General features: G+C 42.8%; 1 long non-coding RNA gene across 2 annotated transcripts; it reads left to right on the forward strand.

Moving 5' to 3' along the window:
* Window positions 1–24,864: 24,864 nt before the first annotated feature.
* LOC122174802 (uncharacterized) lies at window positions 24,865–43,134 on the forward strand. Of its 2 annotated transcripts, XR_010590830.1 has the most exons (4): window positions 24,865–25,381; window positions 36,233–36,369; window positions 38,149–38,219; window positions 39,299–43,134. It is a non-coding gene; the product is annotated as an uncharacterized LOC122174802 (long non-coding RNA). The 2 variants fall into 2 exon arrangements; XR_006177128.2 differs by lacking the exon at window positions 24,865–25,381 and having other exon boundaries at window positions 30,890–36,369.
* Window positions 43,135–72,089: the final 28,955 nt, after the last annotated feature.

A 72,089-nucleotide genomic window follows, 5' to 3' on the forward strand; every position in this document is an offset into this window, starting at 1 on the left:
ACTGTTCTTCCTTTTCTATGTATTTATCAAAAGGTTTAAATGATGTTTAATGGAGTGTTTGCTGGGGTACAAAACAGGCTGAGGTCTCTGTATACCAAACCCCAAACCTTGTTTAATACTGTTTAATGTGGGACAGGGACAGGTCTTGACTCCTTGAGCTCATATAGCCATCTGAATTAATACAACAGTTAACAGCAGGCAAATTTATATCTGCAGGAGGCCCTCATTAAGTCACTCATCCTGTGAAGTAAACTTAATGTAGAAAATGAGTAAACAGCCCTGAAAACTATTTAATCACCTCTCTAGAAAAGTGACACTTAGCAGGCTTGCTACCTATTATAAGATCTTGCAAGGACCTGTACTTTCTACACCACATAGAAAATCATTATGAATCATCAGTAATATGAAAAGCTATCCTTTCAGTCAGTGAACCTGGTTGAAAAATATCACCTACCTCTAAATTTAGAGTGCCATTGTCTCCCCTTTGACTACAGTTATGCTCTGCATTTATTCGTATGCAGTGGCTTTCCTGCAGAGCAATGCATAATGTGACACCGATTTATACAATGATATAAGAACCCAGTATTTCAAATGGAAATAATCTAAACAATTAGAGGGGAAATTTTGCACAGCAGAATAGAAGGAGGAAGCTTTGCACACTGCAAACAAAAACGAATTCCCGTTGGGCCAGTGACGCCTCTGAATTCAAATAAGGTCGGAAGATCAGAATTGGATCCTTCTTTTTCCAAGAACTAGAATGATGACTCGTCTTTTTTATTAGTAGTTATTTTTCTTACCCCACATTCCTAATTTATTATTTGCCAATAGCATTTCATTCTAGTCCATGACACCTGTGCCTGACTAATAAATACTGCAATAAAATGTATGCAACATTTTTCTGCTTTCTGTTCTCAAAAAATATTCTACAGGCTAATCTCCTCACTGCCGTATCACCATTTCCTTTCAAGAAGTTACAATAGCAAATGGATTTGGTCCTACATGTTTAAGAACATAACCTTGCTACAGGGACACGGTGCATGACACCCACAGGGTGTGGATTGGAGACAGATCAGGGCAGGGATGGTATAGGTGTAATGAAAGGCCTTCCAGGAAATGGAGGCAAAGAATAAGTGGAAGCAATGATAGTAAACTAGGCAATAAAAACACTATTTGCACTATTTCCAGAGAACATGGATTATCCTATACTCCAGTGCCAGATTTGCCAGTTTTGTATGGATAACTGTGCCTGTTTAATTGAACAAACCACAGAACTGAGCCATCCTAGTCAAAAAAGAAATGGAACTGGTGCTTCAGTGAGAGGAGATTTTTTTTCTCCTATCAGATATTTCACTGTAGAACTAAAAGCCTCCTTTAAACAGTCTTATAATCAGCCTTCAGTAGATTGAGTCATGGAATTTATTGGGGATTTCATGAAACATACTAAAAAAGTTTGAAAACAAAGGGAAATGAGAGAAGTTTAGAGCACATCAGCTTGTTTGTTTCTTTGTTTTGTTATTTTATTTTTGGAGGGGGAAAGGAAAGGCGGCATGCCATGGCATTTGGTGGACAGCAATCCCACCACCCACACTAAGTCCCTACTTGCTGGAGGAAATTAATGGTAAGGCTTTTGGAGTAAAGAGCAGAGTGATGAGAAGAGGATTAGAGGCAGAACTTTGCGGAAAGCATAGAGCAGACGAACTAACGTCAGGCTCACAGAAATTCCATGTCACATTATTTCCCACCAACATGCTTTTCATTTATGACCTGAAGCCCTTCTTTGTTCTACCAAATATAGCTGGCAAGCACCGGCTGCCACAAAATCATGTAGATACAATTATTAAAATACTATTGAACTGGCTGCTTTTGTAGTTTAGAGAAAATTACTCTGCGGCTTTTCATAGACTTGAGTGAAGCCTTTCTAATGGGGTGCCCCGTTGTTCACTTACATCACTTCTGTATAAAGTACTGTCATTATGGATTCATTGTTTATATCTTCACAATGTTTAATAGTAATGGCATGTCTCTGCTTAGGTCTCACATTCAGTTCAAGTGTCTGTTTGGTTAAGGCTAACCATTAACATTTCCTTCCACAGAGATGAATATCAATGACAGCTAACTAGCTTAGATTTTAATATAGCACCTGCCAGTGGATCTGAAGTAATGATACAATGCCAACTGAAATTAGTGGGGAGAGTCCCATTGACTTTGATAGACACTGGATTGGGCCCTAAGCACTGGTTTCTATATATAAATCTCATCTTTTCTTCATTCAGAAAGTTTAAATGATATTTAAAACATTCCATATGTACATTAGACTACCAACTTTTGCCTTTGTTACATTCTTTTATATAATTAGCTGCAAAAGTCATACAGGGTCAGGTAGCTAGCTTAAATTCTGCCTATACCCAGTATGTGGAAAAGTATGCAGTTATGTGGCAGGATCCTCCTGTTTTTATGCATTGTACATTCAGTCTAGTTACCTGATCACATACTCTTTCCAAAAGAATACAATAATATCTTTATATGGATTAATATGAAGGAGGCCACTTGCCATAGTTCAAATTTGAATACATGATGTCTAATCAAATCTGCAGAATATATGGTACTTATATAAACATATACAGCGTTTTCATATTTTTTCTTTGCTTTATAAAAATAGCTCCTTAGTGATCAGTGGGTGAGAACAGATGTTAGCAGTAAATGAGTTAGCTAGAGAGTCTGAAGAAAGAAGAATTCTGTTCCAGTCTGGAAACACTTTCAGCTTGAGTGGGTCTTTTTCACTTTGAGTGAATCCTTCCACTTTACTTTTTTATGTAAATTCTGTTTAAAGTTTTATAAAGTAAAACTACTCCTCTGTCAGATTCTGTAGCTGGACTACACTGACTAACTCTGAGCATTTTCTAAGACCTCCCTCACTCTATCTATAATCTGGCAAAGACATTTTTTCTTAAAACCAGTCTTGGCAAACTGCAGAAAATTTAACAATTGTAGATTGAGAGATTCTAGAGTGAATGATTCCTAAGATCCAACTGACATTGGAGACAGTTTAGTCCACCAGTACCCAAAAACATTTTCATGACACAAAACTGGAGTGTGAGGTAACAGGTAGGTCACATACATATTCCCACCTTCTCCCCTACTCAGCACATATCTCACTTTTCACAATCCATCATAATTTCTCACTAACTCGCTACTGTGTTTGACCCTTCAGACTACCAGGCTTGGATCCTGCTTTCATCTGCCCATACAGATGGAACAAACCAGTTAAAAAAATCTCCAGCTCTGCAATGCATACTAGAACTAAAGCAACAGATTGACTGAGTGAAGAGCCGATACACTACATCAACCTACTTCACTCGCAACTTGCATGGAATAAGGACAAATCAGAGCTGTTACTGTAGGCTGCTAATGTTCCATGTTTCACTGTCCCTAAACAATTTTATTACATTCATGACTGCAGCTGGCCTGCGTTATCAACTTCTTTGACAGATATTCAAACTAACGCAGAGCTTACACATAGATGTAGAGTGATTAGTGATCTCTAAAAAGCTGAGATGAACAGTTTACAACACTACACACAGTATTTTGTATTACTGATTAAATGATTCACTATGTAACTACCCAAGAACACTAGGAAATCATCCAGAGCAGTTTTCTCTGCCTCATTGATTTCGGATCAAGTGTCATCAGTAAATGTTTTGGAAGAGTCCCTACAGTGAATAATCTATCCCTCTAACACCTTCATTGTTTGCAACAGGCCTTTGAAATTCAGCAGAGGGAAAGCACTTGGGCTAGTGAAATGCCTTTCCTCTAGCCCATGAAATTCCATTCAGGTTTGGCTGAGATATAAACAGAAAATAAACGTCACCATTTCCTGCCATGGATTCTATTCCTCAGGAAAACTTTGGTTGCATGCCAAAATAATAGAAACAGACCAATCTACGGCTAGCCCAAAGCAGCATCAGTCATGGATGCCGCACCAGAAACTGCCAGATTGGCTGTAGCCGTGGGGCATGGGAGGGAACTCGGTTGAGCTCCCTATATGCAGCACATAGTCCTGGGAGCATCTAGCCCCTGGGGGCACCACATGGGGCAAAAACTCCCCCAACTCCTGGGTGGTGGGAGGGAAATGATGTGAACCAGACACTCTGGGCAACCCCTGGGACTCAACACATGGCCAGGCATCCCATCCCACATCCTAGGACAACTGCCTTTTCCTGCTGCTAGCTAACATATTTAGTCCTGTAGCTCCAAGTGGTAGAAGTGTGTGCTGCAATGCTGAAGGTTTAGAGTTCAAACATAGCTGATGTATGAAACTGGGGGTAATAAGGTCTTATATAAGACAAAGCCTCTAATATTATCAGGACCGTCCCAATATTACGGGCTTTGTCTTGAATAGGACCCTGCCCCTCCCCCCTATCCTGATTTTTCACACTTGCTGTCTGGTCACCCTAGCTGGTACAGCTAAAGGGATAAAACAAAACAAAAAAATCTTAGGAAATTACATACCAAAGCTAAAATGATTTAGGTTGCAAAGTCAAGCACTCAAATTAAGAAAGACCAGATTTCATAGCTGCCTATTCAACTTTAATTCTGCCCTTTTGTATATATGCACTGACAGTTTTCAGTTATATGATCACATACTGTTTTTTCCCCCACAGGACCCCTTCCTCATTCAGTGCACAGGATAGACATGCAATGCTACTGTAAACCTGGCATTTCCTAACTCAAGTGCCTGACTTTGCAACCTACATTTTCTTTAACATAGATTACTGTATTTAATAGTATATTCAGTTAAGGATGGTGATTGTTCTTTCTTTGATTACATATGCTCATAATGAATTACAACCACTGGGATACCAGCATAATTGAAAATAACCAGGGTGGAATACCACTTCAAATGCCATCCAATGGAAAGAACAAGGAGTCATTGCCCTGAAGAAAACATACCCAAACCTTAGTTCAAATAGGCTATAACTCACGTCCCTACCTATTCTGCTTATGAGAAGCTTCTGGAGCAATCAGAACTGTGTTTTCTCTGTTTGGAAACAAAACCAGGAAGACAGATGTTTTCTCATTCATCCACCCTCACATTGCCAATTTTGCTACTGTTAAGGCAGAAGTGATGAGTTAAGCACACATTTGATGCTGTTATCTGGCACATATCTGGATCTGCTTTTTCTTTTGAAAAAAGACTGGCTTTGAAAACAAGCAACATTACAAATGTTGGAGTGGGATAGGCTGGAGAGAAAGCACACCTCAGCTTGAGGTCTTACCAACACAAGAAAGTTGCACAGCTTTAACTTCAGTTTAAAATCACACCTGATCTAATTAAATCAGCGCAAATCTCAGTGTGGACATGTGCATTTCAGTTTAAGAGAGGCTTAATGCAGTTCAGTTTAAACTGATTCCCAAGGTAATCATTTCAAAGTTGCCCAAGTCCCATTTTCAAAAGTGATTTGTTCTTGAGTGACTTGGGCAGCTTTGAAAATTTTACTTAGGCCTGGTCTACACTACGAGTTTAGGTCGAATTTAGCAGCGTTAAATCGAATTAAGCCTGGACACGTCCACACAACGAAGCCTTTTTTCGACTTAAAGGACCCTTTAAACCGGTTTCTTTACTCCACCTCCAACGAGGGGATTAGCATTGTAATTGGCCTTTGCGGGTCAGATTTGGAGTAGTGTGGACAGAATTCGATGTTATTGGCCTCCGGGAGCTATCCCACAGTGCTTCATTGTGACCGCTCTGGACAGCACTCTCAACTCAGATGCACTGACCAGGTAGACAGGAAAAGCCCCGCGAACTTTTGAACTTCATTTCCTATTTGCCCCGCGTGGAGAGCACAGGTGACCACGCAGAGCTCATCAGCACAGGTAACCATGATGGAGTCCCAGGATCGCAAAAGAGCTCCAGCATGGACCGAACGGGAGGTACGGGATCTGCTCGCCATATGGGGAGACGAATCAGTGCTAGCTGAACTCCGTAGCAGTAAATGAAATGGCAAAATATTCGAAAAAGTCTCAAAGGTCATGAAGGACAGAGGCCATAGCAGGGAAGCACAGCAGTGCCGCATAAAAATTAAGGAGCTAAGGCAAGCCTACCACAAAGCCAGAGAGGCAAACGGAAGGTCTGGGCAGAGCCGCAAACATGCCGCTTCTACGCGGAGCTGCATGCCATGCTAGGGGGTGCAGCCACCACTACCCCAACCATGTGCTTTGACTCCATCAATGGAGAATCACGCAACAGGGAAGCGGGTTTGGGGTACGAGGAAGATGATGATGAAGATAATGAAGATAGCTCACAGCAAGGAAGCGGAGAAACCGGTTTCCCCAACAGCCAGGATATGTTTATCACCCTGGACCTGGAACCAGTAACCCCCAAACTCACCCAAGGCAGCTCCCAGACCCTGAGGGCACACAAGGGACCTCTGGTAAGTGTACCTTTGTAAATATTACACATGGTTTAAAAGCAAGCGTGTTTAATGATTAATGATTAATTTGCCCTAGCAATCGCGGCCAGTACAGCTACTGGAAAAGTCTGTTAACGTGTATGGGGATGGAGCGGAAATCCTCCAGGGACATCTCCAGAAAGCTCTCCTTCATGTACTCCCAAAGCCTTTGCAAAAGGTTTCTGAGGAGGGCTGCCTTATCCCGTCCACCATGGTAGGACACTTTACCACGCCAGGCCAGTAGCACGTAGTCTGGAATCATTGCATAACAAAGCATGGCAGCGTATGGTCCCAGTGTTTGCTGGCATGCAGACAACATCCATTCCTTATCTCTCTTTGTTATCCTCAGGAGAGTGATATCATTCATGGTCACCTGGTTGAAATGGGGTGATTTTATTAAGGGGACAGTCAGAGGTGCCCGTTCCTGCTCTGCTGAACAGAAATGTTCCCCGCTGTTAGCCACCCGGTGGAGGGGAGGGGTGAAGTGATCATCCCAGAGAATTGTGTGTGTGTGGGGGGGGAGTAGTTGGGTTTGTGCTGCATGTTAACCCAGAAACCGCAGCACCTCCTTTTACATTGCAAACCCATTTTAAATGGCCAACCCAACGGGTGCTTGGTATGGGAAATGAGGGCGCTGCTGTTTGAAACCATTCCCACATGTTATGAAGGTTAAAAAAGCCAAAAGACTGTGGCTTACCATGGCTGCCTGCAAGCCGAATTCTGTTGCCTGGCACTGCGTGAGTGATCTCTCACACCAAACTGGCATGCCCTCAATATAAGAGGAAAAATGTGACCTTGTAACAAAAGCACATGTGCTGTGTAATGTGAACAGCAAAATTTAACGTGAAAGAGTGTACCAATTGTTCTCTAAAAAATATCTTTTTTAACCACCTCCACAACCTTCAACCTTCTCCTCCACAAGCTGCAAATGTTTCTCCTTCGCAGAGGCTAGTGAAGATTAGAAGGAGAAAATGGCGGACTCGGGATGATATGTTCTCGGAGCTCCAGATGTCCTCCCATGCTGACAGAGCACAGCAGAATGCGTGGAGGCAGTCAATGTCAGAGTGCAAAAAAGCACAATATGAACGAGAGGAGAGGTGGCGGGCTGAAGAGAGCAAGTGGCGGGCTGAAGAGGATAGGTGGCATCAGCTTGCTGACAGAAGGCAAGAGTCGATGCTCCGGCTGCTGGAGCGTCAAACTGAAATGCTCCAGCGTATGGTTGAGCTGCAGGAAAGGCAGCAGTAGCAGAGACCGCCGCTACAGCCCCTGTGTAACCAACAGCCCTATAGCCTCCTCACCCAGACGCCCAAGAACACGGTGGGGGGGCCTCCGGCCACCCAGCCACTCCACCCCAGATGACTGCCCAAGCATCAGAAGGCTGGCCTTCAATAAGTGTTAAAGTTTTAAAGTTTTAAACTGCAGTGTGTCCTTTTCCTTCCCTCTTCTCTCACCCCTCCCGGGCTACCTTGGCAGTTATCCCCCTACTTGTGTGATGAATTCATAAAGAATGCATGAATGTGAAGTAACAATGACTTTATTGCCTCTGCAAGCGGTGCTCGAAGGGGGGAGGAGAGGTGGTTATTTTACAGGGAAGTAGAGTGAACCGGGGGGGGGGAGGGGGGGGAGGGTAGGGTTCATCAAGGAGAAACAAACAGAAGTTTCACACCGTAGCCTGGCCAGTCACAAAACTGGTTTTCAAAGCTTCTCTGATGCGCACCACGCCCTGCTGTACTCTTCTAACCGCCCTGGTGTCTAGCTGCGCGTAATCAGCAGCCAGGCAATTTGCCTCAACCTCCCACCCCACCATAAATGTCTCCCCCGTACTCTCACAGATATTGTGGAGTGCACAGCAAGCAGCAATAACAATTGGAATATTGGCTTCGCTGAGGTCTATCCAAGTCAGTAAACTGCGCCAGCGCGCTTTTAAATGTCCAAATGCACATTCTACCACCATTCGGCACTTGCTCAGGCTATAGTTGAACAGGTCCTGACTACTGTCCAGGCTACCTGTGTACGGCTTCATGAGCCATGGCATTAAGGGGTAGGCTGGGTCCCCAAGGATAACGATAGGCATTTCAACATTCCCAATGGTTATTTTCTGGTCCAGGAAAAAAGTCCCTTCCTCCAGCTTTTGAAACAGACCAGAGTTCCTGAAGACGCGAGCATCATGTACCTTTCCCGGCCATCCCACATTGATGTTAGTGAAACGTCCCTTGTGATCCACCAGGGCTTGCAGCAGCATTGAAAAGTACCCCTTGCGGTTTATGTACTCGGTGGCTTGGTGCTCTGGTGCCAAGATAGGGATATGGGTTCCGTCTATCGCCCCACCACAGTTTGGGAATCCCATTGCAACAAAGCCATCCACTATGACCTGCACGTTTCCCAGAGTCACTACCCTTGATATCAGCAGGTCTTTGATTGCGTTGACTACTTGGATCACAGCAGCCCCCACAGTAGATTTGCCCACTCCAAATTGATTCCCGACTGACCAGTAGCTGTCTGGTGTTGCAAGCTTCCACAGGGCTATCGCCACTCGCTTCTCAACTGTGAGGGCTGCTCTCATCCTGGAATTCTGGTGCTTCAGGGCAGGGGAAAGCAAGTCACAAAGTTCCAGGAAAGTGCCCTTACGCATGCGAAAGTTTCGCAGCCACTGGGAATCATCTCACACCTGAAACACGATGCGGTCCCACCAGTCTGTGCTTGTTTCCCGGGCCCAGAATCAGTGTTCCACGGCATGAACCTGCCCCAGTAACACCATGATTTGCACATTGCTGGGGCCTGTACTTTGTGAGAGGTCTATGTCCATGTCAATTTCCTCATCACTCTCGTCGCCGCGCTGCAATCGCTGCAATCGCCTCCTCGCCTGGTTTTGCTTTGGCATGTTCTGGCTCTGCATATATTCCAGGACAATACGTGTGGTGTTCATAGTGCTCATGATTGCCGCGGTGATCTGAGCGGGCTCCATGATCCCAGTGCTATGGCGTCTGGGCTGAAAAAAGGCGCGAAACTATTGTCTGATGGAGGGAGGGAGGGAGAGGCGAGTAACGACATGGCTTACAGGGAATTAAAATCAACAAAGGTGGCTGTGCATCAGGAAGAAACACAAACAACTGTCACACAGAATGGCCCCCCCAAAGATTGAACTCAAAACCCTGGGTTTAGCAGGCCGTTGATTTCACGGAGGGAGGGGGAAGCAAATGAATACAGAAGAAATCTGGTCCATCTATCTTTTACATCTTAGGCTGGCAGCAGACAGTGCAGCATGACTGATAGCCATCAGCATCTTCTGGGTGCTTGGCAGAAGATGCTGTATTACGACTGCTAGCCATCATCGTCAAGACGGTTCAATAGGACTGCCAGCAGGACTGAGTCTCCAGGTGACAAAACATGTCTGCCCAGATGCCTCTGACTGAACTCACTGAGGAGTACGATGACGACAGATACCAGTCGTAATACACCATCCACTGCCAAAAGGCAAGGAACTGCTGCTGTATAGCAATGCAGCCCCACGTCTGCCAGCACCCAGATAGCCGATGATGGCTACCAGTCATACTGCACTGTCAACTGCCAAAGGCAATTAGCTGCTGCTGTGTAGCAATGCAGTACCACGTCTGCCGGCACCCAGATGACATATGGTGACGCTGAGCTGAGCTGAGCTGAGCGGGCTCCATGCTTGCCGTGGTATGTTGTCTGCACAGGTAACCCAGGTAAAAAGGTGAGAATCGATTGTCTGCCATTGCTCTGACAGAGGGGGAGGGGCCTGATGACATGTACCCAGAACCCCCACATCATCAGGCATTGGGATCTCAACCCAGAATTCCAATGGGCGGCGGAGACTGTGGGAACTGTGGGATAGCTACCCACAGTGCAATGCTCCGGAAGTCGATGCTAGACTCGGTACTGTGGACGCGGTCCGCCGACTTAATGCACTTAGAGCATTTTATGTGGGGACACACACAATCGACTGTATGAAATCGATTTCTATAAAACCGGCTTCTATAAATTCGACCTAATTTCGTAGTGTAGACATACCCTTAGTCTAAGCTAAACCAAAATAAGTGTCCACTCAATCTCTTGCACTGCTCTAAATATTTAAAATTACAAGTTAAACGAGTAAACAACCAACCCACTTGAATTGTCATCTGGTGTATTTTATATAAATGGAACAGGAGGTTCTCTTTTCCAATTTTGTTCTTATGACAAATCATTGTAGCTCTCTTTTCATGAGTCTGGTCAGGCCATATTTCATTTACTGTGAAATTTGGACTAAGACCCAAAAATCAATTCCCCCAGAGTTTGGGGAGATGGTTCAGGTCTGGTATCTAGTGCTGCATGCATCACATGGGTCTGATGCTTTACATTCCTTCAAACCGCATAGATTCCTCATTCTGGAGGAGCAAAGCCCCTGCTGCTCATACTCATGTAAACTTTATAAACACTTCTGCCCTTCTAATTTTAGCAGCAGTTGTTGATACTGATCCAAGCTGAAATCTCACAATTTGAATCCTCCCATTTTCTTCACCACAGATTTCCTTCTCTCACTGGCACCGGAACCAGGGCCGCCACGGGGCCATGCCCCCCGTCCCCACACCTTTTAACAAAAGAAACACATGCACTGTGGGGAAAACACAATCGTACTCTTAAAGGCCAAGACGCACTATGAGATCAGATCAGATGCATTCCTAAATATCCACTGCAATCCTAGATAATTGTGTAATCGCGTGATCAAAATTGCGCTAAGTTTACATTTTTTGCTTAATAGATATCGAATTGCATTTATCTGCTACAGCCTGTTGATGGTGTTTGTTAGGTTTCCTAAAAATATATTTTTTATTTATTTTATTTTATATAAAATGTTAGAAAAAATCATTTTATATGGTAGCGCTTATCTGGGGACACATTTACCTCCCTTCAAAGTTGTTTATTATTTATTTTGCTGATGCCTTTTTCCAAGGAGATTTACAATTTAGGGTTACAATTGTTAAAATATGCATTGTATATAAACAAGGACGATTCAATTTTAATGTTACAGAACTGCAAGTTTCAGTTCAATAATGAAGAGTACGATATTAATAAATAGTGGAGTATACGCAGTAAATGCAAGTGAAGTACGATATATGAAGTGCAAAAATGAAATGTAGTCCCGATGTTTAGAACTAAAGTCTTGGGTTTTTTTTGTTTGTTCATACTATAATTATACTTTAAATATTATAACATGGCTACATTTTGTATTCTGGTTATTTATATTACAGTTGTACACTGTGGGATATTTAAGTAGTATTTTAATTCCCCTGCCGCTTTGGCCTTCGCCCCCTCCTGCTTCTATAAAAGGTTCCAGCACCCTTGCCCTCTCTCTCATTCTGATTTTATTTTCTGCAGCGACGATGGAAGCATTTCCTTCTCTTTTGCTCTGCAGGTCCGTAGCCTGTCTCTTATTTAGTTGGCCTTTTAACATGGTTTTCTTTTTACTTTCCTCACTGTTCTTTCATAGAGGCACAGTCTGGAGCCAACAGATGTTCTTGTGTAGTTGTGGAAAACAATGGGCTAAGAGTATTAACAAAATTCCTTCATTTACTGATGTCTTTCTAGTAATAGTAGCATGTGAAGTTTAAGAGTCTTTCCCCCCTCCTTTGCGTAGTCTCATTCCTTCAATTAGAAGCCAGGGTTTGAACAATTTCTACAACACTTAAATACAGATGTGGGAACTAAGCGCCAAATTCTTCTTGGTTACATCAGTGTAAATCAGGAATAGCTCCACTAAAGCCAATGGGATTACTCCAGGCTTACAGCAGCATTGCAGAACAAAGTTCGGCCTCAAATCCTCTCTCACTGCTCTTGCGTTCCCATGCTTTTATTGATAGCAACTTTATCATTCACAGCCCACCCCAAGAGTGTTGTAAAGTAGTCCTGGAATCTAGCAACTACAAAGTGCCTGTTCTAAACTAGTTCATCGGGTGGCTTGTTGTGTGAGCCTAAAAATGCCTCAGCCTTATAAAATGGCTTCTGCTAGAATATTTGTTCCATGAAAATGGAGGGCGATAGTACCTCACTCTTGGATGCATATGCAGAGCTCTCAGCTGAAGTCCATGTAAGCTGCTTACAAAGACAGAATCTAGCCCTGGAACTAAAACCTATGGTAAAGGCTGTATGACCCAGGCTAACAAAAGCAAGGCAATTCCAAATGAAACCTGAAACAGCTGTTAAGTTTCTGCCCCTCCCTTCACATCCCTTTCATCATTATGATAAGGATTGCAGGAGTATGGCATCAGTGCAGACTGCAGCAACTGTATAGCCTACGATCACCAGAGCATGGAGGACAGACTGTCAGAGAATTAAGCACTGAACATGAGGTATAATTTCATATCCTTGTCATAGTTGGCTTGTGCCACCTTCTTATGATTTATTCAGGGTGGTTAAACACGAATAAATTGCCTAGGGAGGTTGTGGAATCTCCATCTCTGGAGATATTTAAGAGTAGGTTAGATAACTGTATATCAGGGATGGTCTAGACAGTATTTGGCCCTGCCATGAGGGTAGGGGACTGGACTCGATGACCTCTCAAGGTCCCTTCCAGTCCTAGAATCAGGGCCGGCTCCAGGGTTTTTGCCGCCCCAAGCGACGCAAAAAAAAAAAAAAAAAGCCGCGATCGTGATCTGCGGCGGCAATTCGGTGGGAGGTCCTTTGCTCCAAGCGGGAGTGAGGGACCATCCGCCGAATTGCCGCCAAATAGCTGGACGTGCCGCCCCTCTCAGGAGTGGCTGCCCCAAGCACCTGTTTGGCAAGCTGGTGCCTGGAGCCAGCCCTGCCTAGAATCTATGAATCTATGATTACTTACGGTAATTGACTGAACTGCATTTTCATTAAATAGCATTACTTGCAAAAAGCTAGCATATGGGTTCTGACAAACCACAAAAACCTATCAATTTCTCTGATTTTTAAATACATTTTTGCTGATTGAATTGACTCTATCAAATCTATGGCCTTCCCCCAAACTGTTCTATTCGAGTTAATTGAAACAGTGGTTGGAGATTAAAGCCAGACTGACTCCAGTTTTATGGAGTGTCGATTGGGTAGCAGGTGCCATCTAAATAGGGAGCACAGAAGGTGCATTTGGTGGATTGAGTGTGGCATAATATCAAGGTCAGTAACCTTAGACAGCTGTGTTGCAGCAGGCTACCCTCCTTTTATTTTGAGATGTTAGTGCATAATGTGACCATTGCATAGCCAATCACAGTAGAACATTTGGGCTCCTTTTGTGTGACCTTTACTTCCATTCCAGTTGACTACGATTAATCAGATCAATTCAGAGAGCCAGCTCCCCTCCACTTCTCTGGCAGTGCCAAGCAGCATAACCTTAAAGAGGTGGCAGTGGTGGATTCCCTTTGCATAGGGGAATTGGGCCACCACTGTGACTCCTGTGCTACCTCCACCCCACTCGGCCTATGATGTAGCTGTGCACTAGGGGAAAGAGCGGCTGGTATGGCCAAGATGTCTACACCCCAATGATCCCTAGCTGCTGGAATGGCCCTGGCTGGCTCCATGGACCACCAAGTGAAAAGCAGAGCAGCCCTGAGGCTGGCCTACTTTACACTGGGGCTGGGGCAGCAGCTAGATGGCCCCCTGAATCATGTGAGATGTAAAGTGGCTTAAAGCCACCTTTGCAAACATCCCTTCTGAACTGCAACAAGTGCAGCATGGAGGTGGACCCCGAGATGTGACGAGTATCCTCACTAATCACCCTCTCCCTTTGCTCTTTTGCCTATTCCTTCAATTAACTCTGTACCCTAATGTTTGGAAGCTAAATCAGGAGAGTTAACTATGCAGCTAGTCTGTCATTCCATTATTCTCACACAGTGTTCCCAAAATCATTCACCTCCAGTCCAGACTTTAAAAATTTTGTACTCCTTTTCCAAAGTGAAATACACTAATATTACTGGAAGTCTGACTTTCAAGGGTCCTCAGTTTTTCTATGAGTATTTTTTGTCGTTACATCTAAAGACATGATAATAGAACGTCCAGCAAAGCCTGATGCCAAAAACATCTTGGCAAGTCTCCTTAAGGGTAAGCTCCTTAGGGAGGGGACTGTTTTTTAGTTCTGCGTTTGTGCAGCATCTAGCACAATGGAGTGCTGGTCCATGACTAGGGCTTCTAGGCATTATGGTAATACAAATAATGGCAGAAGTTGGGGGAGACGAGAACCAGATCTCAATTTAACTCTTTTACCTGCACTACAGGCCTGAAAAGGTTAAAGAGTAGCAGGATTCAGCATTGATTCAAGTGGTTTTTTTAATTCAAGTATTTGTAGAGAAATGACTTAGCTTTGCAAAAACAGAGCCAGGGGGAAAAAAACAGTTGTGACTAAAGAAAACAGACATAATGGAGTAAAAGCATACCATACAGAGGTGTGAAAAATGATCTGATTTTGTAATGTTAAGTGAGGTTTATTCACAAAAGATCAAAATATCTTATGCTTGCAAACCACAATCTCATTCCTAACTGATACAATAAACTGGGAAGTGTGTAAATTGTGCATCTCAGAAGTGTTTACCAGAGCACATCAACACTGCGTAATACTTGCAGAATTTCACCCCAGACTTGGCTGCATTTCAGTGGTGGGTGAAATGCTTTCGGTAGTCTGGAGAGCCTTTGGAATTGAAGGGCAATATATAAATGTAAGTCATTATCCTTGTTAATGGCTTTGCTATTCATTAAATCTCACATCACATCCATTGTGCTTAATTCCCCTAACAGCCATTAGACTCTTTGGCAGCAAGAAAGCATGAAGAAAGGGGACAGAGCTACACAGCAGGAGACCGCAAAGAACTGGGACAAATTTCAAGAACACTTCAGCAATTTGAAGCTAAGCAAAGAGCTCTAATGCAACAAAATGGTTTTAAACTTCTCCCCCTCTCCCTAACCAAACATTTTAACACATAGGAAGAAATGGTGACCCAATCCATATTGTACTCCTCGTCCTATCTTCCTTTTACAAATTAAATTTCCTGTTGGGTCCGTTGTGCTTCATCTCTGAGAAAATACAAGCAAATGAAGCTTGTAAGGAGGTGCTGCCAAAATCCTAATGAGCGGCATTCCCAATGTATTGAATGAGAAGCAAACGTTTTCTCCTATAAAATAATGTGGGCAGGGAGAGATGGCAGCATGAGTGCCTGAGCTACACCACCAGCCAAGAAGCTTAGAGCGCGCTGGTGTGAAGAGTAAAAAGAAGCATTGTGTCATTCACAAGAGAGACAGTCAGAATTGCAGAAGCACATACAAAAAAGGATTAGACATCCTCACACCAACTGCACAAGGCACCATTCAGCCCAGCTGGAAAAATATACTAGTTCCACCCAGAAACAAAACAAAGCAGGATTTCCGGGAAGAAGACAAAGTTCAGGGTCTCTGTCGCTGAAGATAAAATCTAGACTATTGGACAGCAGTGATTTAAAACTTAGATTTAGAAAGAGTGCATGATGCTCTCTTTATTATTTCATGGGACTGTGGAAACATTGCCTATGTAAAATGGTAACCAAAAGTCTTATGGACCATTTCAATATGCACACATGCACACACACTCTTACTTGTTTGCCACTTTAATTAAACTCTGTAGAAAAACTTAAGATCTGTCACTTTCCTGGTAGCATCCTTTCCTTATGGGACACACCATTCAAGGATCATATAAAACTTCAAATGGAGCACAGTCAAGCAGCAAAATCCACAGGAGTTATCTACAAGAGGTTATGCTTCTGCACTACCTTTTCTAAAAGCTTCCTTGTGTATGGGATTTTCAATAAAACAGAGAGCCTATTGTGATGCTGTATGGAATCTGGGGGACACTTGAGAATATTATGAATATTAATATTGTAAAATTGCAATGAGTTATGCCAGATATGCCATGTACGATATCTGCAAAAATGTTATGATTTGCCAAATATGATAATCTCATTTATATGTTTGTATCACTTTTGTATTATAAGTTATAGATATGTTTAGTATCAGAGGGGTACCCGTGTTAGTCTGGATCTGTAAAAAGTGGCAAAGAGTCCTGTGGCATCTTATAGACTAACAGACGTATTGGATCATAAGCTTTCGTGGGTGAATTACCCACTTCGTCAGATACATGTAGTGGAAATTTCCAGAGGCAGGTATAAATATGCAGGCAAGAATCAGTCTAGAGATAACAAGGTTAGTTCAATCAGGGAGGATGAGGCCCTCTTCTAGCAGTTGAGGTGTGAACACCAAGGGAGGAGAAACTGCTTTTGTAGTTGGCTAGCCATTCACAGTCTTTGTTTAATCCTGAGCTGATGGTGTCAAATTTGCAAATGAACTGAAGCTCAGCAGTTTCTCTTTGAAGTCTGGGCCTGAAGTTTTTTTGCTGCAGGATGGCTACCTTTAAATCTGCTATTGTGTGGCCAGGGAGGTTGAAGTGTTTTCCTACAGGTTTTTGTATATTGCCATTCCTAATATCTGACTTGTGTCCATTTATCCTTTTACGTAGGGACTGTCCAGTTTGGCTGATGTACATAGCAGAGGGGCATTGCTTGCACATGATGGCGTATATTACATTGGTGGACGTGCAGGTGAATAAACTGGTGAGGTTGTGGCTGATCTGGTTAGGTTCTGTGATGGTGTTGCTGGTGTAGATATGTGGGCAGAGTTGGCATCGAGGTTTGTTGCATGGATTGGTTCCTGAGTTAGAGTTACTATGGTGTGGTGTGTGGTTGCTGGTGAGAATATGCTTATGGTTGGTGGGTTGTCTGTGGGTGAGGACTGGCCTGCCTCCCAAGACCTGTGAAAGTGAGGGATCGTTGTCCAGGATGGGTTGTAGATCACTGATGATGCATTGGAGAGGTTTTAGCTGAGGATTGTAGGTGATGATCAGTGAAGTTCTGTTGGTTTCTTTCTTGGGCTTTTCTTGTAGCAGGAGGCTTCTGGGTACACGTCTGGCTCTGTTGATTTGTTTCCTTATTTCCTCATGCGGGTATCGTCGTTTTGAGAATGCTTGGTGAAGATCTTGTAGGTGTTGGTCTCTGTCTGAGGGGTTGGAGCAAATGCGGTTGTACCTCAGCACTTGGCTGTAGACGATGGATCATGTGGTGTGTCCGGGATGGAAGTTGGAAGCATGAAGGTAAGCATAGTGGTCGGTGAGTTTTCGGTATAGGGTGGTGTTAACATGACCGTCACTTATTTGTACCGTGGTGTCTAGGAAGTGGACCTCCAATGTAGATTGGTCCAGGCTGAGGTTGATGGTGGGGTGGAAGCTATTGAAATCGTAGTGGAATTCTTCCAGAGTCTCCTTCCCATGGGCCCAGATGATGAAGATGTCATCAATATAGCGTAGGTAGAGAAGGGGCGTGAGTGGACGAGAGCTGAGGAAGCGTTGTTCAATGTCAGCCATAAAAATGTTGGCATATTGTGGGGCCATGCAGGTGCCCATAGCAGTGCCACTGGTCTGGAGGTATATATTGTCACCAAATTTGAAATCATAGGCATGCACAGCCCATTTCATTAGGGTGTGCACCCAGGGAGCCCTGCCCTAGCCCCGCCCCCGCCCTGCCCTAGTCCCGTCCCCATCCATTCCCTCCTACTTCCCGCCCCCTGACTTCCCCCCTCACAACCCTCAACCCCCCCTGCTCCTTGTCCCCCCCGACTACCCCCTCCTGGGACCCCTGCCCCTAACTGCCCCCCAGGACTCCACCCCCTATTTATGTACAGGCGTGACTACCTGCCCTTTCCTGGTTACTATACGCGGCCAGTCCGCATCCACATCCAGTAGTTAAAATAAATAAATAAATAAAATAATAATTTACATTTTAAACCTCCCTGCTCCTTGTCCCCTGACTGCCCCCCTAGAATCCTACCCCCTACCTCTCCCCTGACTGCCCCGACCCTTATCCACACCCCTGCCCCCAGACAGACCCCCGGGACTCCCACACCTACTCAACTGCTCCCCACCCCGACAGGGCCCCCAGAACTCCCGACCCATACAACCCCCCCGCTCCCTGCCTCCCCCAACCCCTCTCCACACCCCTGCCTCCTGACAGCCCCCCCAGAACTCCTGACTCATCCAACCCCCCCAGCTCCTTGTTCCCTGACCACCTGCTCCAGAGACCCCCCCCCAACTAACTGCCCCCCCCAGGACCCTCCTTGCTCCCTGTCCCCTGGCTGCCCTGACCCCTATCCACCCCCCACCCCCTGAGAGACCCCGGGACTCCCATGCTCCATCCAATCCCCCCTGTTCCCTGACTGTTCCCTCCAGAGACCCCCCCACCCCTAACCACCACCACCACCCGGGATTCCATTCCCTATCCAACCCACCCTGTTTTCTGGAAGATCACCAATGCATTGTAGTTTTCTCGGGAAATCAGTGGTGTCACGGAGATAGCTGGGAGTGCTGGTGGCATAGGGTCTGAGTAAACAGTCCACATATCCGGACAGTCCTTTAGTGAGAGTGCCAATTCCAGAGATGATGGGGCGTCCAGGATTTTCAGGTTTGTGGATCTTGGGTAGTAGATAGAATAACCCCGGTCGGGGCTCTAAGGGTATGTTGATTTGTTCCATATGTTTGTATGTCTATTTCAAACTTGGGCTATGCTTCTGGGTGACACTCCCAGACAGTTTGGCATGAGCATAGCCTAGCATGCTTGATAGCCCATTAAGAACCATCAGCTTTACAACTGACCCATTGAGAGAAGGCAGAGGATACACCTCATGACTCAGCAAGGCATGCATGGGCATACCTATGGTCACAAAAGGCTTCCAAGCCATGTGCGAGGCAGCTTGTGTTTGAAACAAAGGAAGCACAAGCAACCTGGCAAAAGACTATAAAAGGCAGCTGCATCTTCTCCATTTTGCTTCAATCCTGCTTCTTACCCCTGGAAGAACTTTGCTACAAACTGAAGCTCTGAACAAAGGACTGAATGACCCATCCAAGCTGTGGATGTATTCCAGAGGGACTTTCAAGCCAGCAAACTCACCAGTTCTGCTAGGAACCTGATATATGGACTTTGAAGTCTTTATATGTATATGACTGTTTTACCATTTAACACCTCTCTCCTTGTTCTTTCCTTTTTCTTTATAATAAACCTTTAGTTTTAGACACTAAAGGATTGGCTGGCAGCAGGATATTTTGAGTAAGATCCAAACCTATACTGACCTGGTGACGTGGCTGACCCTTTGGGGTCAGAAAACATTTTTGTATATGTGAGCAGAGTTTAAAATAACTTCTCACTGTTCTGGACCTACGTGCTGATTGGGAGCCAGAGAACTGGAATGCAATAAAGGGGACTGTGTGATTTCTTTTTTGCTTCTTGATAACCAGTGTGGAGGATCACAAGCACAGTTTGTGACTGGTTGAGGAGAATAACTTCAGTGTTACCCACCAGTCTTGGGAGATCTGCTCTCCCTTTTGCAGCCTGCCCTGACCTTCGTATTTCCAGTGAGGGCTGCCCCAGCACCATGAGTCACACCTATAATTGAGTTTTTTCCTGCCTAAATAAACAGTATAAATTCACCACTCCCATAAAACTAATCCATCAGCTTTAGCCCTATTGCGTTTCTTAAATAAGGGCCTGCTTCCACTGATATCAATGGGCTGAAGGTAGCATTCCTTTGTACTAGGAAAGATCTAGAATACAGATTGATCCTCGAAAAATCAGTGTCTATATTAGCTGAGTCAGATAAAGAATTCTCACCTCCCTCAGTTTATTGCATGCTCCTCATCTGGATAGTCCTAAACAGAAAAAAAAACATTTGTGAACTTGGCATTCACATTCACATGTTCTTAGAGCTTTACAAAAATCTTCAGCATTCTTCAGTGATCAAGGAGAGACACAATATCTTATCTCCCTACCAATGCTAGACAACAGTAACAGACCACAGACGTTGCATTGCATCAGTGTTTACAGTAGATAAAGCCTAGAATAGATATGTACATCTCTAATCTGCCACTTTCCTCTTTACACTACACTAGCATTTTCCCTGGTGTTCTACAAATCTAGTTCCAGTAGAACTATCAGTCCTGAAGCTGTTAAACCTTCTCAGGGTTATTTTGAAGATGGGCAGCTCTGATATTACATTTTAAAAAATTATCTTTTTTTATCAAATTGTTTATCCAGCAAAACAAAAAATTACTTGTATTAGCATTAAATCATAGGCCATGCTAGTATCAAAACCCTGCTGGAAAATATACATGATACAGTTCAGTCCATACGTTTTTCAGATTAATAAAATTGTAATTTAAAATTAGTCACAGATGCAAATTGCTGCTGTCAGAGTCTCTAAATGTTGTTGGACAGGGCTTTATAGATGCTGGGGAACTTTAAATTCGCTTCCTGATCCTATACTTTGCTCCATAATACAGTAACTCCTCATTTAACATTGTCCCACTCATCGTTGTTTCAATGTTACGTCCCTGCTCAATTAGGGAACATGCTCATTTAAAGTTGTGCAAGGCTCCCTTATAACGTCGTTTGGCTGCCTGCTTGTAAGATTCTGTGGAAGAGCAGTGACTTTACAAGGGAGCATTGCACGAGTTCCGCTTCTCCGCCTCCCTCCCAGCACTTCCCCCGCCACTAAACAGCTGTTTGGCAGCGCTTAGGATTTTGGTGGGGAGGGATGTGGTGTACTCTGGAGAGAAGGTGGAGTGGGGGTGCGAAGAGGTGGGCCTGGAGTGGAGCGGGGACAGGAAGAGGCGGGCCTGGAGCATTCCCGGCAAAATCCGAACCTGTTCTCCGGGGAAGCTGCCGCTGCTGCTGCAAAGGTCCTTGCCTGCAGCAGGCTGTGCCTGTGTGGGGTAAGCCAGGGGCACTTCCCAACCACAGTACAGTACAGTACTGTACAGTAAACAGTATAATGCCTTTTGTCTGCCCCCAAAAAATTTCCTTGGAACCTAAACCCCTGCATTTACATTAAATCTTATATAACAATTGGATTCGTTTAACATTGTTTCACTTAAAGTTGCATTTTTCAGGAACATAACTACAACGTTAAGCGAGGAGTTACTGTACTATGAGCTGGGTGAATAATTAATTAAAAAATGCTCTGTGAATGTTCACTTGAAATATTAAATGAATTCACTGTAGTCGTGTATATGCCCCATTGAATATTTGCACAAGGTGAACAGTCCAATTTACTAGCACAACATCCATAGAAAGGGAATTTCAAACCAAGTTTCAATATGTTGGAAATGCGTGCACATTCATTGAATTATGGAACAAATGCCATGAGACTCACATGGCCAATCACAATTAAGAAACACAGTTCAAATTTGGAGAAAGTGATAAATCCATTGCGAATTTTTGAATAAATACAAATACAAATATAAAGGAAATCACTCACTGTGTGCAGAAAGAGGCTAAATTCAGATCAGCTTATTGCAATTCTCTTCCTCAGCTCTTCTGATAATATATCCCTTTTATGTTCCTGGTCCAATAATAGTGTGGCATGAGCTTACTATCTACACCAAGATCCTTTGATAGTTGGAACAATAACACATTTTCCTATAAGTATTTATAATCAGGACCCTGTCTATTCATATTCCCTCCCCTCTGTCATCATACTGTGTAGTGAGAGAAGAAAGTAGTCCTGGAACAATATCAAAGGCTTGTAGAAAATGTGAAACTTATGTGCACCACCGTTTTATTCACTCAAGGGGAATTTTTACATTCAGGCTGGATATACAGAACCCTATTCCATTAGTGGAATATTTTTTCTACCTTACTACCTTTCCAATTCAGCTTTCAGTAGGTTACCATTTGAATGTACATTTGTACATATCCAGTCTCCTGGAATGAATGTGAATTTAGGGATTTCTCCACAATCATTAGCATCAGCCTATTTATTTGTCTCTTGCATTCAAACTTCTGAGCAAATCAGAGGTTGTTTATAAACAGAGCTTCTAGTTAGTATTTCTAGTTAGTCATAGGACTGTCAAGATCTTGATGGTGAAGCTTCACCATCAAGATCTTGACAGTCCTATGACTAATTAGAAATATTTTTTGCTCCTAATTATTGCAAATATAGCATTCATTCCCATATTCAAGCACTGTCCTCAGTTGCACCTATTCCGTACCCATTTGCTGGGGTTGCACACTTGTAACTGAGGGCAGAATTTGAACCAGTTTGCTCCGACAGAAATCAATGATAAAGTGGCCACTCACTTCAGTGGGAGCAGAACTGGGGCACTAGATTAGGCTCCTCATCTTCACTATTCATGGGAGATATGGGTGAGGAAGAGGCACTGCTAATACTAGCTACAAATATTCCAGTGATGGCATTCCCACAGGAAGAGGAGGGTCTTAAGAGCTCTTTTTCAGCTAACAAAGCTACCAGCTGCTTTATTGTGGAGGAAGCTGTGGCCACCACAGCTTCTTCCCCAGTTTCATTAATTTCAAATCTCAGCCATAACTTTGCTCAAATAAAGACAACAGGATTCAGCCAGTGCTAGCCCAGCTGGCTCATGACACCACCCATTGACTTTGTGCATTTTTCTGTAAGCAAGCACTTGCAGGATTTGGCCCAAGTATTCACTGTTGTGATGCTATAATGAAGTAGATTAGTGAGGAGCATGGTGCTGGAGTCAGCCTTCCTCACAAATCCCCCTCCAAGCTCTATCACCATGTAACATGCTCCCCTAACACCTCTCTGTTTGGAGGAATTAGATTCCACTCTGCCCTTCTCTCAATATTTTCTCACTGGCTGCTTGCCACGCTCAAATTCTCAAGCCTCTTACCAACGCCTGCAGAAATTGATAGCATCCCTCTTCACATCTCCCTCTTTTCATTCCAGTTTAATTTTGACTAAATATTTTTAGTGCCTGTCAGAAAGAAAACTTGACTCATACATTAAAACCACCAGAAAAGCAGTACAAGATGCTAATTTAATCCTAGATGTATAAGCAAAATTTTAAAGAGACAAATGCTATTAAACTGCAGCTGCTAATGTTGCCAGTTTCACATACTTTTGAAGCTACTTAATCATTACAGAACGGCTCACGATTCCTTCAAACAGCCAGGCACAGACCCATGATATACCCTTAACTACGCTAATGAACAGTACATTTGCCTCTGTCAACGTCTCCAGTGCTGGAGTTGCAAACTGAACCTTATACAGTAGTGAGGACCTATGTAGCCCAGGGAGATTAAACCTAGGTGAGTGTTGGTTGTATTTGCAAGGCATGTCTCTCCTGAGTTCTGCCACATTGGCTTTAAATTATAACCCAGAGCTTATAGGAATTTCACGGACAAAAGTTGTCCAAGGGATGAGCTGAATTAGCACATCCTCCAGGTATCCTGAGCACACACCTTAACCAAATAGCACCACCTGCCTTGTACAGCTGCACTTCTCTTCCAAGTAGACTTTTCATCACTAGGGCACTCTACCTCAGGCTGGCATATCCCAGCCAAATATCTTGATTTAACAGAACTCTGCATTGGAACAGGACTCCTGCACTTTCTATACTCATTCACTGACAAACTAATAGCATTTACCAGGCCTGACTTAGGGATTTTTTTACACTCCGATTTCCAATTGCTGTTAGTGTTCATATGAAATACACTAAGCTGTAAGTTTGTGTGAGTATTATTGGATTATGATCTTTTTAAACACACACGATTGGGATGAAGCTAACCAAGCAATCAAAAGATGTGCAGCAGCATGTGTATGGGGGGGCGGGGAGGGGGGAGCAGGTGTCAGTAAGAGTACACTGCAACAAAAAAGCAATAGCATGAGAAGTCCCCTTATAATTATTCAAGTGACCAGAAAGATGTCAAAGATACTGCTGAATTGTGGGATGTAGTTTGTAAAGTCTCTTAAAACCCAGGATCAAAAGTGCCATACAAATGGCACTAATTTTGGAGCACTCTGTGGGTTCATTGACGGAGCTCATATATTCCTCAGTGCTACCTTAATTACCTTGGTACATAGAGCAGATATTTCATTCTTCTGCATAACAAGCTTCGCACTTAACAACCTTGTTGTTATAACTTCTCAAAGTTTCTCTTTTTACTGTTCTGTGGTCAATTACAGCCTCATCTCCCTCATCCATTATAACTGGCCTTTAGCCTGATAATAACAAGCACTCCAGAATATAATGGAAAATGGGAAATTTGTCCCCAGCTATTACCATAACCACCGACTGTAAAGGTTCTGAAACATCAACCAAAGCTCAATTATAGCTGACGTAAGTGCTCTACTCACTATCCACAGGGAACAGTTTAGAAAAGACATCTTTGGAACAACAGCAAAGTCTGCACTGAATCCCAGTGTAGCCCCCAAGGAGATTACCTAGATTCCTGGGGCTCTGTCTGCTGGCAGCTCAGGGAGAGGCACACTGTCCCTGGGAGGGAGGGGGAGCCAAGGCAGACTCAGAGTCTGCCTGGCAACCAATAGGGAGTGAGATGCCCTTCCCAGAGAGTTCAGGAAATGGGAGAAGCCAGTTTTGAGTCAGTCTGGAGCCAGTCAGGGCAAGGGCAGGACTGACTGTGTGGGGAGCTGGTGAGTCCCAGGCCTGCATGCAGGGTTCCCCCTGAGAACTGGCCTCCAGTGACCTGAAAGCAAGATCTCTCAGCTGGGCTTTTCCCTCTCCACCAATGACTCCCAGTTTATATAGTTTTGCTGGGAAATTTCCCCAGCCAATTTTCCCTCCAGCGCCCTAGGTCACCACATGGTCAGCTCTGCTCTGCTGCTAGTTCAGAGCTGCTGCCTGCTGTGAGTGTGTCTGGACACTGGGCTAGGAGATTACAGTTTGGATTTTAGTACAGTTGTGTAATCTGCACCTTGACCCCTGCACCTCTTTGTGGTGAGGGGAAATCCTGGGACCGAAGCAGCCTGACTCCTGCTTGAAGAGGATCCCTGCCAGCAGAGATCAGCCCCTCTGCAGTGACTGAGGAGTCCAGAGTCATCTCTGAACCTGAGGATCATTCATGGAGTTTGTGAGTGCACCATCTTTTAGTTAGTCAGTCAGGGAAATTGTTTTGGGGACCCCCTACTCCCTGAACTGTCCTCAAGCCAGGGAGTGAGGGTCTGGGGATTTTATAACCTGCTGCATATTAAACCTGTGGAGGGACTTACCACCTTCTCCCATTTGTGAGTCCTTTGGGCTGTACTGAACCCAGTCAGCCACACTGCTAAACCACTGCAGAGAAGATATTGTGGTCATAGGTCATCAAGGGCCCCAACAAAGTACACGTATCAATGGGACACTGATCTTACATTTGCTACACAAGGTCACGTGACTAGGGAAAGTCACAGGTATTATCAGCCTGGGCACCGGTGACCCTAAGAATAGTGTTTCACCCTGTTATGTTATATTTGTTTCCTGTTTAATATAATTATTGTGTTGGATATATTGTATGTGTTTGTATTTAGGGTGACCAGACGTCCCGATTTTATCGGGACAGTCCCGATATTTCCTTCTTTGTCCCGCGTCCCGACCGATGTTCGGTCGGGACGCGGGACAAAGAAGGAAATTTACCCTCTGCTCCGGCGCTCACGCCCCCCCAACCCCGACTCCGCCCCCTCCTTCCCCCATTGGATCTCTCAATGGAGGGAGGAGGTTAGGAGGAGGGTCGGGCAACTACCAGGAGCCTGGGAGGGGAAGGGAAAGTTGCCGCGGCCCCGCCGGGAAGGAGCCGCTGGAGCGCAGCCGAGTGGGAGAGGCGCGGGGCTCCCATGCCGGCGGCGGGACGCGCCGCATGTGCCCACGGCGGGCTGGGGAGCGGGAGGCTCTGCAGGGCTGGGAAAAGCCCTGGCTCCTGCCCGTTGCCCAGCCTGGAGCCCCGGGGAGCCCCTCAGGAGACCGGCCGCTGCTGTGGAGGCAGCAGCCGGGGCTGGCTCTGGCCCGGGTGGGCAGCGTGGGCCGCCGGAGACACGCGGCGAAGAGAGGCTGCGGGGGCGAGACTTGTCCCAGGCAGGGAGGCCGGCGGACAGGGGCGAGGGGCCAGCCGGGGTCCCCATAAACTTCCCCGCTGCTGACAGGGAGCCCCGCGCCTCTCTTGCTTGGCTGCGCTCCAGCGGCTCGCCCCGCCTGGAAGGAGCCGCTGGAGCGCAGCCGAGCGGGAGAGGCGTGGGGCTCCCTGCCGGCGGCGGGACGCGCTGCATGTGCCCACGGCAGGCTGGGGGGCAGGAGGCTCTGCAGGGCTGGGAAAAGCCCTGGCTCCTGCCCGTTGCCCAGCCTGGAGCCCCACAGGTGACCGGCCGCTGCTGTGGCTCGGCTGTGCCAGCCCTGGCCCCTTGCACGCCCGCGCCGTGGCCAGCCCCGGACTTTGTTTCTTGTCCCCCCCCCTGCCCTCTTTATCCCTAGCCCCTTCTGCATCGGGGCCAGCTTTTGCCCTGGGGTGGGCAGCACGTGCGCCCGGCGCGGCTGGGGCCTGCTAATGCCCCCCCCCCCCCCCGCCCCTGCGAAACTGCTTTTTTTTTTGGCTCCGCCGCCATTTTTTTTTTGCTCCGCCCCCCCCCCCCCCCCCGCGTCCCGATATTTCATCCCTGTGGTCTGGTCACCCTAGTTTGTATTACTTCTTGGAAGTCTCCAACTAACTGGCAAGTAAATGGGGATTATCCTGTGGTTGGAATTTTCCTCCCAAGCTGCCCTGGTGACCCTGCCAGGAAGGAGTGATGGGGGTGGAGGCACCTCCAAATAAATTCATAGGAAAAAATAAAGAAGATACACCCTGCTGAGTGGGTGGCGGGATCCAGAAGAACCCAGACCTGTCCATCAAAACCTGTAAGCAGATTGGCATTAAAGAAGGTAACCGGGAGGAGAGGGGGCGCTACACAAGTCCAATCAAACCAAACTATTGATCAAAGTCTAGTCTCTTTTCCCATACTACACATGGTATTTCTGTACCAATTCTTAGATTTGTAACTAGAATTTGTGCTGGAAATGAAGTATGTTGCCACTAACACAATAGCTATTCTTTATTCCCCCTAAAACAGCATCTTGCATTATAAGTAGTAGTTCTGAATATGACTCTGAGCCTAACAGATGTTAGTTTAATTAGCGGCACTGACAGCATTTAGACAGCACAGTAGAGGGTGAAGAGCACCAGTAACCTATAGAGATACAGATTTGATCTCCCAAGTGCTACAGAAATTTTAAAAAGTATGCCTCTATACTTACAGAAACTGTGTGAAAGAAAGTTAAGATTGCAAAGTCAAAGTCAAGCTCTAAAAAATTAGGAAATGCCAGAATTAAGGGTGCCCTAATTCTGTCTCCTTGTGCGTGTGATTGCGATAGTGTTTAATTATATGCTCACATACTGTTTTAAATAGGATCCCTGCCTCAGACACCTCTGACATTTGACCTATTCCCACTTTCCAAATTTCAGAGTGTTGCTGCCTATTGTTGAGATGCTATAGCTCTTGAAAGTCAAATATATATAATGGACTTAGTCAACACTAATGAGTTGCTAGTGCTCACTATACAATGACACATCCTACCCCTTTACTTTCCTGCAGCAAGAATCTGGAAATCTGTGTGTACTTTACCAGCTAGCAATACAGTTAAAGAATTATATGCCAGACCTGTACAACTTCATTCAGGATAGGCCCGAGCAAGGCCACTGGAATTACATAGCTTTTGCCGGCTTTAAATGAGAGAATTGAGAAGGAGCGACACTACGGATCCACTGCAGAGTTAATAAGTGTTCTGACACAATAAAATTTTCTAATGTAGACAAGCCCGGTTTGAGCATGTGAGGTTTGTTTCATCCCCAAAATATATGGATGTTTGTTCTGGTGAGTGGGTCCATCTCTCTGTATTTTGGAGATACAAAAAAGAATATTTGGTGGAGACCAATCATCTGAGTGATGATAGATTATAGTAACATGGTGTTAGTCTGTTAACACTTGAGATATGTGAAACTGGCACACAAAAAAACAAAAAAAGTCATTTCTGAACCCTTTGGTGAGTCTGGGCTTTGTTTTGAGAAAGCCCAGGCCCATTTGTATGCTGAATTGGAAGTTCGCAAAGATCAGCCATTTCATACATTTGACAGGAACACAGGCAGAATGAAGCATTTCAGCAGAGATCGTGTAGAGTATCTGCATTCACTTGGTCTCAAAACTTGCATGGTGCATTTAATCACAACTGTCTGAGAAGAATATTGGGAATAACATATAGAGATAGGAAGACGAATGAGGAAGTCAGAAAAATTACTGGACAAGGCACCCTCTGACAAATAATCTACAAAAGAAGACATCAGTGGTTGGGAGATGTGCTGAGAATGGGAAAAGAACGCTTACCAAATACTGCCCTTGAATGGAAGTCAGAAAATGCAAGAAGAAAAAGAGGAAGACTGCGAATAACATAGAAATGAACAGTTCTGAATGACATCAAGCACCTCAACATGAAATGGGAAGATTTGGAGACAAGGGCAGTTGACAGGCAAGGATGGCAAATGTGGGTAGCCCAATGTGCAGCAAAGCATGGGATGGACTAAGTATATATACTTCACATTTACACAGCTATAAACAAGACTGGAACCTGAATTCAATTTCCATGGAAGTCTCTGGCCAAGTTCATAAGAAGGGATGTAGATGACTTGACTTCAGTAATTTTGATACTGTCTTGCATGACCTTCTCATAAACAAACTAGGGAAATACAAACAAGATGGAGCTACTATAAGGTGAGTGCATAACTAGTTGGAAAACCGTTCCCAGAGAGTAGTGGTTCACAGTCAAGCTGGATGGACATATTGAGTGGGGTCCCACATGGACTGGTCCTCAGTCCGGGTCTGTTAAATATCTTCATCAATGATTTAGATAATGACATAAAGAGTACACTTATAAAGTTTGCAGATGATACCACGCTTGGAGGTGTTGCTTTGGAGGATAGGATTTAAATTCAAACTGATCTGGACTAACTGGAGAAGTCGTTTGAAGTAAATAGAATGACATACAATAAGGACAAATGCAAAGTACTCCACTTATGAATCTGGTGGGCCCGACAGGTCTGTGATGACACCATTAGAGAGGTTGGTGTAAGCGCTAATCGGGAAAACGGTCTGTTCTGAGGCGTCACCTGTCATCAGTGAGTGCAGCAAATGAAATAAAATTGTGGTGATGAAAGAAACATTCAGTGGTTAGCAAGGAAATAGTTACATTTTATTTAGCACTTTAACTGAAATCCACTTCATCTGCATAGCTCCATTGACTTCCATAGTGGTGCTATGCCAGCTTACACCAGCTGAGGATCTGGCCCTGCAATTAAAATTAATTTTTCCTACCTTGCTGAGCACGATGCACTACCACAGTGAGGCAGCATGTGTAGTAAGATCCGCAGATGTTTTCTTTCCTAACAAATATATACTGCATAGAAAATCCGGAAAATCAGACCCTGAAAGAGATAATTCATCGACAAAGTGTTGGTCATCATCAAGATTTAAGTATCAGAGGGGTAGCCGTGTTAGTCTGAATCTGTAAAAAGCAACAGAGGGTCCTGTGGCATCTTTAAGACTAACAGAAGTATTGGAGCATAAGCTTTCGTGGGTGAATGCCCACTTCATCAGACGCAAGATTTATCAAGATTTAAGATTTTTTGCCATCATTAGATTGCTCTAAGAAACTCAACTGTGTGAGCTAGTCCTAGTGAATGGTGCTGCAGGTCTCGTACATGTACTGGGATGATTACTGATTTGGTCAGAATCTCAAGATAACATTTTGAGACTTTCACAACAAATCCTTATCCTAATTTTAACCTGATATGGTCTCTAATCTGAACCCTGGATCCCAAGCCAAATCTTTCTCCAAATAAACCATTTCTAGATATGACTGCTAATGATTATCAGTTCATCTCTTGCTATGACCTGCTAACAACTGCACATAGATGTTACTGTATATAGTGACGTTCACTTGAGGATCTCTAAGTGCTTTATGCACACTAATGAAAGGAACTTCTCAACACCACTGTGGATGTGCATATCACACTTTAAATATGAGGCACATGGAGGTCGAGACTTGCTATTCATCAGGCATCCACACTCCAGGTCCTGAGTTCTAGCCAATAGTGCTAGTGCCTACATGCCCCAGGGTGCCTTTAAAAGATAAACAACAGGGCAAACTCATTACATGTTAGAGCATTTTTGAAACAGCCCATACAGTTAGTGGCTCATGTTCTCAAAGATTTTCTGAAAAAGCAATCTAAATGAATTTACTCTTGTTCTTTAATATATCTTCCTGCAAAATGATTTTCTAGGGTATAGGGTATCTCACCATGCCGGTGAGGCAAGTTACACAAGTCTTTTTATGGAACCTGAAAAGTTATAAAATATAGCTCTGCTCTGAAACTGAGATTAAACAACGCTCCAGCAGTAGACAGTGGAGCTGGAAATCAATTCCCTGCCTGAATAATTAGCATCAAGTCTACAGGCAGGGGCAGATTTCTAGTGAGAAAATGGGAATTAACTGTCTCTCTTTTACATTAATATGCAATGAACAGTGTCTGCTAGACAAATTGGCTGTACTACCACAGTTCATAGGTTGCAGATGTCTTCTTTTTTTTTTAACTTGACCAGGATCCTTGGAAAGGATTTGGAGTAGAAAATATTCCATTTTATTAACTTCTAAAAGTTTGGGCAGAATTTTGCAGAGTTCCACACTTCTCTGGGTGACATTAAGATAATCTTTTAAGAATTAGTCCCTTCCTCTCCAACCTGGCAGTTCTTTAATCAGTGACCCTGTCTAGTGATCTCTTCAATAAGATTAATGACAGTAAATTGCTTGTCAACAACATAGTTGACGCAGAGGATTGTGAGCATACAATGGGGGGGGGGGGTCCTCTATGTCCAATGGACTTACAAAGGGACTTCCGAAAATTCCCCAAAACTTTCCTCTTAAGCCCCTCATATGAAGGCCCATGGACTTATAGCTGAACAATGTTAGTCTCTGGCATGGACTCTGACAGCTTCTGTATAGAACTTTGGCCCAGTGGTAAAGCCCTCCCACCCACGAGTGAAGTCCCTTTGAAGTTCACATTCCAGGCAACATTTCCACCCAAAAAGCCCTCCTCTTTTTTTTTTTTTTTTTGGAAAGCAGATCTTAAGAGGATATGGCCTTTCATTTGCATTTGACAGACTCTGCTACCGTGTTCAAGTTTAGATGGCTGGATCTGAAGTAGATGCTGTTTTCCTACTGTGTCACTTGATTGGGACACTAATTTGTTGGCTTTAGGATTTAAACACTCCCCCCCTCCCCCGCCCCTGCATGTTTAGCTGGTTTCTATGCATACCCACATCTTCAGTTCTAATGTATTCCTCGGAAATATAGTAAACTGATTCAAAAGCAACAAAGGACTTCAGATGAACTGTTTTCTTTTTAAAGTAGTTTCTTCAGCCTGGATATGGTTAAAGTCCATAACTGCATACAACCCACGATGTCTATATTACATTGTATGATCTGCTGGGTTGATCATGAGCTTGGGTTAGAGATTTGGCTCTTATGCTTATGCATTGTGTGGCCTTGAGCAAATCACTCTACCCCTCTGGGTCTGAGTTTCTCCATTTGTAAATTGGGGTTAATACCTTGCAGGGGGGGTTGGCAGGATTAAGGGTCTGGGAAGTACTATGAGCATGGAAAGTGCAATATAGGCACTGTCTTTATTAAGTGGTGCCTGAGGCAGCCTTACACTTTGTCTCCACGACCTTCTTTCTGCGCAGCAAAGTTTAATTTTCCTTGTTTACTATGGTTAATGCTCTCTGGAAACTCATTCCCCTTTCTGCACCACCTGATGCTTATATGCTTAAAACAGCACCCAAAGAGCATTGAAATATCAGTTGTTCCCTGGAGCTTGGGAGTCTTTGCTTTGAGCCAGTTAATCACTCAAGAGCCTCTGCATATGATTAAACTTCAGGATGGAGCAAAGGGAAAATCTGCTCTTCAGGACAATATACAGTCAGAGGTAAATCCTGCCTCTCTCTTGCAGAGGCATGTCTGTGGCAGACAGGATGTGTGTATGGGGCTGTGTCACAGGATTATGCACCCTCTGGGTGTGGCAGAACTCAGCTCTCCAAGGGATCCCTGCTGTGCCAGACACTAGGCTGCAGTGCTACTTCCCTGACACACTGCAGTTTAGGGATAGGGAGGGAATCCTACATTCTCCTCCCTAGGGAGCAACCCAGTACCCAATTCAGATGCTGCAGCTGGGCCTTGGGAAGAGCATTTTGCCTAAGTCAGTTGGTTCTGTAGAGCTCTAGCTAGGAATGTTCTTTGCACTTGTACCACATTAAGTTCAGATCACAGCCTTATGTCTGTCTGATGGAAAGCAGTACATGGGAGCAACTTTTACATTTTGGACTTCAGATCAGATTCTGCTTCTCACTATATTCCATAGAATTTTATTATGCAGGATTTATTTCTTTGAGCCCTGCAATAAGCATGTGTGACCTATTTTACCTCTAGGCAAGCTGCTTGAATTATCAGACAGATCACCTCTTGACTGCCACGTGCCACCGACATTTGAATCTACTGACTATTTGAAGATTGTTAAACAGAGTGTTGACTCCTGTTTATGCACAGAAATAAATCAAAAGATAATCGGACATATTTTAGCTTTGTTGAAATGAAATGGAAATATGATGCAGATGAGATGGGGTAGTACTTTTCTGCCTAAATATATTGTGCCAAGTGTACTGTCCTGTCAGTAGAGTGCGAAGACATGGACCTAAAAACTGATTAAAAAACAAGTGTAGCTACAGGATTGAACATAGAATCAACCAACTCTGAAGGATGAGAATTCTAAACTCTGATCTGCCTGTAATGTAGTCAGAATTACTTTAAACTTCTACCAAAGTTAGAGACTCTGAAATTTGCTTTACCAGCAGTGACTCTTGGCAGAGAGAGTGCAGTGAACAGATCCAGATCTTTGGGGTAGATATATAAGGCTAGTTAGAAGGCCTCCTCCTGTAGCTCATTCACTGGAGCAGTCCTCCTGAACTCATCAAGACTACTCAGATGGACCAGGGCTGCGGGTTCAACCCCAGAGTGTGCACTGCCAAGTGAACCTCTTGTTCGGTATTTTGGTTTGACTGATAAATTTCCAAACTTCAGAACATCTTGATTTTTGATGTTCGAGTAGCAGCTGGACACTAAGTCTCCAGTTCAGCAAAGCACTTAAGCTCGTGCTTAAATTCCATTGGACTCAATGGGACTTAAGCATGTGCCAGAGTCCCATGAGGGCCAAAGTCATCAAACCAACATGTCTAATGTTAGGATCTTTAGGTTTTTTTTAAAGCTGCAAACTTGAATGGGATCTGTGGTTCTTCAGCACTTCTAAAAACAGACCAACTTTATTTAGGTGCTTTAAACTATGGATTTAGAAGTCCGACCTAAAGTACTTAACATTGGAAGTTTTGGCCTAGATCTCTCTCAAATTTTGGTGAACAAAAATGCTGCTTACACTTATAGAGACAGTGTATATTCTTGGCTATGTATTGTAGATTTATACCACTTTACTAGCCACAGATTGTAGAGCATTTTATTTTTCGTGTTATTTTTACACATTCCTACTTGTAAAATGTTTTGAAAATGAAAAGCTGATAAAGAACAAGTTTGGGGTTTTTTTTGTTTGTTTGTTTTTACAGGGCCCAGTTCAGAAGCCCCTAAGGAGAAACTCTCATTGACCTCAGTGGGAGTTTTGCATAAGTAAGAAATTTACAAGTTGGTCGTACATATATGTTGAGACTCCATACTTATGGCACTCTAAATAACTGGCCTTAATTAGATTAGTCTAGACATGAGTCTAGTGCCAAGTCCTGGGCTCTAATATACCTAGACTTTAATGTTAGAAAGAGGAATCTAAGCAAGGAGGCAGTAGGACAAGCCTCCTCTAGGTCATGATATAGATTGAGTTCTCACCAGTTCAGTCTCAATCTTCATAGCAAATGCAAGGAAGCGCACACAGCTGTTTTTCAGAGTGAAAAACGTATTAGACTTGTACTTGAAATGAGGCCTTTGTCATCCACCGGAAATGAGCTTCCCTGCACTTTCAGTCAATTTCCACCTGTGTCATGATCAGAGTGCAGCAGGCGAATAAGAAAGGCACAAGAGGGAATAAAAAATAAAGAACATTGGATAGAAGTAAATTCTGCCACTGAAACCTGTTCAGATGTTTAATGGAAGTGGTCTTTTGCATGATTATAATCAAAGCATAGAGTTAGACTGAGTATATAGAACAGAATTTGAAAATACTGGATTTTTCAAGATGAAAATTATATTACTTGTTAATTATTTTACTTTCCCTGGGACCAAATTCTGCATTATGAAGCAGGAGTAAGTGCATATTGCTCCAGCAAAAACTGTCCAGATATAGAGCGAAACAACTTCCCATGTACCTAACCTTCGCAAGCTGCTGGGGTTGCCTCTCTACAAAGTGTTGGGGGGGAGAGTTGGTACTATAGAGCAGTAACTTACAGCCTTGTCTATATTAGGAAAATGAGGACCTGTAACCTATCAGTGCAGACAATGCTTATGTATTTTTGTCACCATATAGTCTGGTCAGGGTTACAATAAGCTGAGCGCTATCTACCCTATAGCTTCCACTGTTACTACCACAGTTAAAGCTGTACTGCTAACAAGCTATGGGTTCCTCTGAGATGAGATGTTCTGATTGAATATGTTACACTGCCAAAAGCCCTGTTGAAGCTTTCTTCTTCCTTGGCTTTGGAAAAGTGTCTAAAGACCCATAATCATTTAATGGAGTTTCAGCCCTATTGTTTTCTCTTCATTAGTGAGTCACATAATTAATTCTTGAGGAGATCGCATGAGTCCTAATGGGAGTTCATTATTCATATTTTGTAGCTTTTCACATACTAATTTCAGTAGGTTAACTTTGATATGGCAAATAGTGAATCTAGCTCTTGAACCTCTTGTAAGCTGAGTATCCGTCATTGAAAAATGTGCTCGTCATCACACCATAAAACTGAGATATCATTTCTGGGACATAGTATGTTAGCAGCTATGAAAGATACAATGTATTAGCTTCAGCTTCTCTGGTTCAGGAAGATGATAAACACTCTGTCCTGCACCAACACAGCCCACTGTGCTCAAGGACAAGTTACTCCTGGGGCAGCCAAGGGAATATACTTGATTATCACAGAACTGTAGGACTGGAAGAAACCTCAAGAGGTCTTCTAGTTCAGTCCCCTGCACTCAAGGCAGGACTAAATATTTATCTAGACTATCCCTGACAGGTGTTTGTTTAACTTGCTCTTAAAAATCTCCAATGATGGAGATTCCACAACCTCCCTAGGCAATTTATTCCGGTGCTTAACCACCCTGAAAGTTAGGAAGTTTTTCCTAATGTCCAACCAAAACTGCCCTTGCTGCAAATTAAGCCCATTGCTTCTTGTCCTATCCTCAGAGGTTAAGGAGAACATTTTTTCTCCCTCCACCTTGTACTTGAAAACTGTTATGTCCCCCTCAGTCTTCTCTTCTCCAGACTAAACAAACCCAATTTTTTCAATCTTCCCTCATCGGTCATGTTTTCTAGCCCTTTAATCATTTTTGGTGCTCTTCTCTGGACTCTTCCTAATTCGTCCACATCTTTCCTGAAATGTGGCACCCAGAACTGGACACAATACTCCAGTTGTGTCTTGCTTACAACACTCCAGCTTATACATCCCAGAATGATGTTTGGTATTTTTGCAACAGTGTTACATTGTTGACTCATATTTAGCTTGTGATCCACTATGACCTCCCGATCCCTTTCCGCAGTACTCCTTCCTAGGCAGTCATTTCCCATTTTGTATATGTGCAACTGATTGTTCCTTGATTGTACCTGCCCACCTAGCTGCTGTGAAGGGACCCAGCTGTTGGATACCTGGGTGTTCTCCTCCTCCAGAGCCTGAACATATCCCAGCCACTTCTACAGGCTTGGGATACCTAGCTGCTGTCTCAAGATACAGATCTTCAATCTAGCACCCTCAGGTGAGAGCTGGAACCCACTATCCAACTGCCTAACACTCGTATCACTGCTCACCTCTTCAGACTCCCCATAGCTTAAACACACTCTCTCACAGAACTCCACCACAAGGTAGGAGCCTTCTGGGTTAGTGTTTAACTCTCTCAGGAGGCATGTGGTAAGTATAAAGCATCTAACACACATGGACACTTTGCACACATTCTAATAGTATTGCTCTTTTACTTAGCATTGGGTGGTCCAAACTTTTTAGAGATATTGGCTCCATGCATAGTTGGGCTACACCTTCACGGGCCACATACAGAAATTAAATGGCGTCCTCCAGGTTTGGTTGCTGCCTGAGGGTGAATTCTTTTAGAAACTCTGAACAAAAGCAATGAAGCCATTTTTCAGTAGGTGGTGAGTGAAAATGGCAGTTATTATTAACAACTGTGCACCCTTATTTTGAATAGCTCTAGCACTGAAACATCAGGGTAGAAATTCAGCATTTGACAAGGCGTCTTTCTTCACTGGAGGAGTAAGTAGTGCCTGAACATTCTGGTAATGACTGGTTTTGTTTTGAACAACTTAAAACCTATTGAAAGTCACAAATATATTTTGCATGGAATTTCCCTCACTAACCTCATAAAATATGGAGCTAAGGCCCTGCTACGCTAAAAATTGGAAAAGAGGAAGATGAAATCCTTAGGAAACATTCTCCAAAAAGAGTATGATTAAGTGATTAAGATCTCACCCCAACAAACTGTACAAACAGCGTTCATTCCAGAAAAGCTTCAGTAAAGTAGCATTGACCAGAATCAGGCAGTCAAAAACCATGGCAAGTGAAAGTGGCTGTTCCTCATTTTGTCCCTAGCAATGAATCAGTTGTCACCTGACACAGGTTTATATAAATAAAAGCTTTCAGCCATTTCTACTGTCCACTATTGTTAAAATGATTTAAATAAAGTTTGGGATTTACAATGGATGAAAGTGATGTATAGGAGAGTTCACTGGGCTGTAACTGGAAAGCAACTTTGAACAAATGACGTAAACATTCACGTCAGGTCCTCAGCATAGCCACATAATGGATAGTAAATGCCCTTATTGAGTATATTGTCACAATCTGCTGACAATAACATTTCATGTTTGTTACTATGCTGCCCACAAAGGTCATTTATAACTTAAGAGCAACAGCTGGGATAGAAACCAGATCTTGCACCAAAAGCATATATTCCTACCACTTGAGTTACAGGAGAATCACCACTAGCTGTTAGTAATACATGGTCTGACACCTGAGTGCTGATTCCATGCAGTGGCGGGCTGTAAAACCAGTGCTCAAGTCCCACTGGAACACTCTGAGATGCCATTCCAGCAACCTTTTTTTTTTTTTTTAAAGCCAGAATGGCATCTTGCAGCACTTTGAGTACTTGCATTCCAGCACTGCTTGAAAGCTGCACTCAACCCCTTAGCAAAACACTAACTAGCCATTTCAACATAACAATATTTTTGCATTTGTAGTACATAAAACCTTTCATCTAACAGTATCAAAGTGAACTTACATTAAACATGTCAACTGTTCACAATATATTGGGATGAATATGTCCTCATTTACTTTTGTGCATGTTTGAAGGAAGGTGGAATATGGATGTTTATTCCGAGAATTACTCCAGTATTCTATTTACAATGTTTCTGTCTTCTTTTGATATAAGAAAAGTTGGCATTAATGCAATAATAGAAGTTATGAAAGAATGCTACCAGGTCTTTTTGTAACTGCACAAAAAGTTTGTTTTATTCGACATCTTCCGCAGGGCATCAGGTTAGCCAGAACCATGCGTCACCTAGGATAAGAGGCACTGCAATCAAAGCTCTCTCTCATGAGGTAAAAATTTCAATCATGTTAAACTGTTCCAAATTACATGTTATGATTTTATATTTGAATTGTTTACCACTGAAAGCTGTACTAAGGCAGGCCATTAGGATTTCAGATTGGTTTAAGATTAATAGTCAGAAAGTAAAGACATCAGCTATTATTAACCTAAGTGATAGGATTGAGGCTTTCGTTTCATTTTGCATCTGAAAAAGAAAGTTTGAACTAGAACATTAATGGAATTCTTGGTATTAATGGAGTTAGAACATGACAGGCTCTGAGACAGACTGTAACACTTGAGGTGTTTAATCCTGCTGTGAGATATGGTTTTACTTCAGAGCAGTATCAACGTGCTGTCATGTGTTCTCCGAAAAGGAGATTTTTCAGTGTTGGGGTGGGGAGTTTTTTGTCTGAGTTTACTCAGCTTCAAAAAAGGCAGTTTTTAAAAACCTGTGTTGAGCTAGATTTTCCAGAGATTGGAACACAGATATTAAGAGTGATCTGCTGAACCATTTAGAACCTGCTAAAATGTACTAAATTCCACCTGATATTTCAAAGGTTTCCTTTCCCCAGAACACAAGGCTCCATTGTCTCTTTCTCCTCCTCAATTTTTTTTCCCCATGTTTTTTTCCTATATTTGGCTGACGCCTGAAGAAACAGAGGATATTGGGAAACTTGCTATAAACTCTGTTCCAGAAGATCAACAAGGAATCCCTGATAAACTTAATCCTTCCATCCTATTCCAATGCAAAGGGATTAGATATCCTTTTCAAGTCATTTCTATAGTGGTCAGTATAAAAATGTTTCCCCAGGTCAAGGTTTTATGCTTTGTGATCCAACCCAATAATTGTTTTGCATGAACAGGATATATTAGCTCACAAACCCAAGAGAGAGATATTCATAAACACCCCAGATAGGCAAGTATGACAAGTTATGTATGCAGTCAAACTTCAAAGCCCGATAAACATTGCTCAGCCTCTTTGAATTGAGTTTTCAAAGTCAGCCTAATCCATGAGTCACATCTGTGTTCTCACAACAATTGGGGTTTTTTTCTGTGTCAAACCTGCTATCACTCATACTTTTTCCTACAGATTACAAGAGCACCATTACAGGTTTACCATCGTCTGCATCAACAACCTCCACTACAACAGCATCAGCATCCATGACTATTCCAAGAATTTTGTGGACAACCAGGCAGTTACAGTTATAAAGTAGCTTTGATGTCTGTGCCCGATTTCTCAGGTTTATTAGGGAAGCAGCCACCAAGTCTATCTTGATTACATTAAGGTATATCTTTCTCCTCAGAAGGTTCTTGGTTCTTATCCAGTTCAGCACTCGAGTCACTAACCCTGCGTAGCAGCTAAAGTTGATATGGGGAAGCACTAAAATGTTTTCAAATGGTCTGTTTATCATGGGTATTTTATACAGAAATGTAAAACTGATCACAGGATACTCATTCCATGTAGTTGTATTAAAGGTATATAAGTGGGATATTATCAGTTATTCTGAATAATGGCTCTGTTAAACAGGCTTAAGAAAAGAACACTTGTACAGTATATGGAAAGCTATTTGCACTGGGTACAGCATTATTACAAACATTTCACTTGTTTTAAGAGTAGTAAGCACTTACACTGCATTTCACGGGCCAGATTTTTCTGCTGCCATAACTCCACAGAAATCAACAGCTGCAAAGTTTTTGGCTATAGTTTGGCTAAATATGTTATGGAGATTAACCCTCAACATCCCTTTGGGAGTTATGTTGAGCATTATCTCTATTGTACAGCTGAAGTAACCACACAAATAGGTTTGATATTACTTGGTCAAAGGTGGCAGATGACTCAGACAGGAAATCAGAAACTACTCACTCCCAACCTGGCCTCTTAGCACTAAATTTTTGGATGCTTAACAATTTGATCAGTATGTGTTTGCTCATCTTGAATTGAATTACTTATATTTTAATCCATGAAAGAAGTGTCTAAATAAAATGTATTGAATGAGGGGGGAACAAGCATTTTAATGAATGTTAAGTTGATTCGACCATCCCATTTATCAGGTTGCTGGGCAATGAGGCTGGGTTGTTCTTAACAGATTACATGCTTCGTGCTTTTCATTTTGCAAGGTTCCGCAGTACATCACACCATTAACTGTATACATTATAGAAATCAACTACACTGCAAATTGCCATTTTTTACAGTTCAAGGTATATATCCCTTAATGCAAATGACTACTGCAGATCTGTTCAGTAGTTGTCAACCCCCAAAAATAAAAAGCTTTAGCTCTGTTAGAACTAAGCATGTGTTACACATTGGTAGAGTTTTGTATCATTCATATGGAAGATCATCCTTCTGCAACATACCCATTTAATTTCTGCAAAACAAGGATATTATTCTTGGAAGTTTAGCCATTTCTCTGTTTCCATGCTTGATACATTAAGGAACTCCTGTGAAGATTGGCAAACAATCCCCTAGTTCACGGGCTTTCTGGCTGTATGATCTGTCCTGTGCTGAGGAGGCAGCTATTGCTGTCTCCTACAACTCTGCAATATTTCCTTCAGTATTTGTGGAAGTGTGGGGGGAGAATGTCACACATGCCTGGAGGGGAAAAAAGCTTTCAGAGAGCCAACAACTTGGTGTCTGGAGCCCCAGCATATTTAGCCGTTTTTATTTCCTGCATTTTATAGTGTAACATGGCTTGTGCTGTTGTACAGAGAAGTGAAAAAAGAACGAGATGATAAATGAATGCTCTATAGTTGTTGCTGTGTCGGTCCCAGGATATTAAAGGGACAAGGTGGGTGAGACAATATCTTTTATCTTTTCAAGAAGAGCTCTGTCTGGCTCGAAAGCTTGTCTCTCTCACTAACAGAAGTTGGTCCAATAAAAGACATTACTTCACCCACCTTGTCTCTCAAATGAATGCTCAAAGCAAGAGAGAGAAGAGCAATGGATCAAACTGGTAACTAGGCAGGTAATATTAAGTTGCATAGAGGGTGAAGTGCAAACAGGAGGAGAACATGTGCTTTAACGTTAATACAGGGTTTGGGCAAGTTATGATGGATTGTACTAAACTAGTTATTCAACTACAAGTAGTACACAGAAAAGCATTTTGTTGGAAAGTCAGATTTTTACCTTAGCTCTCTTAAGCTTTTTAAATGTATGCTAAGTGGCTCTATGCAATACAGAACAGGGACACTAGAAAAGGATGGAAGGAAACCAGTTACAATTCAAAAGAAAAATGCTGTAGTCAGGCCAAGACATTAAGAGAAAACTATTTTAGGCAATAAAATGGAAAGCAATTGTTTCCCCCAATTTGAAATCATGTTTTCCCAACACAGCTAACTCCGAGCGTAGGTATTTCCTTCAAAGGCAAACACTGAACAGGGCTCAGCATGTTTATTTGCAAAACAGTCAAAAGCAGTGAATAACTAAGTGTCTTTGCCATCAGTACAAGATGGCTGAACTGTCACTGGTTAAACACAGCTGCTGCTTTACTATGGCTATCGTGAGAATTTAGAATATTTAGGTATTATTTTTGAGGAAAAGAGGAGGAAACATCCATTGCACAATCTGATATTTACAATATTGGATTTGTTATCCCATCAGGGTGTATACACATGGACCCATTCAATTATAGGGGATACAGAGGCTCAACAGGAGAGTATTTATTAGTTAAAATATATTCAAGGTAGCTGCGAAAAACATTCGAGAGAGAATCTGCCAAGATGATCTGATCTGCTGCTGCATTCCAATGAGGGATTAGCCACACTAGCAATGTGATGCTGAAAAGCTGGTAATTCTAGGTTGGGAGAGTAAATGTTGTTCTGCTCAAAATGGAACAAGCCCTTCCATCATTCTCTGAGAGAGAACACTGTATCTGTTTCCCAACACATTAAAGTTAAATGCTTTCCAAGGACCAAAATTAGACGTCATTGGTTTTATTAAGATAAAGCCAAATGAAGTTATGTTGGTTTATGCCAAGTCAGGATCTTGCTGACAGTTTAAATTTACCTGCTTTAAGATGATTCACATAGTAGAATCTGCCCTCTCCCAGAGGATGATGCAATGCTATTCACATCTTGAAGCGACACAAAACCCAACATTCATTATCCCACCTACAATTACCTGTCAATATTGCTTTGCGTGTGTTAACAATCCCTTATTTGAATGCAAGAGAAGATCAGATCTTGTTTCTGTTAGAAAATTAGCACTCTTTCACAACTGTGTTGAATGTGCAACTTCACTGGAACTACACTGAGGGTCTGGCCCCAAAAGTGCAAGGCTAGTTTTGCTTATAGACAAAAATTGGCATCCAAACACTTAGCAAAGTGTTTCAGATGCAGCAATGCATAATTAACAAGTAAGCATGGGAATCTACAGCTCTGACAAAACTGCCCACTAAGATGAGTAAAAATTGCAATATTTGTGCTTTATGAATGAAAACCTATGACAGCTCTAGTCAAAATCCTTGCTAATATCAGTCAGGTCATGATAGCAGTGCACACCAAAAAGATTTGATACCTACCCAACAAATATTGTGTGAAATCTAAAACTAATTAAATATGGCTTTGCACACTGATTTGGGATGGTTAGATCTGAGATCATGGCTCACGTAGTTTTCCCAGACTTCAGAGTAGCAGCCGTGTTAGTCTGTATCCGCAAAAAGAACAGGAGTACTTGTGGCACCTTAGAGACTAACAAATTTATTAGAGCATAAGCTTTCGTGGACTACAGCCCACTTCTTCGGATGCATATAGAGTGAAACATATATTGAGGAGATATATATACACCCATACAGAGAGCATGAACAGGTGGGAGTTGTCTTACCAACTCTGAGAGGCCAATTAAGTAAGAGAAAAAAACTTTTGAAGTGATAATCAAGCTAGCCCAGTACAGACAGTTTGATAAGAAGTGTGAGAATACTTACAAGGGGAGATAGATTCAATGTTTGTAATGGCTCAACCATTCCCAGTCCTTATTCAATCCTGAGTTGATTGTATCTAGTTTGCATATCAATTCCAGCTCAGCAGTCTCTCGTTGGAGTCTGTTTTTGAAGTTTTCTGTTGTAAAATAGCCACCCGCAGGTCTGTCATAGAATGACCAGACAGGTTAAAGTGTTCTCCCACTGGTTTTTGAGTATTATGATTCCTGATGTCAGATTTGTGTCCATTAATTCTTTTGCGGAGAGACTGTCCGGTTTGGCCAATGTACATGGCAGAGGGGCATTGCTGGCACATGATGGCATATATCACATTGGTAGATGTGCAGGTGAACGAGCCCCTGATGGTATGGCTGATGTGATTAGGTTCTATGATGATGTCACTTGAATAGATATGTGGACAGAGTTGGCATCGGGCTTTGTTACAAGGATAGGTTCCTGGGTCAGTGTTTTTGTTCAGTGATGTGTGGTTGCTGGTGAGTATTTGCTTTAGGTTGGGGGGTTGTCTGTAAGTGAGGACAGGTCTGTCTCCCAAGATCTGTGAGAGTAAAGGATCATCTTTGAGGATAGGTTGTAGATCTCTGATGATGCGCTGGAGAGGTTTTAGTTGGGGGCTGAAGGTGACAGCTAGTGGTGTTCTGTTATTTTCTTTGTTGGGCCTGTCTTGTAGGAGGTGACTTCTAGGTACTCATCTGGCTCTGTCAATCTGTTTTTTCACTTCAGCAGGTGGGTATTGTAGTCTTAAGAATGCTTGATAGAGATCTTGTAGATGCTTGTCTCTATCTGAGGGATTGGAGCAAATGCGGTTATATCTTAGAGCTTGGCTGTAGACAATGGATCGTGTGGTGTGTCCTGGATGGAAGCTGGAGGCATGTAGGTAAGTGTAGCAGTCAGTAGGTTTCCGGTATAGGGTGGTATTTATGTGACCATCGCTTATTAGCACAGTAGTGTCCAGGAAATGGACCGCTTGTGTGGATTGATCTAGGCTGAGGTTGATGGTGGGATGGAAATTATTGAAATGATGGTGGAATTCCTCAAGGGCTTCTTTTCCATGGGTCCAGATGATGAAGATGTCATCAATGTAGCGCAAGTAGAGTAGGGGCGTTAGGGGACAAGAGCTAAGGAAGCGTTGTTCTAAGTCAGCCATAAAAATGTTGGCATACTGTGGGGCCATGCGGGTACCCATAGCAGTGCCGCTGACTTGAAGGTATATATTGTCCCCAAATGTGAAATAGTTGTGGGTGAGGACAAAATCACAAAGTTCAGCCACCAGGTTAGCTGTGACATTATCAGGGATACTGTTCCTGATAGCTTGTAGTCCATCTTTGTGTGGAATATTGGTGTAGAGGGCTTCTACGTCCATAGTGGCTAGGATGGTGTTTTCTGGAAGATCACCGATGGATTGTAGTTTCCTCAGGAAGTCAGTGGTGTCTACATAGATTTCTACATAGATTGCTTCCGTCAACGTGCAAAGGCTGAAATTGTGGAAAAGCAACATCACTTGCCCCATAACCTCAGCCATGCTGAACACAACGCCATCTACGGCCTCAGAAACAACCTGACATCATAATCGAAAAGGCTGACAAAGGAGGTGCTGTCGTCATCATGAATAAATTGGAATATGACCAAGAGGCTGCTAGGCAGCTCTCTAACACCACATTCTACAGGCCATTATCCTCTGATCCCACTGAGGATTACCTAAAGAAACTACACCATCTGCTAAAAAAACTCCCTGACAAAGCACAGGAACAAATCTGTACAGACACATGCCTAGAACCCCGACCAGGGGTATTCTATTTGCTACCCAAGATCCATAAACCTGGAAATCCTGGACGCCCCATCATCTCAGGCATTGGCACCCTAACATCAGGCTTGTCTGGTTATGTGGACTCTCTCCTCAGACCCTATGCTACCAGCACTCCCAGCTATCTTCGAGACACCACTGACTTCCTGAGGAAACTTCCCCACCCCAGCCTCACCCCCACTCCCCTGAGGACTCCAGAAGCAGTAGGGCCTGCACTCACCGGTAAGTAGAGCGACCTGGCCCCAGCTGCTCCACTCCCCTGGCTCCCAGCTGTGCCGCCAGCGAGTGCTAGGGGGTGGTTCTCCCCTCCCCCCAAGCCTGGGAGCCAGGGGAGCAGAGCAGGCTGGGGCCGGGTCACTCAACTTCCCGCAGGAAGTGGCCAGCCCCCCTCCCCGCCCCGCGGAGGCCTGGGGCCTGTCCCCCTTCCCCCCCGCACTCCCCCACGGAGGCTTGGGGCTGCGTAGGGCACCAAAATAGCTAGGGTCGCCCCTGGTCTGCCTACTCATAGACCCATTGGCAATACCTCGAATCTACCCCCCATCTCTTCCACCAGTTTAGGCAAGTGCTATTGCTAGTTCTGTTGATCTGAATGTATAGGAGTTAAATCTTGAGGAAGTGCTTGTCAGCTGTGGTCCAGTATTTTAGATGCTGGGCTTATCACCAGTAAGGACTGTTCCCTTCCCAAATGTGTCAGACTACAGATTGTTCTTAGTTGTAGCTGCTTCCTGCACAAGCAAATAAAATATTACATGGTGGGAAAACACTAAAATCTATTGGAACTATTTGCACAGGTAAGGATTACTTTGAGGTGTATGTGTTGGAGGATCAAGCTCCATCCTGCTAGGACCTGATCCAGATAGAATGAACCTTTAGAATTGAAGGACTACAGAAGCTACAGAGGTTTTGCTAAGTATCTCCTCTCTAGCAGCTGCAGAATTAGACATTCAGTGACTATTTGCCTAAAATTTTTATACAACTATTTGCACTCTGAATTAAAACTTGAACATGAAAATAATGGGGGAGGATGAAAGCCAATTAATTCACAAGTCACTAATTCACGGCCTACACAGCGTTATACCTATGAATCACTGTAGAGTGGATTAATTAAAAACCTCTTTCCATTGATTTAAGTGTGTGCAGTGTACTGGTACAAAACAAGATGTTTTCACTTACAGTCCAAGGTCGTGTGTGTGTGTGTATGTGTGTGTATATATATATAAGGGCAAGATTTATAAAGGTATTGAGGTGCCTAAAGTTGCAGATTGAATATCCACCTATCTGCAGCTGTAGGCACCTAAATACCTTTATAAATCTGGCCTTAGAACTCAGTGGTTGTTACATTAACCTTTTCCTCCTGATATTTCCCATGTTTGTAGATCCGTGTTGGTCGCAATGGTGGGAATACTAATGTAGATCAGCTTTGTTTGTTTCCCATTGTAAAATGGGGATGATAATACTTATCTCACGGGTGTATTAATGCTTATGAAATGTTCTAAGATCCTCAGAGGGTAGGGCCCCAGATTTATCCCCAGATGTTTCTTGGCCCTGAATAACCCATACACACATACACACACTCGCACACAGACTGTCTGAGAAAACAGTGAGTGAGAGAGAGAGAGAATGTTAAATAGATGGCGTGCAACCAAACAGACTATCAAACCAGTAACAGTCATATTTCATATCAAAGCCAGTTCAGCAACCCTTACTCATGAGTAGTCAAGCAAAACAGGAACTGACATTTTTTCCCTCCCCTGTTAAATCCTTTTAATATAATGGTTTAAGAACAAATTTAATGATGTAACCTACAGGGGAATAAACATTTTTAACTCCTAAATCCAATCCATTGAAGTTCAGACCTATAATCTTCACGTACATATGAGAGTTACCACCATTGCAAGCAGGGCTATAATACTGAAAAGATCACTATAATGCTTTTAGCTGGGCACTAAAGGTGAGAGCATTTAGGTTCCAAATTATTTAAGATAAGCAACAGCTTAATGTTTTTATTTCCAGAGATTTGACCTACTTTAGGATTGCTCACAAATAACAGTCAAAAATGATTGTTGATGTCAGTTAGGTTTTGAATTTGCTCCTTTACAATAAATAACTTAGAGCAAACAGCAAGAAAAACAGCTTTTTTACATCCAAGACAGTGTGCTCCAACGGCTATAGCAGAGCACTAAATTAGGACTCCTGGAGTCTATTCCTGACTCACATGACTTGCTATGTGACCTTGGGCAAGTCACGTAACTCGGTTTACTCTATAACAGCATGCTCTTTTATAACTACTATAAAGGCAGCATTTCATTAGATAGATAGAGAGAGAGAGAGAGAGAGAGAGAGAGAGAGAGAGAGAGAGAGAGAGAGAGAGAGCAAGCTAATATGTGCTATGCACATTAGGCAGCAGACAAAACAGGCTTTAGAAGTGCCGTTAGAAAAGCCAGTTTGTATTCGCTTTATAGTAGCTATGCAATTTGATTGACAAGTCAATAGCACCAGAATAATACTTTGCATTTAAACAGCCCCTTTCATCTGAGAATTTCAAAATTATTTTAGTGTGGTCACACACACACCGTATAGTATATGCCTGGAAAGCACCACGCACATTTTTACACTATAGAGATAAACATGTTGTTAATTAAATCTCACAACACCCCCATAGTGGGTGGGCTAAGGTGGGTAAACAGGGTTAAGTGACTTGCCCAACAGTCACATAGTGAGTCAGGCATAGGATCCAGGAGTCCTGACAGCCTTTGGTGCAAACTGTGATGTACGTAATGTAACTGTTTATTTGTTTGAAGTTATACATGGTAAAGGAACACATTCAAAACTTCATTGACATATCAAAAGCTATTTTTGACAGTTATTTGTGAACAATCCTAAATTAGGTCCCATTTTCCTGGAAATAAAAAAAAGGGTCATTTGATTGGCTAGTGTGCAATAAAATTACTTTAAAAACACACCACTCAAATGAAGAGAAGTGACCTAGTTTAGAATGTATTGTAGGTCCCAAGGCAAGATTTGAAATGCTCTAGCAACGGAATGCTAAGGGCAGCTATACTTCATCTCCATTAATATTGCCGTGCCTGTTCAGCTGAACTCAAGCGTATACAGATCTCAAAAGGTCATGACTCACAGATCCTAAACCAAACTCTAGGGTGGTGGAGGGAATCTGTTAGACCCAAAATCATTTGCAATCTAACTTACAGTGATATTTAGCCATATCACTATCACCATGTGCATACACCAAAAGGAAAAATGGTATTGGGGTTGTGGCACTAGTCTGGGACTCGGATCTGGATTTAGTTCCTTGCTCCACCACAGGCTTCCTGGCACAACCCTGGGAGGGTCACAGTGTCTGTTGTGCCTCAGTTCCGCATCTGTCAAATGTATTTTCTACATCTGACCCTTACTTTGGGACAGGGGACAGCTCCTGTGAGTTTATACAGTGACTAGCACAATGCAGGCCCTATCTCTATTGGGACCTCTAGTTTTATTGCAATATAAGTATTGATGTTCACCTCCAACTTTTGAAAATGTATTACCAACTCAACCACACTAAGATACACAACAGTTGTCCATTCCATTACATTCCTGGAAATCTCAACCCATAAATTTGTAGCCCTTCCATTAATTTTTACTGCAATTAAGATTTCTACATATGTTAAGGTTTAGACTGGGATATTCTAAGGAGTTTAAGGGAATTAGTGGCCCTAAACCTGATTCAAAACACCCAACCTTAGCTGCTATGGACAGGGTATTCTAAGAAGCATTCTTAAATTAGAACAAATCCATCCATGGTATGAAGTTGATGAATTAGTGAAGCTACACCAGGGATTAATTTTTTTTTCTCATTTAACTGAATTCACAAGTAACCTCTTAAAAAGAGGATAGATGTGATGTGTCGAATACTCCTGTTGGTTCACACAAAGCAATTGCTGAACCACACAAAATTCAAAGCTTCTCTTTGATTTGGATAAGAACAGACACTTACTAGATTTCCAGTATTTCCTCCTTCTGGTGAGTGCAGAAATACAGGGATCATTGCTTCTTTTGGTATTTTGTCACTTCCATTTCTGCTCAGCAGGCACATAGATGCCACTGTGAAAACAGGAGAAAGTTAGTTGAAGTGTTAATCAGACTTTTGAACCTCCATACAACTTTCAACTCAGTTCTGGGCAAAGGTCTGGGGTAGGTTCAAATTTTTTTCTAAACTAGCTCATCTAGCCCCAATCTTAAGAATACTTTCTATTCCTAAAGCAAATGCCAGCCTCAGAATGCCTTAAACATGGGGCCGGGGCAAGGATCTGGAATTATGAATATTAACTATGCATCTGAATTTCAAATGTGATTGCTCCTGGGTGACTCCCACAAGTTAATTCACATCCAGTCTAGCCAGCACATTGTGAATGGACTATTCAACGTAATGGCCCATCAGCTAAAACAATGGGCCATGGGAACAGCTTAACCTCACCTAATGGTCATTCCTGTGAACGTTCTAGCCAAAATATGGGTAATGGCCCCTCTCATGACTCATCAAAACATGCAAGGGCATGTGATACTGGACTCCACCATGTGTCTGTTTTTTTCACAAACTGTGCTGGGTACTTTGCTTGGAAAGTTCCCTCCACAGGGAAAAAACTATAAAAGGGGAAGTGACATCACCACTTGGCCTTACAACTCAACACCTGGAAACACTTTAGGAACAAAGACTGAACTGGGGAAGGGGGTCCTAGGTGGGAAAGACAGAATCCCAGCCTGTGTATGGAAAATTGGTAGACTGTTTGTACCAGCATGGTGAGACACAGGTTATTTCAAATTGTGTCTAGTACTCCTCGGGGAATTCTACACCAAAAAAATCCAGAATTCTGCACCAAAAAATCCAAATGTCTGCTTATTTTATTTGTCAAAATAATGCAATATAATCACACCAGTTTCACTTATTTTGGTAATTTATTTAAACTACCATATAGAAAAAAATTCACAATAAATGTTCAGCATTTCCTAAACACATGAAAGTTAAGTTACAAATTCTGGGTAACCGATACCCTGCATTCCAGTTATAATCCTAGATTTTCATTTAAATTACATTAGTTTTATTTTGATGTTTGCTGTTCTGTAAAGTAGAATATCGCTTTAAATTGCTCAGACTTTCACACATGAAAGTCATACAGTTTTGCTAATCATTGTCCTGCATTTTTTTAATGGATAAGTAAAATAGATCCTGAGCTGTAATCTAACCCCATTGTGCCTCTCTGGCACAGGAGAAAAAGCGAGAAAGCACAAAGACCTTCCTAGCTGAGGATTCCGTTACTGCCATTTACAATAAGGCTCTTTTATACCACTCTGGCAAGGTAAAGGAGCCTTAAATTGGCTAAGCATGGGAACAATTAACTAACAATGGGAACATTAGCAGCCTGCCTGCTTAGTTGTTACATTTCTGCTCTGCCTCAGGGACAGAGCCTGCTTCACACAGCCCTGTGCCTCTAAGCCCGGGATGCAGCAACAGCGAGCGAGTGAGTGGGACATAGTGAGTCTCTCTCACTTGTTCGCATGCAGGCAGGCGCCCAGCCTCACCTCCTTAATGTCTCTACACACACACACACACACACACACACACCCCACGATGATCTGCTCCCAGCAGACATGCCCAAGGTGATGGGGAAGGGGGGCTGTTCCCCACAGATTTCTTTGCTCCCCCATTTTTCTGCAGGGGAGCCAAGATATCTGTGGAAGGTATTAATTCTGCACCCCCGCAGGGACACAGAATTCCCCCAGGAGTAGTATAGAACTTAAATTTCAACTTTGATCTGTACGCTATTACTTATAATCACTTAAAATCTATCTTTCTGTAGCTAATAAATTTGTTTTATATTTTTTTACTTAAAACAGTATGCTGTTTGAGGTGCAAAAGGAAACTTGCTCAGGAATGGGGGCTGGTGCACTGTTCTCTCCACACTGAGGGAAGGGTGGACTGGAAAATAAACTTACTTACCTTTTGACCAGAGCAAGATGGTAGAGGTCTGGGGTCCGAGGCTGGGGAGCTGGGGTGCGGGGCTGGCTGAAGCCTCTCTATTGTTGGTTTATGAGTGACTGGTTAGAGAAAGCATTCATGTAACTGCAGCTGGGTGTGTCCCTGTTTGTGTATGGCTGTATCAGTGCAAGTCCTGGAGAAGACTGTAGCTTGTCACAGCCTCACAGCTTGAGAGGGGGCCCAGAGGGCTCAGCAGTATCTCAGTTCCAGGTTGCACCCTGGGGCAGTCTGTCACAGCAACCCCTCACTATGGTGGATCAGCTGTGCTAGACAGGGAGTAGAAACGGTTGAGTCAAGACTCAGCCCATCCCACACCCAACCATATCTAGGTGGCTGGGAAGTAAGCCAACACACAGCTTGCAGCATACTTACACCTACACGCCATGGGCCCAACAAGTCCAAGCAGGAATGCAAGTGGAGTCTCCTTCATCCCCCCCACAGGAGCAATGTAGGCCAAGCCACAGTCCAGCCTTTGATTCCTGTAACAAGGCGTATAATGTTTTCTGTCAGACTAATGACTAAAATTGATCAATGAGATTTAGGGAAATTTGTAGAATTCCCCCACCCTCCAGTTCTAAGGTGTTTTCTCTGAACTGAGTTGCACACATAGATTTTATTCTGTGTGAGTGATTTCGTTTTTAAATTGCTTGTAATAATTATTTCATTGCTATTGTGGTTTCTAAAACTCCTCTATGCTAGATTGGTCTTCAGATTATTTGACTCTTTATAAGTCTTCCAGTTAAACCCTTCACACCGAAATCCTCTCTGTGCATATGTTTCCATTTGTCCAGGTTGGGTTTTTTTTGTTTTTGGTTTTTTTTTTTTTGGTCATGCCTCTTGCATACAGGCACATTTGAAGCTTCCCCTGTGTGGTGGTCTAATTACTTGCTGGAGCTTTCCTGGATTAATTCCTAATTTCTTCCTTAAATCTGTTTCTTCCCCCTAGAGTTTATGGAATCATTCCACAATTAAGTTTTGCTGGCCATGCTTGAAATACACTTCATTTCAGCTGCTTTTTCTTCTCTCTCCAAAGGCCTCTCTACAGGCACCCCAATATACTTGTCCCTTCCACAACACGGATGCCTGTCATTAAACTCTCCCCACATTCTGGGCCAAATTTAAAACCTGATATAACCAAATGCAACTTAATTAAATTGAGCTAATATCAGATCTCTGTTTGCATCCCCCCACACACACACTAGAGTAATTTAAACTCTGTTCAAATGTATCCTGTGCCACACGTTACAAATAAAAGCTCAATTGTTTAAGAACTTCTTTCTACTTAACACTTCCTCCACACCAGCTCAGTCATGTTTCCTGTCTTCTTGCTCACCATTTTCTCCTAACCTTAAATATTTTACCTGCAGTATTTGGGTGCAGTACCATCAAGGTCTTGCTCTTAAACATCCCCCTTAATTCCTCAAAACTCATTCGTAGACCTACTCAATTTACACACAAAAGACACACCACCATATTTTATTGTCTAAAGTGAGAAACTAACAACTACCACAGCCTGTAATCCATTACTCTCGCACAGCTCTGCCAGTGCAGCTGAGTTCTGCTCTGAAATACCCTTTTGTGTGATTGCCAATAAGAGTCTCCTGGGCCCAGGGTTTACTGCTAAGTATGCTCAACTGTACAGAAATTTTGAAGCATGGGCACTAACTGCTGAAAAACCTATTCATTGGTTCAAGCTGCTTTTCAAGGGATAGCTTGCTTAGCAACAATGGAGAGCTCTTACAGCAACTTCATTGGGAAATTCATTAGGCAACAGTGATTAGTGGTTAGACCAGCACTGCTGTCAGGAGATCTAAATGTCATTTCCCCATTGCCACTGATTCACTCTGACCTTGCGTAAGTCAAATTTCTGGGCCTTCCTGTTCCAAGCTAGAAAAGAGGAATACTACCCACCCTCATTGGCAATTATGAATCACTTTGAGCACCTCAGCTCATTTCAAGTGCAAGGCACACTTCAACCCTGCCTTTGCTAATATAACACAACACAGTATGCACATGTGTTGAATAAAATCCTCTACAGTTTCCCAGTGGAAAGGAGAGGGAAGAAAGAATGAACCGCATAGAATCATAGAATCTTAGGACTGGAAAGGACCTCAAGAACCAGCCCCCTGCACTCAAGGCAGGACTAAGTATTAACTAGACCATCCCTTACAGGTGTTTATCTAACCTGCTCTTAAAAACCTCCAATGATGGAGATTCCACAACCTCCACAGGCAATTTATTCCATTGCTTATATGAGAGCTGCTAATGCTCAAAGTACTTCTGGATGATACTCAGATACCATGGTGATGAGGACTGTATAAGAACCTGAACTGAAGAGATGAAAGGTACTATATCAGTTTTAAGCCTGAACCATCACCACCACAACCAAGGAACAGTTCCCTGTAACATTGCTGTTATGATGTCCTATACTTGCACTCAATGTTCCTCTGGGGCAGACGCTTAATACCTTTAGCTTTTTATGAACCACACTGCTTTAAAAATAAATATTCATTCCTCTTAATGTTCTATTTCCTTTGGGGTCACCTCCTGCTATGGTATGTCCAATCCACACAAAATGCCAGATAGATTTGGTCTGCAGGAGCTCCAAGCTGCATGTACTAACATTTACAACAAATTGCGTCCATATTTCAGTACAAGTTGGTTGATTAATGGTAGTGCAGGCAGAGAGAAAAGACAAAGGAAATAGAGGCTCTCTTTCATTCAATACATTTTACTTTCATGTAATATGCTCAAGGCCCTATTTACAAACTAACAGCTAATGCAGGTCCACACTAAAGAACAGACTCTGTGGGATTTCCATCTCAGCTGTATTTAGAAAGATCTGTGCATTAACAACTTCTCTACACTTACAAGCTTACAGCGATACAGCTGTGCTGCTTTAAGAGCGCTCGTGGAGCTGCGTTATGCCGATGGGAGAGAGCTCTCCCGTTGACATAATAAAACCAGCACAACGAGCAGCAGTTGCTATGTCGGTGGAAGACACTCTCCTGCCGACATATCATTGTGCACACGAGCACTTATGCTGGAAAAACGTATGTCGCTCGGGAGGGGAGGGGTGTTTTTTTTCACACCCCTGAGTGACAAAAGTTTTGCCAACATAAGTGCTAATATAGACATGGCCTAAAATGAATCTAGAGTCACATCCCTCTCCTTTCTCAAGCTTTTATTCTGAACTATGGATTACATTTAGATCTACAGTCATGAAGGATATTGGGTCTGATTTTTCCTCACTTCTACAGACATGAATTCACTGGAGTTATACCTGATTCACACAAGTGTGAGAGGAGAAGTCAGTCCCTTAGTCTTAAGTGAATTTACATGAGTTCCTTAGGACAAAGACTATCACAAAACTGTCTAGTAAAGACGGGTAAATTTCTCAGGCAGCCTATTGGTCTGGAAGACCCCAGAACTGACCCATTCTCCAAATGGAAGTCTGCCTAATGCTGCAGGAACTTGTGTTCTGACACTGAGGTTCATCCGAAGGGCAGAGAGAGGTGAACGATACTCTAATTTAAAACCTGTTTTGGAATAAATGATGTTGAGAAAAGGCAGGGAGCTATGGAATGAAATAGCAACAACTGTATTCAAAACAGTACTCTGAAAGCTTTTGTCAAGTTGGGGAATATGAGCCTAACTGAGGATTGCATCCAAACCAACCATGGGGCATATGTGGCAGTGTCTATACAATGGATACTCCAGTTACACTCCACAGTTACACCCAAGCACTGGGCTTTGTAAATGCCTATGCCCCCATATATTCAAGTGTGTGGACACTGGCAGGCTTTAATTCTCGTTTTACTAATAAGGCTCCCTTTCCAAGCATCAGAGTGCATTCTGAACTCCATTATTCTGTGGGAGGGAGAGCAACACACTAGTAGCACAATGCCTTTCCCTAATCATTCTTTCCTGATTCTGACATCATGCACATGCCCCTTAGTAGTGCCAATCCATCACTTGGTCAGTATTGCGCAATGCTGTGAACTCCTCAGAAACATACCACCTTAGTGACACCACCTGGTCTTCCGCAGGAAGAGCTCGATGTCTCTCATAGCAGAGAAATATCTGCTATGCTGACCACTAAAAATATTCTGAAGGGAAAAAGAATAAACCTTTCCCATTAAGAGGGCAATCTGAGAGGAAACTTCAGAAACTTCCTCACTAGGCTTTATCCTAACCTGTCTTGCAATTAGCTTTTTTTTTAAAACGACAGGAAATTAATTTTTAGCAGCATAAGATGGGTGATTTAAAACAGTGAATGTTTTAAACACAATTATCCCAATGTTTTCCCAGGTGGTCAAAAATAGACATTTTTCAAGTCTGGTCTTTTAAGATAAAGAAACAGGGAAAACTGAGCCCTGTTGTAAGATAGTGTAACTTCAGTGAAGTCAGTAGAAATGCTCTGTTTTACGGCAGGACTGACTGTAACTCACTGTCCCCATCCTATACATTGTGGGAGATCTATGCAGAGAGCGGGAACAGAATACCAGGGCTGACATCTGCCACAATGATGGGAAAAGTGCATTGCTCTTTTTACAAAAGACTAGAACATTGTAAAAATAGCCTGTTAGTAGTTTAGCTTTGTGGAGGTGGAGACAGATTAGACATTTTTCATAACTGACTTAAAATAGCTTAGCATCAGTATTTTAATGGATAAGCAATTGACAAGTTTGTGTCACTAAAAATAGACACATCTGTCAGCAGGTTTGACAGTCTATCAACGTAAAGGGTATGAAGGATATAGCCAAGAAAATGTCTTCATAAACAGAACTCACCAATCTCATGTCATACAACAGTAAACAAGGGACCCACGCAATTTGATTTTCTCAAATTGATTTTCTTCCTCCCTTACAAATCAAAACATCTGTTGACATTGTCTAGTTTTTATTATATAACTTTGTTATTATATAAAGTTCAGCTGACCTACTCACAGGGATGTACTCTGATATTATAGCTGACAGGCACTGAAATGTACAGTAATTCAAGTTATTCCTCTTCCAGAAGAATAAGTATTTGGTGCCAGTGTTGCCCCACTTGGATTTCTGGCAATGGACTTTTTATTGAAATATCCTGTGCCAAGGAGTGCACAGACCTGTAGGGCTGAGATTAATTCAGACACTTTTCCCTGATAACTCATTAAAACTGAAGCTTACACAGGTTTTCTTTACATCAGTTCTTATTCACTATGATTATTAGGCTTACAACTGTCAGTTTCTTGAACTGACAGTTACCACTGTTCATCCGAAGTATCCAGGGGTAAAAATGGGCTAGTTATGTCAACCACCAGCAATGAACCCTAGCTGAGAGGCGCCTACAGGGATGAAGAAAAACTGTCCTGAGCATGCTCAGGTTTTTATTCTGCATGTAGGAGGAGGGAGCTGCTAATCCTTCTGCTGGAGCAGAGGCCTTCCAGGAAGACTCAGACTAACCAGCAGAATGCTGGTTGTGTGTGCAGGAGAGCACATAGGTATGCACTTACACTGCCATTGCAATTCAAGATTTGGGAACCACGTTGTAAAGATCATTACAATGATAACTGAGGTAAAACAAAGGTTTTACTGCAGGGCTAATGCGCAGAACAGAGAGTTCATTTAAATATAAAAAGAGAATTCACCATCCAACACTTACAATGCTGACAGAGACAGAACCACTCTGTTCTGAGAAAATGGCCCAAATTCATGCCCACTGCAACTCCACTGACTGCAATTTCAAAAATCAAATGGAGTTGCACTAGGATGAATTGGGCCAATCCCAATAGATTCACTAACTCAGATGCTGATGTTTGGAGAAACCGACTGCCAACTCCCAGGGAAAGGAAAAGGACATTGGATCATTGGACAGTGTTTTAGGACTACATCAAAACTCAGGAGGGAACCTCTTAAGGAGAGCCCTACCAGATGGACAGCAGCCAAGTCCCACAAGGGTAATCTTATTCCCTAGGTATTGAGGGGCTAATGTACTCCTATCATATGTTTGCTCTGTACCTTTCTGCCCTTGCCGTCAAATAAAATGGGAAGCAAAAATAAGCAACAGTTACCCAGTAAGGATTAAGGAAGCAATACTGAGTCTCCAAAGAATATAGATTTGTACAATCCAAGGGCAGAGAAGATAGAAAATATAGCCGAGGTTTTCTGAAGTGCCCTGTGACTTTGGGTGCCCAACCTGAGATTAGTTTAAATGGTCTCACTTGCAGAAGGAGGCACTTTCTGAAAGTCTGCCCCTGTGAGGCAGCTCAGGTTGAGCACCCAAAAATCATTAGTCACGTTTGAAAAACCTGGAGTAAGAGCAGTTACTTAAAGTTTATTAAAGATTAAAAACCAATACAAATGTGTCTTTCAGTTCTGTGCACTATTTAAAGTCCAATTTTGCAGAGCAGTTTCTGAATTTTTGGTGCTTTTATATTTCAGGAGCATTCATTTTTGAACTGATTAATGGTCAGTCTAACGTTTAAATTATTTATGCTTCATTCATCATAAAACTGGCAAATTGCCATTCCCTCCCACTCCAATTAATGACATTGCTGAATAGGCAAAGGATGCATTGTATTCCTCAGCACAATCAGCCTACATGCTTAACATTCAAATCCTAAGCACAAAAATTTACAGTAGATATAATTACTAACTGACCTTATGAAGGTTTCTCTTAACCCTATGATCCATGAGAAAACATATGCTCTACTAAACAGTAATTGGTTATCCCCAGATATGGATGGGAAAGGAAAGATTTTGCAGTGGGGGTTACACTAGCCTTTTATTCTGGGAGAAATGTCTATGCCAAATTTAAAATTCTTTCTCCCAGAATAAAAGGCTAGTGTAACTGCCACTGGTTTCCTGGTCTCACCCATTTTCTAGTTATTTGTTCATATCACACAATACGTTACAGAAAATTTTGCCAGTTTGGCCCAGGACTGGACAGGAAGAATGATGCAGGTGCATATGCAAAGCCATCTGTTTGCAATGTTCCCTCTACTCTGTCTGGCTGTAGCCACAGTTATACATTATTTAACCTTCATGAACATTAAGACAAAGTCAAGGTATTTTGTATGCTGTGCATGCAAAAAGATAGAAAAATGTTTTCAAAGAATACACGATAACCACAACATTCTACTGGCAGAGTTAATAATCATGGTACAAGGTGGCAGAATTTCATTGACTGACCTACCCAGTTCAGTTAGCAGGTGTTAAGACCCTGCATAAAGCTGGTGAAGTTTCACTGACTATGACATCTGGAGCTTGTTAATTAAATCCTGGTAAATGATCACTATATCTTGCTGATAGACTAGTAGATAACTCCCTTTTAAAGTAATTGGGCTAGAGGAAAGTTTCTTTCAGTGGCATTGTTTTCTTATGGGATGGATTTGTTCTACCAACAGAATTTATCTTCCAAATCCAGTTCAACACTTTAGCTATTGAACTCAACCATTAGATTCTTTTATAATGGATGGAAAGTCTGCATACAGTGAAACTGCTTTAGCTGTCCTTAAATCAAGCAACAGAAAGATAGATGGTTCAGTTCTCCTTCGGGGCAAATTTCAGGCTGAGAAATCCACAATGACACATTGCAATAGCCTCCTGTTATGGTCCCACCTAGTTGATAAGAGTTTAGGTCTAGAAGGCTTTAATATCCACATGCCTATAGGGTCACCTATAGCCTGTGCTGGGAGGGGGGAAATCCCTGCTCTGTGCTGGCTCAGTAGGGCCAGTGAGTGCGGCCGGGGGGCAGGGAGTGGGTCTTTGGGGGGGGGTGCTGGCTGTGAGGGGGCAGGGGACACTGGGCAGTAGGGGAGGTTTGTTTTGAGGTACTAGGCAGTGTGGGGGTCTGTTGCAGGGGAACTGGGCGGTGGGGGAGATCTGTGTGTTAGGATGCTGGGCAGTGGGGGGTCTATGTGAGGGGCTGCGTAGGTGTGGTGGTGGGGCTGTGGGGAAGAGCACTGGGTAGTGGGGGAGATCTGTGTGTGTTGGGGCACTAGTGGGGCATCTTCATGGGGCGCTGGGCAGGTGTGGTGGTGTGCAGAGCGCTGTGCATTTGTGAGGAAGATCTGGGGGGGGGGCGCTGGGCATGGCAGGTCCAGGGGCACTGGGCATAGGGAATCAGGGGGTGTTGGGTGGGGGGGCTGTGTGGTGTGGCACAGTTCCATCCCCAAGAGGAAGAGGCATGCTGGCAGCACAGGGTCGGGTGGACTGCTGTGTATCTGGCAACTGCCTGTTTGTAAACAGTGCCCTCGCACTGGGCTGGGCGGAGCAGGGCCGCCCCTGCCATACCATGCGCCTGGCCTGTCCCTCACTCCGGGGACCGACCTCCCCGCGCCATGCTCCATTGCCCCAACGGGGGCCCACAAATATGTTTGGCACCAGGCCCACAAAAGGTTAATCCAGCCCTGAACTGTATTTCACCCTCTGCCTTCTCCAGGTGAACTACAAGGTGAGATGTGCTTCACCTGAGTTTAAAACGTTACACTGCAGTTGATCATAATACTGAAATCCTCAAAATCTTTCTGCCATCAGGTTAACCCAACTGGGGCTGACTAAAAAGGATACAACATGTAGTGAAGGACCAAGAAAGTGTAAAGGGTCCCAGGTCTGCTTATCAGAAAAGGGGTTTTTTAATTAGAAAATATTTTTTCCTATAAGTGCTGTTACTTCTGGGTGTGCTTCATACCTGAGTAAAACAGCACTGGTTAGAGGTACTCATTTGTGAAACTTAACATGCAAATTTAATGTAGTTCAGCCTTTTCCAGCGTATAAGAAAGCAGAAAGGTAAAGCTCAGAAATCAAGTTCCCACAAAAAGCAATAATTTGTTATGATGTAAGTAAAACTGCTTACGCTGCACTCCAGAAAGAGGCTTGGCAGTGCTTCTATATCTCACAATGCACATTTCATTAAACAAAGGACATTTCATTACAGGAAAGACTATTTGTAAATGGCAAGAGTGGTGAGCTCTGCAGCAGGACTGAAATTTCACAGACCTGGATCCAAAGAGATTCAGAGCCCACATCCACAGGGGTAAGGATGTCTCATAAGTGAAGCATATACAGGAGAAAAACTCTTGGAACTCTCAGAATTCAAAAGAATTAAGGAGAATTAACTTTGTCTTCTGTCACAGCTATTCCAGTTCCTAAGGTCCTTTCTAAATAGGGAATTCCTACAAGCTAAATAGACTTTCTATAAGGCACAGAGACTCACATTTGAAATGTAGTTCATGTTGGACTAAGGACATTAAGGCATCTGTAAGAAACTGCTGTGACATTATAAATAGCTTTAGAATATGAGAAGTTATGTAGTGTAATTAGTACTCAGACAATTAATAAATACCCATAATTATCTCAAGCCAAGCATACTTATTGAGTGTTATTTATAGAGATGTGCTGCTATTAACAGAATGTGCACTATAGATCTTGCCTCCAACTCTAGACAACAGTCAATGTGTATCACATAACTTTATGCCACATCATGAGGCATGAGGTAGCACACTGCAAACCAAGGTACTTCCTAAGCTTTATCACTCACTTTGAATGGCTGCATTTTATCTTCTTTAAAAGAAACACTGCACTAAATATATTCCACATAGTTATGATCAGAAAGCTCTCTAGACATACATCTTATGTTTCTGGCACATGCATGTCATTAAGTTCCAACCCCAGTCATAATTAAATAGACAGCAGATAGAACCTCTGTCTAATTTTGCAAAGCATCTAAACCTATAAAATCTTTCTAAAACAGTCTAGCAATTCATTGCCATTCGCAGAAATAGCAGGGATGAAAACTAGGCCACAGTGAAGTCTGGATTTGCCTAGATTTCACCTGAAGTGTGTAATGCTGCACGATTTACTCTGCAAAAAGATGTGTCTTACAATAATGTGCACACGAGCCCAGTCAATTAAGCTGGTTTATACGTATCCTCACCACTTTCAGAGAAACCACACCACTTTTTACGTATAATGCACTTGAACTTGGATGTACAAGGTTCATTTTAGCTAGACTGCCCCTCAATTATTCAGTGCATAGTTATTTTCTAACTCATACATAGGCATCTCTCTTTTGTGTATATTCCCTTGCAATCTATCAGAATGCAACCAGGTCTTTCTCAAACAATGTTAGCTTTTTATTGCAATTTTTTTGCCTACAAGCAACCATATCTCAAGAGAAAAATCAGAGAAGAAAGACTATGTATAACAAGGTGGCCAGGATTTTACTCCTACTTAAACTCATAAACTAAAGAGATTATGTATCTAATCTCACTGAAATCTATATGTTCTTGATTAGCTTTTGCACCTTCTTACCAAATATAACATGAATCTCTCCTGTTTTTCCCATATCAGGTAACTGTAAAATATTTATCATAACCCCTGGAAAAATCACTGTGACTGTTTCTAATTTATTGATGTAACCCATATTTAAGAATTTGAGTGATGACAGAAGAAACGGATGCTAATTTCAGATACCTGTGGCAATAAGTATCTAAACCCTAGCTCAAATTTTAGAGTAGCTAATTCTCTTATTCAATATCCTTAAAGGGAAAATGTATATTTATTCAGTGAAATGTAACCAAGGACCCTCAATGCCATTAACAGTGTCTGTGCACTTTTTATTCTCAGGTGTCGCACCAAGCTTTGTAAGTGACATGTGCAAAATAAGATAATACCTATGTGCAGTACAAAATTAGGTGAAAGGGTGTTGGCAGAAAGCCAAGTAGGGAACAGTTAAACAGCTCGAGCCTGGGCTGGTTTGGAGCTGTGTTTTCTGGTAGCAGCAAACATGCCCAGACAAAAACCTGACAGCTAGGATAGTATAAAAGGCAGACAGTCAGCAGGCAGTTAGACAATTAGGAGCAAGAACAGCCGCTGGAAAGAAGTTAGAAGAGCAGCTGCTGAAGAAGAGAGAGCCGACACAAAGCTGCAACAGTAGCAAAGCGGGAGAAGCTGCGAGACCAAGTGGCAACAGTAATAACTAAGAAGAGAGCTGACGGAGAGTGAGCTGCAACAGTAATCAGCAAGCAGCAATAATGTAAACACAGCAGTATCAACAGATAGTTACAATTAACAAGCTTACACTATAGTTTAGCATAAGTATAGTGTAGTATTAGTATGTGCATTTGTGTGTGTTAATTGTATTTTACCTATGTAAAACTTAAAGTATAATTTAAGAACTGCTGTCAGTGATCTATTGCAGACTGGCCATCTCCAATAGAGCACATCGCTTAGAATCATTTAAACTGTATGCTATTGTAACTTGTAGTAAGGGATTTGTGTCTGATTTCTATTTTTAGATTACAGTGTAGTAGGGATTATTAGTTACATCAATAAAAAGATACTTTGTTTTGGAAAGCATATTGCATGTGTCAATCACTTTATTGGAAGGTTATATTTGTGTCCTTCAAGTGTTTCCTTATGTGACACATGGCTAGAAAGGGTTAAACATCCTGCAAAATGAATAACCCACAGAAGACATGTGGGGAGATAATGTTTGTGTTTTTGCGTATTTACATATGTACGAGTAGGGTGGACAATGTAGTCAACAGTCTCTGTCAATGCTGTATTCTGATCATTCAGAGATCAAAAGAACATCCTAGCATGTAAATGAATTGTAAACACGGGATATCTCAGTATTCATCTCTCTTTGAAATGTACTGTGAATGGTGGCGGAACAAACAAACAACCCAGTTACATACCCAGAGTCCTTGATGTGCGGTGCTGGGGTGGCTAGACAACACCAATGCTCACCACACCATGGTATCACTAGCACCATTTTCAGCACCAGTGAGATTAAAACCAGGGTGGGTCTGCCTATCGGCATTGTGATAACACCTTCATCTGTGATGTAGACCTACCCTCAGACACAGTATGGGTGAGCATCTAGAGAAAGGTCAAAAATCGAGAGGGATGTCCAGATTACAGGCCTAACTGACAGGGAGGATGGTGATATTGTCCATGTTGATCTTAAACTGATGGCTGGGTATTCAGAAGGATCTGTCAGAAAGACAGGCCAAGATTTTAATTTGTATAGACAGGTTCAGAGTAGATGGGTAGATCTGAGAGTCATCAGCATAGAGAAATAGCTGAATTTGTGTTTACATAAGAGATGGTTGTAAAGGATTTATGGCAAATAGACTGGTCACTGGATCACCGGAATGCTCCCATCATACCCCTTCCCCCCCAACCATATACTCTGTGCCAGATGGAAGGTGTCAAAAAAGCACTACACCACTCACTCAGAAACCCCCCTGCATAGGAGAGGTCCTCCACAGGCTAGCTACCCCAGATTAAAGACAGCTTTGTACCAGTGAAGTGACAAGAAACTGCCCTAATGCAGGGGGAAGGATCTGATCCCTAATCTGGAAGTATCTCTGTTTATAGCTTACTGAAGCCTAATGGGACTTTTCCCCCCTCTTCTCTCCATTGTTTTATTTGTACACAGTTTCAACCTTTCTCTTAGTTCTTTTTTCACATCTGTCCTGAGGGCCAAAATACCTACTTGTGTTCAGATATGGGTTGTATAATTTGAGCAACTTTTTTCCCTTTCCTCTAGTAATAGGAAGAAAACATAAGTCTTGCAATTGCTTGGATTTTTTATTTCTATAATATGTCATTAAAAGAAAACTACGCTAACAGAACATGATCAAGGCTTGCTAGTTCTTCTTGATACAGTATGATGGTAGCAAAGATGGACAGTTTGTAAAGATGGCATGGACTGTAATGAATGAGATTTGCAAATACATCAGTATTTGGAATTCTGTTTGTTTCACATACTGTATTCAACATCCACTCCTGAGAAGGTAAATCAGACAATGGAGGAAAACTATTGAGGTCCTTGTTTTTATACATTTTCAGTAAAATGAGATTGCACCAAGATTATGAGCTCCTCAAGGCTTTCTGCTTGGAAAATGTGCTACTGAAATTAAAACCAACAAAAATAATATTTTCTCAAGTTGCTGTCTCAGAAAATTTCTTTGTTTTGTTCTGCTTCCTCCTGTTCTAGTTAGTGCTTTAATTCAGCATCTCCTCTGTTATATACCTTACTATAGGCTACATTCTCCCAAAGCAGCTGCCTGTCTCCAGAAGCCTTGTTAGCATGTCTGCTGCATGTTTAATTTTGTCAAATCTTTTTATAAGATGTCATGAGTATGCAGTACAGTGTGCAATTATGGACTCATTAGGCTTCAAAAAGCTAGTAATTCATTACAAACGACAGTTACTGCAATTGTTATCTTGACAGATGCTTCTTTGTTTTATTCTAGTCTAACCCTTTAATTGCTGATATAAAAAGATACCCAAGTTAATAATGCATCAATGACCTCAGTGGGGGAGGGAGAGAGAATGAGAGAAAATGAGAATCAGTTTTCTTCCCTTTCATGGAACAGACGTCAAAATTGGAATCTTGGCTAAACATTAGCTGAGTTGTGTATGTATTTTATCTGCAGATATTAGACTCTTTATATTGCCTCACCTGACTTCCCATCCTCCACCCCAATGTATAATAAACTATAGCTGACTACCGTACATAAAAGTAATAACCATGCACATACATTATCAAGCACAGGCAAAGCAGATCAAGACCTTTACCTTCAAAAGCACAGGACATTTTCATTACAGCTTCACAACAGGATGTCATCTGATTTTGAGATGCTGCTTCAGTGACTTAATTACCAATTTTAGTAAAACTGGGAATAGTGGCCACACCTATCTGCAACAGAGATTGCAGAGGTTTTATTCATTTATTTATTGTTCTGCCAAACCTTCAGTTTTGGGCTGTGGGCTCTTCCTTTACTACCTTTAACCCCAAAAGCCAGTCCAGAAGTACACAGACAACTGTAGTTTCCTTTAATGTACATACTGTCTCAGCTGCGGCCTCAGTGCTTTCTGTCTGAGAGGACAGGAGAGCAGCTTCCACAATTAGGAGCACTGTTGACAGATTCAGAGTGAATGCTAGTCACCCCTATCTCTGGCTCTCAGGACCTTCATCCTAGACACTTGCTTGCATGGTCCCATAGAATTCCAGCTGCCTCGTTGGGTCATAAATGGTCTCCTACATAGCTGAGCACAAACCTGTCAGAATCTTAAATAGACCCTACATAGAGCACCTGTGTGCCAGATTCTCTGTGGCTAGTCCTGCTAAGGGGTACGTCTGCTGCATTCTGCACAGCCTGGAGTAGGTGTTGCTTCTACTTTCAATTTCAGATACAGTGAGTTACACTAGTCCACTATGGAATTGATGAAAGACCAGATCATTCTTGCCAGAAGGAAGAGGCATAATTTCCCAGCAAGCCAGAGGGAGAAGAATTTGTTTCTCACTATGGCTGCTACCAAGATTATTGATGGATCTGGTAGGACCCTGAGGCTTTACACCTCCTTAATGAACTGTGGACAAATACTAATTATTTGGTTCCAAAAGTATGAATCAAATTAGCCAGTGATTGAAGAGGAAGAAGGCCTGTACCATGATTAGGTCCTCAGTTGTTAGGGTGACCAGACGTCCCGATAAAATCGGGACCGTCCCAATATTTTGGTGTCTGTCCTGCGTCCAGACCGATCATTGGTCAGGATGCTATTTGTCCCGATATCCGCCGGCAGCACTGGGGTTTTTTTTGCTCAGCCGGCGGCCACCCCCCACGCATCCCGATATTTTCTTCCCCTCATCTGGTCACCCTATCAGTTGTTAAAGCATTTTTATATATTCTGTTGCAGAGGATGTCCATTAATGTTCAGTGCTAACATCTATTCATACACATCTGTACAAACTTTTCTGTTTTCAAGCCTCATTTTAATTTTTTATTAGGCATTCTGTTAAAAGAAGCTGCAACTTGCTGTAAAGCTCCACTTCATTTTTGGCATACTCAGCAAGATTCAGGACATGTGTCTGAATTAAAAGTGAGGCTAACAACTAATCGAAGAATGACACAGCCAGAGAAATTAGACAGCCGAGTGCTAAGTATAACAAAAAAACCACCACAGACTAACTGAAACAAGCAGCACAACAGCTGTATTTAGGGAGACAGACAAGGGGGAAAGCTGAATTCAGTAGGGATGTAATGATACTGAGGCAGTGAGATAAGAAAAGAAAGGCTGCCTTTGAAATAACAGGATAAAAGAAGGTGCCAAGGATCAGGATCACATTCTCCCATTAAGATCAAAGCCATGCAAGATCAGTGGCAAAGGAGGTACAGAATTTGTAAACCCCAATTCAATTTTTCTTTTATTGTTGCCACACACATATATGCAGGGCACACACACCTCCCTGTTTATCTTGCTCTTAGTTTGGTCAATGCAGATGAGGAGGAATGAGTCAGAGTCATTTGCTGAAATCAGCACCCTGTGTGTCATGCTGCAATTGAACAGACAACATAAGGTAATCTTGCAGCAAGAAATAGAACAGAATTAAGCTGCCTAGTAAGGATTTAATTTTTCTTAAAGCAGCAGCCTTTCTTCAAGCAGCTAGAGAGCAATTATTCATTTTCAGAATAAAGGAGAACTCACACCTGAACGCTCACTGAAAGAAAAGTGTACCCAGGCCACTGTCTAGAAGCTGTGATCAGTTTTAGCTGCTAGGCACCGGTTTTCTAGAAGATTGGTTTTATTAATTCATAGGGACATGAGATGCCCTGCAAGTATTAGACACAGCCCAAAAAGGCAACTATACTTTCAACAGATTAAGCTCCTTTGTGGGCCAGATCATCTCAACCACTTACAGGAGATATCTGTTTAATCAATAGTGCACCCTAAAATGCTTTCTATAATCACTGTGGGAGACAGAGATGGTTAAACTTATGTTTTGAAGATTTGACTCTTAAACGGGGCCACATTCATCTGTGATGCAATCTCACTGACTCAACGGAATTACACCAGAAATGCATTGGGAGCACTGTTTTAATTCATTTTCCTATAATACTCATCTGCACAAAACTAAAGGAGAGCAACAGCATCAACCTAGTTCTAAACTGGTTCTCTGTCATACATAGAGTAGATCTGTATGTAACAATGCATCTGTTACAAATAATAGACTACTTTGCTGTTAATATCTGGCAGATTTTAATGTGAACAAGTAAAATCCAGCAAGCCAAACCTAGAGACAAGTTAGAACAGATTATGGGAGTGTGTCCAATTGCTCGTATACACATAATGGAGGGAACACCTATGTGTACAAACATAAAGCAAGACTTACAATTTTTGTATTTTGTTTCAGTCATGGGCTAGTGACCACATCACTGACAGTAAGGCTTTAATGGCCTTTGGATTTCTTATTAGGAATAGTGAGATGGATAGGCAAGCTAAAGGAAAGGTACCTTTTTGTCCAAAAAAACAAAATTGTACTTGTTAATCATCCTGCAGATCCCTCTATTAAGAAAGAATGGAAGCTGCCCCAGGTTTAGTAGTGATGAGTCATTATTAATGGATGTCATTATTTCTTTAGGAACAGAGAGGCATTATGATCCATTTTTTCTTGCAGAAATAGGGCTGCAGAGAGGTTTTCAGGAGGGCCTTGACTAAGTTTGAAACTGAGGCCCTCCGCCTTCAAAAATAAAATAACCCTGGAGACAAAACAGTTTGAAAGGGGAGAGTATAGCGAGGGGAGAGTCAGAGAGGACTCAGGCCTGTGGAGGCATTGCCCTTCTCACAAGGATGTGGGGGGAGAGGCTGGGAAAGTGATGTGGGGTCAGAGAAGGCCCAGAGCTGTGGGGTCATTGCCCTTCCCGCAGGAATCAGGGGCCAGGGTCTTGGGGCAAACTGCCACTTTGCTTTGCCCTACCTCAGGCTATCCTGCTCATCAGTGAGAAAAGAATGAAGTAAATCTTTAACAAGGTGCATAATAGAAGAGAGAAGCAACAGTATAAACTAACCCTGGATGCTTCACTGCCTAATGAAAGTGACTGGAATATTAGACAACAACGATCAATTCATGCAAAATACTACTGAGCTACTGATAATTAAGTGAATTAACTCTAATGGCTTTACAAGACATCTAATACCACAAACTACAAATGGATCTGCACAAAAGTTTTGGGTATTTTGTTGTTGGTTTGTTTTTTTATTGTGGTTTTTTTTTTTTTTTAGTGAAAAAACTGTGGAAGCTTTACTTTTCAGACCATATCAGAGTGGTTCCAATAACATTTTGAATATTTCATACATTTCTATCCAAAAAAGATTCCTGAACCTAAAAAAAGTCCAATATTTCAGTATGAACCAGGCAGAACCTGTGAAGGCAGCCATATTGCACTAGTAATTGTGTAAAAAAAAAAAATCACAAAGAAAGAGCTTATTGCCGCTATCAGGAAAAACAGAAAATGGGCTTGTCAGATAGATAATTAGAATAGAATGCAATTCAGCCTCCATCAGGCTTGCTAGTCCCAGAGCAAATTCTGTCACAAATAAAATGAAAGTGCAATTCAGAAACAGTGCCCAGAATTGTCTTAAGAATGCTTTAAACCATTCACTTACAAGTAGGTGGAATTTCCAACATGAGTTCCTTTATTTCCCCGTACAAGAAGCCTTCATGAACAGCATCTCTAATCTTTTGATAATGTAACCAGGTTCATTAAAACAATGAGAACACTAAGGGTCAAATCCCATTCTCTGGACTCAGGTGCATATTCTCATTGACTTTGGTGTAACTATTCCTGTGAGCAAGGCAAAGCATCACTGGATCTTAGCTCACTCACAGTACAAAGGTATCTGCCATATTCTATCCTGGACTAGCAGTTGATCTCTTGTGACCAATGAGGGCTAGCAATGGCAGCCTTCTCACTGGAAAGGGGATATTTTCAGTTTTCCAATAGAACACACTGTGACGTTGCACTCTATATGATTTTATGAAAGTATGCTGATGAGTATGAATATAATGTAACTGGAATATGCTTCATGCAAAAGGTCTCTTGTAAGGAATCATTACAAAGTTTATAATCTACTGAGTGTGATCATTCTATTCGTATAAATGTACCACTCTTGTATCTGAAACTATAAATATGAAATATAACTCTGAGGGCCTACTGTAATTATGCAAAGTGTGGGCCATTAATGGTGGTTTGGAATCTTGATGGCTCCCATTAACCAGGACAATTGTCTGTAGAGGGCTCTGTTTTACTTGTGACTCTTCCTGTATACTCTGTACTGGCAAGTAGGTAATGTAATCTTACAGTGACATGATCACATGTCACTTGAACAGGAATCCATCTTTAACCCGGTGCTTTTCCATTGAGAAGGGGGCGGGGGACTGGGACCCAGCGGGACAAAGAATTCCCGCCTTATGCAAAAGATATACAAGTGGGTGGAACAGAAAAAGAGGCAGCCATCCTGAGAAATCCCCTAGCTACCACCTGAGCTGTAACAAGGGCTGTACCGGGGGAAAGGATTGTGCCCAGACTAGGAAGGCAAAAGAAACTTATTGAAACATCTCTGAGGGTGAGATTTTATCTGTATTCAGTTTTATTACTTATATAATAATTACTTATTATTTATATATTTATAAATTTATTATAAATGTATCATATTTGAGTATTTTATTTTACTTGGTAATTCACTTTGTTCTGTCTGTCAGTACTTGGAACCACTTAAATCCTACTTTCTGTATTTAATAAAATCACTTTTTACTTATTAATTAACCCAGAATATGTATTAATACCGGGGTGGGGGGCAAACAGCTGTGCATATCTCTCTATCAGTGTTATAGAGGGTGAACAATTTATGAGTTTACCCTGTATAATCCCAACGGGGTCTAAACCCCAAATAAATCCGTTTTACCCTGTATAATCCTTATACAGGGTAAAACTGATTTATTTGGGGTTTAGACCCCGTTGGGAGTTGGGCATCTGAATGTTAAAGACAGGAACACTTCTGTAAGCTGCTCTCAGTTAAGTCTGCAGCTTTGGGGCACGTGGTTCAGACCCTGGGTCTGTGTTGGAGCAGACTGGCATGTCTGGCTCAACAAGACTGGGTGCTGGATTCCTAAGGTGCCAGGGCAGGAAAGCAGGGACAGAAGTAGTCTTGGCACATCAGTTGACAGTTCCCAAGGGGGTTTCTGTGATCTAACCCATCACACACACCACTTGATTCTAGCCCTAGAAAACCCCAATGTATCAGACATTACACCATTATGTATGGAAACCTACTATACTTCACAGGTTGCTAAACTTTAGTTATAATCTCTGCTCCTGTGAGGCCTGTCCACAGGGCTGGATTAACCTTTTGTGGGCCCAGCACCAAACATATTTGTGGGCCCCCTTGGGTCAATGGAGCATGGCACGGGGAGGTCAGTCCCCAGAGTGAGAGGCCAGCCAGGGGCAATGGGACATGGCACAGTAGGGGTGACCCCGTTCCGCCCAGCCCAGTGCGAAGGCACTATTTACAAACTGGTAGTTACCAGACGTACAGTGGCCCGCCCAGCCCTGTGCTGCCAGCATGCCCCTTCCCCTCAGGGGCAGGCCCATGCCATGCCACACAGCACCCCCACCCCACCCGCTCCGGATCCACTATGCCCAGCACCTCCCCCAACCTCCCCGCACAAATGCACAGCGCCCTGCACAACACCACCCCTGCCCAGCACCCCCCTGCCCACAGCACCACCACAACTGCCCATCACCCCCCACAGAATCCCCACTCCCTAGTGCCCCAATACACACATCTTCCTCTCACAGCCCAGAACCCTCCCAAGTCCCCAGAGACCTACTTCCGCATGCCCTGCCTCCTGGCTGCACTCACCAGCCCTGCTGGGAGGCGACTGTGTCTGCCAGGCTGAGCCGGCAGTGCAGGCAGGGCTGGTCCTGGGGCGGGGAATCACTCTGGCCCGTTGGGAGTGGCGCGATCAGCCAGGCCAGGGCCTACCCCGGCCGGGTTCTCTCAAGACGCACTTGCCTAGAGGGGCCAGCCAAGCCTCCCACTGCACCAATCCCAGGCAGCTCAGCTCTGGGGAGACAGGCGGGACCCCACAGGTAGTAGGAAGCAGAGACTGGGGTCTGGCCAGGGGGCAGAAAGGAGCAGGGGAGTGGAGCCAGGAGGCAGAGAGGAGCAGGGGGGTGGAGCCAGAGGGCAGAGAGGAGCCCTCGGCCAGCCAGCAGGCAGGCCAAGAGGAACAAGTGGTGGGCAGGGGGAGCCAGTGGGGTTTCGGGGCACAGTGCAAGCGGAGCAGGCCGGGGCCCCTTCTGAGCATGGGCCCAACTTCATGGAGCCACTGACACCATTGTAAGCCCAGTACTGCCTGAACACTTGGATTCCATACTAAGCAGCCTGGAATTTCAGAAGTAAAGGTACAAACACAAGCAGTATCAATTGCCAGATTTCTGAAACAATGACTGCTGTTTTTACTGCTGCCATTTTTGGAGGCAAATTTCAAATCCAGTTTTGCATCCATCACAGCAAATAAGTTCTCAGTTCTTGATCTGTGGGAGCATCATCAAGTATACAGACATAAAAATGGCATAAGTTGGATCCATAAATACTTGTGCCCATGAAAATATAACCACAAAATAGGAAACCCAGGAAAGAGAAGGTAGAAAATTGGAAAGTAAAATATTAAAAAGCCACTTTAAAAACATTTCTAAAATTGATTTTCCATTAAATGTTGCATATACAGAATACATGACCGTAAGAGATGAAGATTTATTGGCGCTCTTCAGATTACCTGAAGAAATCAACCGTGTCTTCTCCACTTGTGAATAATGCAACCATCTCAAACCTTTATAGCCACATCACTCCATCACGTAGCCTATCTTGGTTTTATTGACATACATGGACACACAAATCTGGGCGTGTCGTTTCAAAGGTGCTTTTCCGTACATTTATAGGAAGTGAGAATGGTTATACTGTATAGTTGGACAAAACTTTGGTAATAAGAGGCCATGTCTTTCTCCGTGTTGATAGAGTGCCCAGCACAACAGGGCTCTGATACTTAAGACCATTGAGCAATATTGTAATAAAATAACTCATAATTAATATACACTATCCTTGATGGTGTTCGCAGGAATAGGTCCTAAAATTTTGACTTATTTGCATTCAATATACTTAACTCTTAGGATGAACAGCCCCATCATCAAGAATTAATTATTCAAATTCTTTATAAATCTCACTGGAAGCCATAATGTTATAGTTAGCTGTGTATTAAACTATTGGTG

Source organism: Chrysemys picta, chromosome 10 (genome assembly GCF_011386835.1).
Source record: "Chrysemys picta bellii isolate R12L10 chromosome 10, ASM1138683v2, whole genome shotgun sequence".
NCBI classification, from domain to species: Eukaryota; Metazoa; Chordata; order Testudines; family Emydidae; genus Chrysemys; species Chrysemys picta.